Genomic DNA, 63183 nt, shown 5'->3' on the forward strand with positions numbered 1-63183 from the left:
GACCTTTGTTGACATACCCGGCCAATAACACCTGGATCGTAGAAGAGCGAGGGTCCGTTCCACACCCTGATGGCCATGTTCTTGGTGAACCTGTGTCAACACTTCAGGAACTAAAACTGCAGGCAGGAGCAGCTGGAGGATGGGCTCAGCTCCATCAGGGCGCAAGGTCTGCCGATACAGGATGTCGCCCCGCTTAACCAGCCGACCCCATTGACGCAGCAGGATCAATGCGGGAGGTGAGAGCTCTTGTCGCTCTGCGTAACTGGGACGCCGTCCTTCCTCCCAGTACCTCTGGACTTCCCGAATGACCGAATCAGCCTGCTGCAGGTTGTGGATGTCGTCAGGGGTTCTCTCAGGTAAAACAGTCACAGTTGCTTGTGTCACGACCGTTTTATTCACTTTTAGGACCTGCTGGAGTGGTGTGCCAGGGAGCATGGCCGTCATATCTAATGGGCCAGGCGGATGCTGACGGGACAAAGCATCCGCGTTTCGGTTGCTTCTGCCGGAACGGTACTTGATCTTGAAGTCGAAAGAGGCCAACTGAGCTGCCCAGCGCTGTTCCGTGGCGCCAAGCTTAGCAGTCGCCAAATGACTGAGTGGATTATTGTCCGTGTAGACTATGCAGCGGTGGCCCAACAGATACTCTCGGAACTTTTCGGTCATAGCCCACTTTAGGGCTAAAAACTCCAGCTTCATGGAACTATAGTTTGCCATATTACGCTCGGTGGGCTTCAGTCCGCGGCTGGCATAAGCTATGGGCCTCACCTTGCCGTTTTGCTCTTGTGATAACACTGCACCCAACCCACCATAACTGGCGTCAACCTCGAGGATGAAGGGCAGTGAAAAGTCTGCGTAAGCAAGCACAGGGGCATTAGTGAGCTTGGTCTTAAGTGTCTCAAAACAGTCTTTAAGCTCCTCTTTCCAGTGCTCAGGGCTCAGCTGTGGGGACCGCTGGACCCGTCTAGACTTTGTGCCTCCAAGCTCAGCAATCAGTCGGTGGAGGGGGGCTGCCAGCGTTGCAAAGCCCTCCACGAAGCGGCGATAGTAGCTTGCGAAACCCAGGAAAGACCGAAGCTCAGAGACCGTCTGGGGAGGCTGCCACTTTGCCACGGCCTCTATTTTGGATGGGTCCGTGGCGACACCGTTGGCCGATATAATGTGGCCGAGATACCGCACCTCTGGCTGAAAAAAGGTGCATTTGGAGAGCTTGGCCTTGAGTCTCTCCTGTTTCAGACGGGCTAGTACCACGTCAAGTCGCTGAAGATGCTGCTCTACAGTAGAAGAGAAAACAACAATGTCATCTAGGTATAAAAGCAGAGACAGACCTTGTTCATCGCCAAAGATCCTCTGCATTAATCTTTGAAAAGTGCCAGGTGCATTACAGAGTCCGAATGGCATACGGTTCCACTCAAACAGGCCGAATGGTGTACAAAACGCCGTCTTCGGTCGGTCCTTCTCCGTGACCTCAACCTGGTTGTACCCACTGGCCAGGTCCATGGTAGAGAACCAGCGTGCACCCGTCAAGGCATCCAATGATTCTTCAATGCGTGGCAGCGGGAACGCATCTTTCCTGGTCTTGGCATTTAGTTGCCGGTAATCGACACACATACGCAGGCTCCCATCCTTCTTCTTTACAAGCACAATGGGGGAGGCATAGGGGCTACAACTCTCTCTAATTACCTGAGCAGAAAGAAGCTGATTAATGTGGTCTTTGACAGCCTCATAATCAGAAGGGGATACACGCCTGTAGCGTTGCGTGACTGGGGTCTCGTCTAACAGAGGAATGTCATGAGAGATGAGGTTAGTGCAGCCTAAATCACCGTCATGAGTAGAGAAAATAGGACTGTACTTTCTAAGGAGAGACCTCACCTGACCTTGCTCTTCAGGGGAAAGAGAAGACAGATCTAAACCCTCAATCTGGTCTGGCACGGTAGGTAAGGCGGTGTGAGAAGCTACAATGGCTACAGTGGATGGGACCTCTGCGATTCCTGCAGGGAGGCTGACAACACTCACTTTTTGTAAAGTGCCAAGAACAGTGCGTGGGTACAGCAGTACTTCTATAGAGCCAACGTTTACAATGGGTATGTATGCTGTACCTCTAACTACCCTCACCACAGATGGAGAAGCCAACAAACCTGCAGGTAAACCGGAGTCAAGGGGCTCAAACAACACTGTGCTATCGGTACCCTGCCCTGAGCAAGTAGCTGCGACTATCTGCATCACACCACCTGCAATACGACAGGCACGCCTACCTCTGACCTTTGCCTTCCCAGACAGCTCCTGGGAGGTCTGCGTGGTCACCTGATGGTACTCCTGTAATGCCTGCGTGACAGGTTGTGGGGCCTGCGTGACAGAGGGCAGATTAAACAGGGACAAACCGTGCTGCACAAAGAGCTCTTGATAACATTTCTGGATCACGTTCATTCCCAACACACCAGGGGCCTGAAGAGAAGCATTACCAGGGGGGTCTTTTACCACCAAGATACCACACAGTGAAACTAGTTTACCGCACAACTCAACATCGAGCTCCAAATAACCCAGGTATGGGATGCTCAAACCATTAGCTGCCCTTAGCTGTAACCAGCTACAGGCTTTGAGCCGCTCCTGACCCCAAGGTTCAAAATGTTTTTGAAAGAAGCTTTCTGTAACAGTAGAAACCATAGAGCCGGTGTCAATCAAACATGGCACCTTGACTCCTCCCATGAGAACCTCTAAATAGGGACAGGACGACACCAGTCTGGGGCCTTGAGCTAGCCCACCAGACACAGGGCGTGAGCCATGAGGGGCCCCACCTAAACTGTGGCTCTGCAGTTTGGTGGGTGCTAGTTTTCCGGAGCCGTGCTGGGTTCTGCCCGCCTAGCAGACGGCCTGGAACCTGGTGAAGAAAACTGGGGGCGGGAATTGCGCACACCGTCACAGTCTCTCGCAAAATGGCCTGGTCTCTGACAGCGATGACACACTCTGGGCCCACGATGCGCTGTGTGACTACCAGCATGAGGGCGCTGCATATGAGCGAGGGTCTGGGTTAAATGGTTGAGCTGCTCTTGTTGCAGCCCCAACATTTCCTTCCACTCTACCATTTCTGAGGACGGAGGGACACATACAACAGAATGAGCACCCTGAACTCCATACTGAATGCCACTGATGGAAGGGACGGAGTTACTGCGGCCTCTGAAGGTGCTGGGCAGACCTTCACGCTCCCACCTAATGGCTTCCCCTCTGACGTCGAGCAAGGTAGCTGCAGGTTGATGACGAACAAACTGTTTAAGCTCTCGCCTCAGGGTGCTGTCTAAGACCTGCTCAACAAACTGATCCCGCAACAGACTATCTGTATTAAGCATTCCAGGCGGTGCACGCTGCTTCACCCTTTCCATAAGGCTCATGAGAGCGAGCGAAAATTCGAGTAGCGTTTCCCCTTCATGTTGCTTACGAGAGAAGAATGCTTCCTGCAAGGCCACATACGACTCCGAACAGCCATAGAGTTCTTGTAATATAGTGATTAGTCTAGCTGGATCCCCGCGCTCTGTGCTGGGGCGGTATTTAATTTCCTCCCGTGCTTCTCCCTCTAAATGGTCATACAGAAAGTAGGCCTGATCAGCTGGGGCTAAATGACGAGCCCGCATACACGACTGTAGCTCTTCAAGCCACTCGCTCAGAGCTATCCCTGACCTTCCTCTAAACATAGGGCACTTTCTGTCTCGGGGCACGAACACTAACCTCTCGGCTGCAGGGGCACTGGCAGAAGTAAGGGCAGTCGGCAGTACTGAGGAGGTTGAAGGTGTAGCACTAGAGGGCGGCACCAACGAAGCTTGACGCAACCTCTCATTGTCAGCCTTTAACTGCGCAACCAGAGCTCGCAACTCTTGCATTTCTTCCTCCATGGTTGCCAGGGGACTGCTGCTGCTTTGTCTTATTCAGAAAAACAAAAAAAACAAAAAAACAAACAACAAAAACAAAGGAACACACGTCTCCTGCCTTTTTTTTCAGTATAAGTCCTGCCAGCAACGCCAAGTTTGTGGCAAGCGTGAGGTGGGGTAGGAACTACCCCAATAATCTATGTTTTTAACTAGGGGAAAAAGAAAGAAACTAAAGGAAACCAGCAACGCCACCCTGGGAGAAATCCCCCAGGGAAAAGAAAGAAATCTATGAATAAGGTAAATTACTAAATCTAAACAAAAGGACAACACAAGTTCGTTACACTGAGCAGGCGAGAGACGTGTTTCCAAAAGCATATACAACAGTTTATTGGGCACAATTCAAATCTAAAAAAAAGTTATCCTATTTGTATAAATTATCATGTATTCCAGGGCTGGGGCATTTGTGCTCAAGGTGAGTGAGGGGTGGGAGTATAAACTTAAAATGGGAGCACCACAATCCAAAATTAACACTCCAAACACACAAGGGCAAAGCAAAACAAAGGAGGGGAGTGAATAAGACACTACACACGAAGGGACACCATCACCAAACAGGATCACCAGTGAGGCCCTCAGCACCTGGAATCACAAAGATGGACAGTTAATGGGAGACTGAAAATAAATTCAACAACAATAGAGATCCAATACAAATCAAAAAGAAAGGAAAATATCAAAACAGGTTACAGTTTGAACTCAAAGAACTAAACAAAATAATAAAGAAAAATCTCCCTTGCCATCCACCTCCTATTTCAGGCAGCTAAACATGAAAACATAATACAATAGGCATAAAAATGCGGACAACGGGATTTCCACACCCGAACGCAGCAGCAGGCAATGTCCGTAAAAAGTGTGGGTTTTATCCCCACACAAAGCAGCAGCAGTCCAAAACGGGTCAGGACAGTCGGGACCTCAGCGTGGCATAGCTCCGGGACAGAACGAGCAAACACGCAGTCCGACCTGCCAGCGCCTGCACATAAACGCAAGTTTATTACGGTGCCGACTAGATCGCCGACGCGCAATAGACTGCAACGTACCTGCACGGTGGAACAATTTGCACAACCCTGCAGAGAGTGCCGAGCGTCTGCCGAACCTGCAGCCAGGTAAACCCGGAAGGGGGAGGTGCGTATCAGCTGTCAGAGAGCGAGCAGATCTACAGGTCCCTCCTTATATAATAAATTAAAGGGGGACAATACTGCGAGTGGGCGGAGCCACTGGAAAAGCAGTCATCCTGCTACAACTGTAATACTGGGAAAACGTGGAACAAAGAATACTCAACAAAGAAAAAAGGAACACATGGAAAACTACAGAGTGGCTCTAAATGTTTCACTGTATCCGCGCTTTGGGATGATACCACCATTAAAAATGCTAAGATGTCCAGACTGTTGCTATCCATTTAGATAAAGGGCAAACTTGTTTGAGAAGGTCAAGTTGCCACAACTTAAATAACAAAGGACACTCAGCAATATTGAAAAAAAAAAAATCCCAAACTAACCTTTGTCTGACTGGTGGTGTCTGTGGATGGGAATACGTGTTGACGGTTGTTTGGGCGTCTGAAAGCAAATAAAAGAGACACGTGGTGCTTGGTACCTTGAGAAATCCACTACAATGAAGTAGGAAGGTGGCAGCCACCGGCCTCCTTCTTTATACACCGGTTGTTCTTGTTGCTACATTCTGGCAACATCCATCAGCGGCATTACTCCAAAGAGAGGTCGGTGAACGTTTTCAAGGATGAAGATTCGCTTGACTGCCAACAAACGGCAGGTCTTGGACCTGTCATAACAATATCAATCAATCAATCTTATAGTTTACACTTTAGTATTTATAACATGAATTGCCATTATATTGCCATAATGATTGTAACCATGGTAGTTGTTAATATTACAATTCTTATTAGTTGTTATTCTTTTATTTGTATTTTTGGAGCACCTTTGGGTAAGAGGCCATCTTGTTATAGATCCATAGCCACAAATACTTTCAAGGCAGAGCATTATCTATGCTATTATTTTAACATGAAATATGATTTATAATAAACCTATTTAACACCATATGAGGTATGGCTTCTTTGATTAATTTTGTGTAAATTTAGAATTAAATAAAGCTGTATTTGGGTTAATTGTTGCTTATTACTAATCAATAGCTCCTTTTCCTTTGTCACTCATTCATCATCCTTGGTCATAATAAAAGGAGTAGGGTAAAAATAAAACCCTTGAGACACAGAAGAGTGGATAGAAACACTCTTAGTTGATGCTGGTATCGATCTGTATTCAGTAGAAGTTTTTATAAAAAACAATCCAGAACCACTTCCAATCTAGATGACGTTCATTCATTCCAACTAAAAGCTCCGTGATGGACGAGTCCGAGTTGGAGAACCTTAATTAGAGCGCACGGACTAACTGGATCGGCTGATGCTGGAGGAGATGGAAACAGAAGATGTATGTGTCTTGTTCTTATTATGACCAATGCTTGAAAACAAAGGAAGAGAAGGACTCGTTTGACTCAACATAGTCTGTTTGCAATTTGGCTTCCCAAACAACTCGGAAAGCCATTCAGGTCATCTAGCTCTTCTTTGCACGCCGCTCTATGAGGGTTAGCAGACTGAACCTACTTAAAATGTTCAAATAAAAAAGTGATTCGTAATTTGTGCCTCCAATTTCAACTCTGCAGACCTTTTTACTGACACAGAATGAGTTCGGCTTTGTTCAACGTCCCAAAGTAGTACAAAAAGGTCTTTCTTTAACCTTTTTGAATCTGTGTTTGGACATTGGAGTAATTACAAGCACACTCAGTATTTACTAGAGTTTATATCATAACACATTACTCTTTTCAAAGTTAATTTGGCTGACAAATACCGCCGTGCTTACACAATCCATCATGGCTGTCAAACGCCTTAGAAGCAACCTTTTGTTCTTCTATTACCAGTTCGTAAGTAGTATGCAGACTGATAGCTTACAAATTCACAAAGGATGTCAGTACAAGGTTTTCACAGCAGCCATGGTGGACATGTGGACGTGGAATTACCTGAATTGAAGCGGCGGAGGAACTTTATAACAGGTGAAAAATCATCCGTCCGAAACCATTGATTGTTTGTGCGGTTTATCAGGCATATCGATCCTGGCCAAATTACATTGTACCCTTGATTAATTACAGGTCGTGCAAGTGAAAACAGACTTTTATTTAAGATTTAGTGAAGGGACTTAATCGAAGAGGGAGTTGACAGTTAATAAAGGAGGAACCTTTCTAAAAGTCCCTGGATCATCATCCCTCGAGACTGTTAAAATAAGATGTAAATGGAGGAAAATAAAATCCAATAAAGCAGAACGATTACAGAAAACATGTTTTTATTTGGGGCTGATTTACTTTAATTATGTCTTTGATTCATTTGTGTTGTTTGGGGCCTGGGGAGGATTCAGGAGACCAATTAATTTGCCTTCACCAGAACCAGACAGTTTCACTATAAAATCATGTCTGACGATAATCTCATGGAAGAAGTTGTGTGTTCCACACACACACACACACACACACACGTGCTCGTATTGCAGATGAATTACTTGAATAATCTAACTGACATTTCTTTGCCTTACAGGATTATATCAGCCCATCAGACACTTCATCCGTCAAAGTGAGATGAACCTGCAGAATAAGTTTAAGATTCATCCACTTTGGTGAATAACAGACGTCAGAGCTGCCTTTGGCTTCCAACCCCCGTCCAGCATATTTCACCCTTCAGGGAGGCTCCGGATCGGGCAGCCAAGAGGCCAACAGTGGTTCAGACAGATGCCAGGCGGACTGGCTCGATTAATCCCGGGTTATCCCGCCCACCTGCAGCGCTTCGAGTCTGTTCAAAGGAGGTCTCAGTGTCTTCATGGGGTCCCGGAGGCGGGGGGGCTCAAACAGACTGCGTCCAGGGACGCCAAGAAGTCAGTGGCCGCAAGGCTGGACCAACTGCTAAGGCTTAGAAAACTCCCTGTATAAACACATGACAGTTCCAGCAAGGTGGAGCAGAAATTTGCATTTTTGGATGAAACTGAAATCAAAAAAGGAGAGAAGGCAGAAAAACAACAACTCCCACATAGCCAGCGCTTGCAAAACAACAAACAAGTGACATTTAGCATGACGGCTTTATTGAAAATCTTTCTTTCAAAGATCTCTGTTCTCTAAACACGTGCACAGTGTTGTATATCATAAATCCTGGTTACTGTGGAGACTGTAAAGCCTGATCGCGTTCAACACATCAGTCCCGTTATGTGGGGTTGTGACTAGTGGAAGAAATCTGACAGCAAACTATAAATCAAAAGCTACTTCACAGGTACCTGCATGCAGCTGTCTGCCGTTCAGCCCTTGAACATCAAGCAAACCCAAGTCTACTTATTTACGAGCCAAAGGAACAGCTGGTTCCAGACGCTGCAAGGTGATGCTTTTAAAATGGATAATAATCTAATAAGATACTTTAAAAATGCACATTTCTCCAGCTAGTATGGGTGTTTGAAATCAGATTTCCCTTTAGGGTTAAAGCGACTGTTGCCCGCAGTGGACTTCTTTTTATTCCTCCCTCAGTGATTCTCCAAAACAAGGCAAGGACATTTACAGAACTTAATTGCTCTTGAGCACCAAGAAGGACTCTTTAGTAAAACGCTATTAGGGTTGATTGTGTTCGATCTGACAGACCAAACCTAGCAAGGAGTCTGCATAATTGGCTCTATTAGTGATTAAAAAGCAACCTGCTTATCAATGATGCTGATCTAAATCAGGTCCACCTCAGCCACACACAGCCTCCTCTCTCTGGGCTTTTGATTTTCTCTGTACCACCAACTAGGCTAAATAATATAACGTCACGCGCCAATCGAAGCTTCACGTTGTGCCAACGACAGAAATGTGATCTTTTGTTCTTCTCTTGCATTTGAAACAGCAGCATCAAAGCGCTACCTTTTAATTGCATCGCTTTCAAGGCTGCAAACCCCAAAATGTTGCTGCTGGTGATTGTAAGCCAAGACAGCGTGGTGCAATATAACGGAATCGAATCAATTTTGACACATCGTTGCAATCGACTGGGCCGCTGTTCAGAATCAAACAACACACTCTCTTCGAAAACAAGGATGTGTGAAGCCTTGATGTCCATGGCAGCTTCTCTCTACATCGTGGCATTATCAAGATGAGAAGTGTACGACGCCATGAACCGCCTATTGGAATGGAATAACAAGGGAGACAGACCTGCAACCCCATCAACCACGTTATATTAAAAAAGAATGCGTGAACACCGTGCACTCGGTACTATTTATATTGCCTTTGATCCCCCCCCCCACCCCACCCACACACAGACTCACGCTTATTTAATAGAAAACTTCTGGAGTGGATTTGCTGTGTGAGAGGAAACCGTTTAATAAAAAAGAACAACAGCGCCCCCCCCCTCCTCCCCTCCTCCCCCCAACGTCACCTGAATTCTGTTTGCAACCTGCTCCATCGTCTCACATAAAAAGAAGAAAACCTATGAGGGTTTCCGTCCAAGCTGCTGTCTGTTTGTGTCTGCGTCTCAGAGCAGGGGGAGAGGCTCGTACCTGAAGTTCGTCCTAAAAACAAGTTAATTAATTAATTAAAACCATTAATCTCCTTTGTTGTCTCCTTGTTCCGAACGTTCACGAGGTAGTTACTTACTTTGTCTTTTTGGGGTGTTTCCCGCCAAGCAGTGTGAATCGGGTTTATCAGACCATTTCCCCCTAAAATCAGTCCCCTCTTGCTCATCAAAGCGACGCTAATGAGGCAGGTCAGACTGAACCAAGACAATACTTGATGGATGAAGCGACAAAGCGCCATTGAGCTGAGAGGAACCGCCGAGTTTGGTGATAATTCTCCGTCTGTTCACAACAATGAGCCACTCCCATCCCATGCAAGGGAGTCAGTGCATGTACAAAAATATTAGTCATTGCCACTTCATCACATAGGAACAGTTTTGTACATATTAAAACCAATTGAATGAATGTGTAAAAATGAAAAAATATTTCCATAAACAAGCACAGACTGTGACCATTACTTAAAGCTAAGGCCAATGCGGAGCAGCATCTGAAAAATAAGCCCCTGTCACGGTGTGGTTTTATTTCCTGTCTTATTTTGTAGTTTTCTGCTTCTTGTCTCCCCGGGTAACTTCACTTCCTGCCTTGTCCTGTCATCGTCTGTGATTGTCTGATCGTTTCCACCTGTGTCCAATCACCTGCACCTCCCTAGTGTATTTAAGCCGTGTGTCTCTTGTGTCACTTGTCGCGTCATTGTCTTTTGTCCTGGATGGTCCCCGTTCCTGCCAACCTTTCCCCCCGGTACTTGTATGTGTTTTGCCCGTTGGCCTTTTGCGTTTTTGAATTTTGACTATTAAAGTCCTTTTTGTTTCCCGCAAACTCTGCGTTCGAGTCCTGCCTTTTTCCCCACACAACATCCCTAACAGCCCCTGTGAAATGTTGTATGGGTTTTCCAGCCCAATTTTGAATGCCAACCAGCGAGCAGATGCGGGCTTGGCACGGCTATCGTGAACAAAGTGGTAATGACGGTGTGCCCGTCGCACCGAGAGGGCAAAAGCAATCCTTAGAAGTGGGAACACCTGCGTTGTGTCATCTGTCATCTGCGAGTAGCATAAATGCTACTTAATAATCCTCCAAAGGGATGATCAGAGTATCCTCTGCCTCTCATAACACGCTCCGCGGTTAGCCAATCGACACCGATCCTCTTATTGGCCATTTACATTAAGTCAGATATGAAAGAGTGACATAAAGTGTAATCGAGCAACAAATTGAGTGAAATGTGGCCGCCAAAGACGACACTGTTGCAACATTTTTCTCTGAGACCAGAGCGGAGCAAAGCAATAACAATCCATTCAGCCTTATTGGAGCCTGCAGCGGAACCTGTCAGACGCTGTAGCAGATGTGAGCTTTTCGACTACGTTTCCTCAGCTTGAAGAGCTTCATGCCAAAAAAAAACCCTTCTCAACCACGTTGCAGTCAAAAACTGAGCCCCGTAACAGATCCCGCTCGGCTAATGTGAAGTGTGAAAGGAAACAAGGCTGCAGCTAATGTGTCTGGACATACACCTCCCCTCCCCCCCACTTCACCCCTCCATCTGCTGCAGAAGCTTTCCATTCTCCTGTAGAAAGGCCCAGGAGGAGAGATGAGAAACTACCCCTAAGGTTTGCTGTTCATATATCACATGTAAAACAGCTACCCAGAGAGGACGTGTTCAGAAACATGCACAATATTGCTTAAAGAAATCATGATTCATGCAGCGCACCCGGGAAATAGTTTGAAAGGATTAAATGCAGTCCGAGGCTCCAGAAAGTTAATTGTCTGCCTGCTCTCCTTTCCCTCACTAAATCAACATGACGTGTACAGCAAATGCACATCAGCAGTAACTGAAAACACTCCAGCCCCGTTGCAGCAAAACTGAAATATGGCCACTGACTTATCTTAACTTCAGCGCTCATTACACAGCAGAAAAACATGACCATGAACAACATCACACCTCTCAGAAATAAAAGCTTTTCATTTGGTAAACAACCGGTGCGTGAGCAAAGATTCGGTCGGGAAGACAAGCAGAACAATCCGGTTCTCTCAATCAGCCGATTGGGGGCCGCGCACGATGAATTAACCAACCAGTTGAGTCGCCTCCATCTTCAAACAGACACCTTAAGTGCGCTCAATGCGGACTTACCATGTGTTCATTTCCAACGTGGGTAAGAAGTTTGCGTGACTTATTTATGAGCCTCGGGTTCGCAGGCACATACTTCTCACTCTGACAAATTCATGAGCTGTGACCACGTTTCAGTTGCTTCAGCGATTTTGAACTCGGCTAAACAAGTGAAGGATTCGGGGCTGAGGAATAACTGAATGCCGCGAGGGACTTGAGCCCTGTGAAACCGAGGGGGGGGCAACAAAGAAACCGTGGCGCACTGAATTCTAACATTAGGTGTGTTAGACTGCATTCATTTTTCATATATTTGATGTATTAATGTTTCATGCTGCATATATTGATTCAGTAAACAGCTCAGTGAAACAGTTTCCTAATCTAAGCAAAGACAGGTTGAACGTTCATTCATTATTATACAAGCCTTCCATTCTTGCACGCGTGCTGTGCAACATTAGACTATATGTGTGAAATCATGCAGAAAACGGCTTCTACACATAGAAAGAAACTGAAAAAAGAAGTTTGGAAAGGGAATACACTTACAGAACTTTCAAGTTAAGCTGTGCTTCAGCCTGTGAAGGAATGCAAATGTTCATAGTTGTATCGTGGGTGTCAGTCCATCAATGGGTCAGTTGCACATGGAGTGAATGAGGTTTCTACATTCAAGTTCGACAATCCAGTCAGAGCATTTAAAATGGCCGGTGAGATTGAGAATGCTTGGACCTCCTGTGCCTCCAGCGCTGCATCTTTCTCTTGTCCGGGATGGAGTCCAGACTGTTAAGCAAATACAGGCGTTTGGAGAAGGCAGTACAATTAATCAGTGTCTGTGAGAATTGTTCTGCTAGAGATAATTAGGAATTACGGTAGTGTCTGCTGGAAGCGAGTGCCCTCTGGGTCAGCGCAACTAACAAGTGTCCAACAAACTCAACACTGATTAAATGTCGTAGACGTTTGCTGGAGAAAACGGTTGTTCAGTCACGCGGTGACGGCGGGAGCCGATTCGGCAAAGTGGGTGAAAGTAATGCACATTAAAGAACACACACGGACACATGCGTATCGCTGTGGGGAGGCAGTGGAGGTGTTGCGGTCAGGAGAGAGGTAGAATGGGAGGATGATCCAAAGGGGACGGTGTGCAGGGGGGAGCCCATGGATCCGAGGAACCTAATGGCATTGGATTGCATGTCATGAGGGGATGACCAATGACCGATGCGAGTGCCAGCTCAGGTGTAGTACTTGCTGAGCGTTTCATTTTCCAGGAGGCAGATCAGAGCCATTGGATCAGGCGCTGATGAGCAAGTGAAGAGCGATGAGCATCGATATGGCTTTAACTGCCAGGAGAGGAAACCCCGCCTTGACCGCTCGCCGGAACTCCTGAGTCAGCTGGATCAATCTGGGCCAAAAGAGAGAGGAGATGAGTTAAGAAGCTCTGGGTGTCGGGAAGCACAGGTTCTTTTCATTGGCGGAGAGAAGAGAGTAACATGTATGTAGATGTAGATGGTTTAATTTGAAAAAAAGTAACTGTGATGTTTAAAAACAAACTATTGACACCATGTTAGTAATACAGGTGAGCAAATAATTGTAGAAATCTGTATTGGATTGTTTTCTCATCTGTAATAATTTTATTCCGAAAAGACTCTTAGATTCATTTTGGAGACACTGATTCTGACTTTTCTCTCATGCCAGTTAGAACATTTTAAAACCCTTGTTTACATGTCAGTTAAATTCTTAAATTACTCCAATGGGAACTTATTGATTTGGTACTATTTGGTTTATTGGCAGCTGGGTCGAGTCCTGCTGCAATTTGTCCTGCACTTGGAGAACACATGATTTACAAAACATCCGGTATATTTTGTCCATATTTCTTCTACTGTACTTCGTGTTCCAGCGGTGAGGTTGAACACAGATGAAGAGCTTAAAGCCACAATATCAAATCCATCCATTTCCCGCCCATGGCTGTAGAAGGCGCGGCGGTGCGGGAGAGCTCCCCGGCTGTGAGGTGGAGATCTCGGAGAGTATAAAAGGTGCGCGCGGAGCCGGAGCGCACAGAAACATCTGGCCGCTGCTCGGGGGCCACCTCGTGCTCTTCTTTCTGGAACAGCCACAATTATTTCACGCACATCTGGAGTGGAGCGCATAGGACAGGAGAGGAGGAGGGGAGTGAAACTCTTCTTCCACTTCTTCCACTTTCTTGCGTTCCTTCAAGTGACCGTTGTCAGCAGCACCGCGGCCGGAGCGGACAGCGCCGCCGCCTCGGCAGCATGGAGCCGTACACCGTCTCTGGAGCTCAGCTCCACCTGTCCGACCTCTACTCCGTCATCCCTTACAACGCCACCTTCCCGTACGAGGAGACGCGCGACCGGCTGCAGAACTGCACCGGGCCGCGGGGTCCGGCCGGGAGCACCGGGGGCCTGATCACAGCGATCTGCATCACGGCTCTCTACTCCGTCATCTGCGTGGTGGGACTTCTGGGCAACGTGCTCGTCATGTACGGGGTGGTCAGGTAAAAATACCTGCTTTTCGTGACGTCTCGCTTTAAAGTGCTGGTTAAGAGCAACATTGTGCATACGTGGATTTCCCACTCGTGTTTTGCTGTTCTCACGGGGAACCTTTGATGCACCATGATGAGTATTTTGAAACTGATGGAGTTTTAGTTATAATCTCACAAGTGCAACACAATTTTGTAATGTACTAAAATTTCTGTAAATATTCATTTGTTTTTTTGAGCTTGACTCAATCCACTCTCAAAACAACCAAAACTTCAATTAAATGGAACAAAATTCCTTTCCAAAAAATAAAAAATGCATTCATTCCTTATTGCAGTTGTGTTTGAATCGCCCAAACAAGTGGTCCCATGCATAAAGCATGCATTGCACTATTACACATTATTATCTCTAACTCGTTGTGAAAGTTTAATGCCAAAGAGGTTTGGTTGTAGTCGAGTTTCTCATCTCAGTGGCATTCTCTCAATTCAGTCTGACTCAGCTGCGTCTCACCGGAGAGGGTTGATCAAACAGAGCCTCAGTTACTCTACGCTTACGCGTCTTTGCATCAGCTTGGATCGATGGAGAGGGAAAATCCTGCCATTAGAGAGACGGTTCTATGGTGTCTGAGTGAAAATGTGTGTTCTGTGTGTTTTGTCTCGTGAAAATAACCAGTGCTAAACCCATCATTTATGTAATCCTTTTAGGCGTTGCAAAGACATTTTAAGGCTTAGTGATTTGGTACAGAATAACCAGATGCAATGGTGAATGTTTGCAGTGCTGAGGTCACAGCCCCCCGCCCCCCCCTCCCAGCTCTAAAACAATTATAATAAAGCCTACGCCGACTTATTCGGATACAAGCACCCTGTAATTTCCTGAGAACTCCCTCAGCACTAACCTGTATGCATGCTTGTCAGAAATAAAGAGCTTTTGCAGCAGCTCTGATTGTGCTCACTGTTCCCCTGATGCCACTTGAAGCATTAATTAACGCAGCGGCGATGGTGAATCAAACAACCAGGTAAAGCTGTCGAGGCCAGTGGTTGTTTTTCAGCCCACAGGCATGACATCACATGCAGGCCAAAATATATTTAAATGCGAACATGCTCCAGTGGTTGACTGAAGCAGAGGGAGTGCTGAAAGCAAGCGTATTTTCTGAAAGCGGCAATCTTTGGATATTGAAGCACGAAAAAAAATTCATGAATATTTACAACTCTGCCTTTTTAATTCTATTCAGGGGTTAGAGGGAAAATAATGGGAGAACAATCAAGGAAAAGACCGAGAGACAAAAGGAGATGGATGAGACCTAAGAAAAGCAGGAATTTGTCCGGCATTCATCGCCACAGCTGAGCGCGTTACCCAACCCAGCAGGATGTTCTCTCCTGTGGAAGGGAGTGTACCTACACCACAGAACTAAGCTAGCAGTAGATATAAAAGAGACACCCATAAACAAAATGTTAGGTTCACAGGGACAAATCCGTGTGCACTAAAATCAACAGAATTCCAAATCTCCCAAATAAGCATTGCTAATTGGAACAGCAAATCTTATCAACGACAAAGAAAGCAACAAGAGCAGGTTCTGTTATTACAAATCAAATTGTGGTCCGAGAGAATTCACTGCATCAAATTATTGTTCAAAGAAACGACTAAAGAAGACAATTATGGCTGAACTGAAAAAAAGTTTCATTTAATAAAAATAAAATAATTAATAAAGGCAATGGAGCTACGTTTCCAACAACTCAAATATCAGATATAGTGGAAAATGCCCCTCTAAACCCGAAGATTATGAACAAAGTAGAAGATCTTAGTGTCTAATAATTAGTGGGTTGGCAACATTTCATTTAATTATCTTTAAACGACTGTTTTCACCAGTAAACCTAACAAAAACTCCATCCCAAAGCCTCCATCTGCGATTTGTCTGCTCCGTCGGACAGCATATAAATACGTCACGAATAGGAGAGAGGTTCTCCAATGCACACAAACTCTTTTTTTAGGGTAGTGTTGCGTGCATGCGCACATCTGTGTAAATTGGTCTCCAGGCGCATTGAAAGGCTTCGATCTGATTGCCGATGGAGAGGCCGGCACCTCTGAAACTGGGTAAGAAAGCAGCACTTGGCTTCTCTTATCTTCCAGCTATCCTCGCTCCTATCTCGGCCCTCATCCTGCCGCCACACCTGTTAGATAAGACCCGGCTCAGTGAGCGCTTGAGCAATTTGTTCTCAAGTGGATTGTCGATTGGCAGTGGGCTCTGTGCGCAGCTAGTGGCAGGCTGTGTTGGTTTGTGTGTAAGTGGAACTGAGCTTCTCTTAATAACTCTTACAGTAATAATGGACAGCATGCGCACACTCCAGGCTAAATTGGTTTTCTGGTGTAGTATTATTTTGGTAAAGATAAAAGAACTACAGTATGAGTCGACATAGTCCAAACTAGTTTTGTTTTTTTGGTTTTAGGTGTTGTCTAAAAATGGGCAAAAATGTGTTTAGCATCTACCAGGAGGAGGAGCATTGTGTGTGTGAGTGTGTGTGTGTGTGTGTGTGTGTGTGTGGTTGAATGGGCTAAGTAGCAAGTGTGTGCATTACCATCCTATAAGATTGTGACACTTCTGAATTGGACAATCTAGAGACAAATGGGTAACGGGGGATATTTCTAGTCCATACAGCCCTTAGAGCCCTTTGGTTACACCAATGCAATCATTGCATTTTGTGTGTACTAGTCATTTTCAAACAAATCACTGAGTGAGTATCGATTGGAACAACCATGGCCGGTTAGATGGAATTTACATAGTGCACAGTTGGCGGCGTTTGATTAATGACGAGCTGAATAAACAGCAAGTGATCAATGGAACTCTGTTTCGGTAAAGATCGCTCACATGCCCACAGACCCCGGAGGTCAGCGTAGTAAGTAATTGCTACAAACCAGAGTAGGAAGACAGCCCCATAAAAAGAGTCAATGCTGTAAGGAAAAAAAAACGAGAAAAAAGTCACCGATTTAAACCGTCACAGAGTGACAAACGTGCTTCACTGTAACATGAAAAAGGGCGTCCAATGAGATTTCCCAAAAGGAAAGATCGAAGCGTTCCCCTGTGTCTGCATTTTAAACTGAGCAATTGGTTATAAGACAACCTGTGGACAAAGTCATTGTTGGCATTTTTACTAAGCAACTGCCTGGTGTGAAATCAAGTTTCTGCTGGAGGAGGCCCGCTTAAGTGCATGAAACAGCATTTTAATGGGAATTAACTCCTACTCTAACCCATGAAAAACAAGCTGCACAGTGAATATAACTTTCAAGTCCCGTTACCCCATGACAGAGCATTCCACACTCCGCTGCTCTTATTCCGGCTCGGTGGAAACTCATTCCCTTTGCTTTGTGATCACGATCAGATACACCAAGATGAAGACGGCCACAAATATCTACATCTTCAACCTGGCTCTTGCCGACGCGCTCGCCACCAGCACGCTGCCCTTCCAGAGCGCCAAATACCTCATGAACACCTGGCCGTTTGGGGAAGTCCTGTGCAAGCTCATTATCGCCATTGACTACTACAACATGTTCACCAGCATCTTCACCCTGACCATGATGAGCGTGGACCGCTACATCGCCGTGTGCCACCCTATCATGGCGCTGGGGTTTCGGACGCCGGTCAAGGCGAAAATGATCAACGTGCTCATCTGGGCCCTGTCCTCCGCGATCGGGGTGCCCATTATGTTCATGGCTATGACCAAAGTGAATGCTAATGGTAAGAAGGTGTTCTTTTCCACTGTGTCTACCTTCATTATCAAGTCAACGTCTTTAAGCAAGTGTCAACTGTTATCCGGAATTGTGTAAGCCAGCAGTTGAACTTGAATGGATCCCCCAATTGCTTGAGAAAAAGCCCTGCGATGATGTGCATAGTTTAGCATTTATCGAGCCAACATTCTCAGAACTTCATCAAAGATTACAACATTTAGACGACTGGATCCAAACTCCATTTAGTGAGTCTCTGGTGCCGATTAAGAATATGAGTGTGCGAAGCGTAACGCAAGTATTTCAATCATGCAAACCAAAAAAGTAGAGGCGCATTGCTAATATGCGGTGTTGCCCACTGAGACTCAGGACTCAGGTCGACCAACGACACAGCATGGAAGAATAGAAATCAGACATGCAGGACAACGACCGGGATATTGAGTCAAATCCCATACGTTGTTATGGCAACGGGTGAAAATAGCGGGCCACTAAGAGCAAAGGCTTGTGAGAAACTCCTACTATAAGTACAACCGTAGGACACCTGTGTGGAATACTCAGGGTGTAGCCTTAGCCGGCATCTGTCTTAACCTAGATGTCCCCATAACTGTACATTAACATGTTCTTTGGAATTCTACCTTCGCTTTTTCCAGGTAAGACCATGTGCATACTGAAGTTCTCTGAGCCGGAGTGGTACTGGGACACTGTGACAAAGATCTGCGTCTTCATCTTTGCTTTCGTGGTTCCCGTGACGGTCATCAGCATATGTTACAGCCTGATGATCCTGCGTCTGAAGAGCGTTCGTCTGCTCTCGGGCTCCAAGGAGAAAGACCGCAACATGCGCCGCATCACCCGCATGGTCCTGGTGGTGGTGGCTGCCTTCATCGTCTGCTGGACCCCCATCCACATCTTCATTATCGTGAAGACCATGGTGGCGATTGACACAAGGAACCCCTTTGTGATAGCCAGCTGGCACCTGTGCATCGCATTGGGCTACACCAACAGTAGCCTCAACCCCCTCCTCTATGCATTTTTGGATGAAAATTTTAAGCGGTGCTTTAGGGATTTTTGCCTTCCTTGTCGGACCCACATGCAGCAGCACAGTCTGACAAAAGGGCGCAACAACACCAGGGAGCTGGTATCCGTCTGCACTCCGACAGAGGCGGAGAAGAAGCCTGCATGACTAGGCATGGAAAGGGTCCCTCAAAGCTCTCGCTCTAGGAGGATCCAGCAAGATCTGCAATCAGAGGTCACCCAGATCTCTACAACAGAGTTTTAAAAAAGAGAAGAACGAGAAAGAATTGTGCCGATTGGTCTCAGGCAATTTGGCTGAGTGAGCATTCAAAGGGAATAAAGGTGACAGAAAGAGAATGTGTTCTTCTTTTATCGAATGTGACGCCTTGCATTGTGACGTGGGTCGACATCCCAAAGAGTATGTTCAGATATGAGGAAGAACAATGAAGCAGAAGATCCGCAGCTCACCATAAGTCGTCCCAAACGGACCAGGAAACAAAGGTTCAGATCATCAGAGAGTATTGTGATTATCGTCACTGACTGGCTGGTTAAGGAATTACAACAAAAGATGGGATTCTAAATCCATTTTCAATTTGATGTTTTAACAAACATTTGCCTAGAATTGTCCCCAATTCAATTCAACAGAGCAGGACTGAAACCCACCGACAGCTGGATGAATTAGAGTAGCTTGTAACTAAGTCAACCAATCTCTACATCGAGAAATCTCCAACAAAAATGGACACTTGTTTATTTGTTTGATTCCCTTTAGACTCTGCTGCCATTAACTGTTTCTAACAGGACATTAAATTACAATCGAGCCCACTTGTTGAGGTTTTGCGCTCCGATGGAAGGTTCCAGAATGGCATTGAACCGCTGAGGCTTGGATTTCTATGGAAGTCTTTTCTGCACATCAATTGACTTTTCGTGAGTGGTGTCAAGACTTGAGACGGAGAAACGCTAAAGAATGCCACGGAAGAATAAGGTTGGCAGCCTCAGCGCTTCGCTCCCTTTGTTTGTGTATAGTTGTATAGTAGTAGTTTAGCTATTGAAAGTGATCTGAAGTCAATGAATAACTCAAACTGAGCATCTTCTTGCCAGAAATGCCTGTCCTTCGGGTCAACAAACAGATTGCTTCAAGGTGAATTTTGATCTGCATTTAAATGACCTTAGTGTGGCCATTTATTCAGGTTCATTTATTTACTACAAACGATGATCAATCAAATTGGAGATTAATAGATGGTGTGCATTTAACGATCATTTGAACTTTGCATGATGTGTCAGAAGTGAATATGGAGTCCAAATATAATATGACAATGAAGTATGAAAAATTGGTATTGACATGCAAAGGTGTCAAAAAATGCCATAGTTTTCAATGGTGAAATGTTGACTTAATGTGTTCAATTTTAAAGTGATGTAAATTATGACAGAAGCACTTGTGATTACCAAATGTAAAAAAAAATAGTCAATGACTGAATTTGCAGATAACGTAAAGCTTTTGCTTTTGAGCAAATTCGGTTTCAGCCACAGGGAAAATGACTGATGTTTTCTTGTGATTCTGTATGCCATCTTAGATCTTACTATTTCCCCATGGAGACAATACAGGCAGACTATTCAGTGATTTACATTTCTTGCGCCGTGATGCATTCCTGCATACTTTCCTATTTAAAGTGTACAGTAAATACAAGCTTAGCTTTGAGAAAGTGCTGCATCTGTCCGATGTGGAGGAAATCTCAAAGCCAGTATTCATTTTGCAAACTGAAATCACAGTCAATCATAGAAATGCGTAGGGTAATTGTTCCAAAAAGTGATGTGTTTACTTTTTGTATCTCACTGCGTAGTAAAACCTTTTTTTTCCTTAAGTAACAACAATTCGGTTTGTTGTATGCGGTTTGTTACATTAAATATCACTGCGTTTTCCTCTGCGTGGCAGAGTCAAAAAGAACCTTTTAATATAATATTTTACCGCCTCATTTCACCAAGTGCCAATAACAAGGAAAACAGAGGTATCCAATTGGTAGAGATCAATGCTGGTCAATCAACGTTGAACCAATGGCAATGGAGAGCTCAAGCTATACAATCAAGTCCGGTCCACACCTTGAATTAAACCCTACCTGTGATTTCACCTTCCAGTGATTTCTGTCTGTAGCAAACTACAACAGCCAATTTTACTGTATGGTCATTGTTATTGGTTACGAAGGTATTTATCAGCAGATGAGATCACTTTGATTTACAATTATTTAAAAGAAAAACATTCCAGATTCTTGACAAATAATTAAAAACTCAATAACGAGATCTCATCATGAATCAAAAAATTAAATTAAATTAAATTAAAGTGAAAGAAGTTGAAATAAATCACATTGGGTATTTTTTTGGTTCAGATCCTAAATGTTCTAAATAATGTCTAATATGTCTAATAAATAATAAATGTCTTTTTGTTATAAATACGTTTCTCCCATCTGTATCTGTACATCTGCTGACCCCCTGACTGGGCCACACCTTCTGACCGCTTGTGCACGGCCCAAGAGGGTTTGGTGGGGGCAGCGAGCTGTTGGCAGGGGAGCCGTGGACTACAGAACAGTATCCACCGGGATGAAATGCAATAGGATTTATTGACCATTCCATATTTTTTTCCTGATAGTCCATTAATTAGTTATCGGTTAGCTTATAAAAGTAGCTACGAGGGTCATAAAGCCAATGTCGGTTGCTAAACATCTGTGTGTACAGCAGGTTTGTGGTGTGTTATGTTAATGGTCCGTAGCTAATTTGGTTAAACGTCTGAATGTTTATTAATCTGAGATTTTAGGAGGTGAGCAGATAGTCAGATGTCACTAATGTTCCTATTGATTGTCAGTCTGATTGTTTGTAGAGATTAATTGATTGCTTATTTAATCTTCTGCCGCCACTCAGTTTTGTGCATTTGTAATTTTCCATTCATTGTTTTCATTATATATTTTATTTCATTTTTGTATTTGATGTAAAGCGGAATAAAGCTTGTGTGAATGTAAAAAAACTGTAGGTTTATGTAAAATGCCACTGTGTTGTTTAATCGCTGACTGCAGTACAATGTGTAAAGCAATTGTGCTAATCATACATTTTAAGCTTCTTCTGGTGAATCTGTTATATAAAAATGTCTAATGCCGCAGCTGTGCTTCAAGCCTGACGTTAATTGTTGGCAAAAAATAAACAAAATTAAATAAAGTCCAGAGAAAACTGCTTGAGCTCCTTTTTTGAAGAATGGTCTGTTTTGGTTGCCCGAAAACAAGAAGATATTGGATAGTATAATATTTAGTTGGAAATGATTGGGTTACTAAATGGAATAATTCATCTTGCATGACCGTAATTCAATTTAAATGGCAGAGAGTGCTTGAAAATGGTCGTCATGACATCAGCCTGCAAAGTGCATTTCCACCGGCGCTCGGATAAACACACAAGAGATCGCCGAAGGCTGCTCAGAGTCCCGGTGAGTGCCTTTCACTGCTATCAGAAAATTAAAACATCCAACTCTAGATCTCCTCTTCAAATTCAGGTCAGCATCTTGCGGTCACCATGGAGACCAGTGGCACCATTGCACAGCGCTCCGATGAAATAGCTTAACGGGCGTTCAATGTAATCATGGCGGTTTGCTTCACTAGCAGCCACGGATCAATTACTGCTATTTCTCTATGCACAGCAGCAGATGAGCCTCCCTGCCGATCGAACTGGGACCGGCCACTTTGCGAGCGATGGGAAAGGTTCATATCCCCGAAGAAGTTCAATAGATGTATTCTTAATATGCTCACACCGTACGACGGAGGGCCGCACAGATATCACAGCAACTATATTTTAGTGTATTAATCACACGTCATACACATTCATGACAGAAAGAAATGCCACATTATTTTTTTGTCAAATAGGCAACGTTTTAATTAAATAGGAGAGAAAGTTTGGGGGTGACGTACTTCTATTGTATACGCTTTGAATGTGTACCATATTGAATTATCTTACTTTCTTTCAACCACAGAAAAAAACGTTGACAAAAATCCCCATATTTCAAAGCCATGATTATATCTTGAGTTGGTAAAAGTAGCTCGAGCCGAGCCTGATAACAAACAGCACAAATAAACTAGCAGGATAATGGAAAATGAAAGGAGAGAAATACTGGAAACCAGAACTTGAAAACAAGCAGTAGATAACATTCAATATGGACGACATTGTGCTCTTTTCGTCGTGTAGAGGTTATAAATGGCGACACAGAGAAGAAAGACAGCGCTAATGGAAAAAAACGAATAGTGTCAGAGGACCGTAAAATGGAAAAAGGAAATTAATAATGTATTTTCATTGTATGCGTGGAGAAGTAATTGGGAAGTTCTCTTCTCTCAGCTTTGTTCTGGTGTTACACCTGTATTACAACATTCTACACACATAGCCGCATATACATCACATCAAGTAGCCCAGATACTAGAGACATTTGTGGATAAAAACAGGAAGAGAAGCTGGAGACGGCGGATTTATACACACATGTTGATATTTGGATTAAAAACCCAAATATCTTCTACAGATTCGCTTTGAAGAGAGTCAACTAGACTCGCCGTATATCGATAACCTTTCCCATAACCTGCACACGAGCACATAAGGATGTGTGGCCCTTTTAGCTTTTCCTTGTTCAAAGTGCAGCCAGCAGGTTAATAGCAGCTCTTGAAAACGTGTTGTGCAGCACAAGTTAGGAATGAATGAGTTGTATAAAATCTATTGGGTGTCGTTGACTAAAGTTTTTCCTCTTGGTAGACAACTGAAGAGAGATTAGCAGTTTTCCCGTGTGGCCCTCGATCATCTGCTGGATCCGCAAATTGGCACAATGTTATCAAAAACATAATATCATTCATTTTAATTATATTACATGCATTTTTGTACTAAAATCTAATTTGGATTGTGCAAAAATGCGCCAATCGCTGTACGTGCATCTGCAGTTTACTGGACTCCTTTAATGCAATTGCAGGAAAATGCTTTCAAGTGCTGCTTCATACCGTTTCTGAAGATTAACAGTACTTTGCATCGTTACCCTGGTGTCCTCGTCCAGAGGTGAACTGAAGTTGTCATGACTACCGACGGCCCCTGCCAGTCCTCACCATGCGCGCCTTTTCCAACTGGCTGGATGAAGACTGCTCTCATCCATCGCTGGGATTTGAATCGATGAGCAGATTGTTTACAGGTAGCTGCACAAAGATATAATGAGGGGGGGGGGGGGGGGGGCTCACCCTGCAGCTCACGTTTACCCCCCGCTGATCAGACTCACACGGGTTTGAATCGCCTGTGTGTGACTGTAAATGCTGAGAGTGAGAAAAGGGGGGGAAAACAGTGAACTCCTTTGCAACAAAGAGCTCTGTGATTAATTCCTCTCATTTCTAACTGCTATTCAATTAATTCAAGGGAAATATAATATATCTGTAATGGAAAAATGTTGCTACAATTATCCTTTGAATCCACAACCATTGTCAGTGCCGTTTTCTTTTTTGTATTATTCCTTCTAACCCCGAGCGATGTCTGCAAGTATTCTTCTTCTCTAATAAGACAGACACAGACTGTGTGTACCTTGAGAGGCCAACCTCGAGGTGAGAATGAAGTTTCCAAAGCAGCTCAGATCTCCTCTCACCTCCAGTGTGGTGGCCAGAAAATAACAGAAGTAGTAGTCAAACCTTTCACACAACGCAACTTCACATGCCGGCCGCTACACTTCTCTCACATATGTAACATCCAAAGGCATCTGCTTAAATAGTAGTTTGCTCCGTTTTTACTTGCTGTGTGTCAAATCACAAATCACATATTCTTAAATTATTTTTGATAATACTTGTGCATAATTCAAAATCACCTTGACACACAGGTTATATCAGCAGCAACATAATTTCCAGAAGACATCATCATCATATTATGGTTTATTAGAAAATCAATGGAATCAAAACATAAATAACAATTCAATGAATCAATCAATTAATAATATTAATTATTCCGCAGTACGCACGGTTCTTACGCTGCTCAGCAAGACACAGAGAAAAGATGCTGCTGCTGCAGCAGCTTTTGTTGACGTCAGAACAGTTCAAATGCATCCAGCTGTGATCAGAAACTTACATCGTTTAATGGGACGCTTCAATAGAGAGAGAGAATGTTTTATTTCCCCTAAAAACGTTTCCAAAAGGTTCGTTGCTCCTTGCAAGGTTTCTTGCGTCTCTTTACGCATCCAAGGCGGCCACCGTATTATTCCAACATAGGAGGAGTAATAATTCTAGTCAAGGAAGGTGCCATAGACTGTAATGCAAGTTTTAAAGGGTTACCAGGAAGACATTTTACCTCGGGACACCCTCGCAGAGTTAATCACCATTTCCATTCAGTCACATTTCATAAAGACGTGCAAAATGTGGTAAAAAAATAGTCTTTTGGATGATACGCTCTCTGGGAATATTGCATTTATCGTACAGAGAAAATTGAACAAAAGATAACACCGTTTGTAGATGAAAGAGAGGAAAAAGATAAATGCTGAACATTATAGTCCACACACCGTGGGGCGCTTTAAATCTCTGGCCAGCCATCCGCAGTGAACACGGCGCCCCACTATCAGATCCAACAAGTTGTCATTAATCCACAGCCATTAAAGAAGGGTTTATAAATAATTCAATTTAGCGCGAGGAAACCTCTCTGGAGCCGGGGGGCCCGGGCTCCCCTCACATAGCTCAAACATTCCGCCTCATGATCAGGACAATCCTGCTAATGAGTGCCGGGGGCCGACTAAACATTCATATCGTGAGCGTACTTATTAGAAAAGGGAAAGTCATGAAGCAACGAGCTGCATTTGCTTTCTGACCCTTTCAGCCTCTGCAGATGAGTGGGCGTGGGGGTGAGGGGGGAAAGGGGTGAGGGGGGGGCGGTGAGGGGAGGGTCGCCACAGCTTCATTTCCATGACAGAAGGCGGAAATGGCATCTGCATCAATGCTTTGTTTTCTTACTAATGGCCACATGCACCCTCCAAAAGAGCCCCCATCAACCTGTTAATTAAATCGCGTTGCCCTTAAAAAGATGCCATCCGAATGCTCGGACTGATTAAGCGTGTGCGGGTTTACAAATGCTGATATTTTCATAATGCAGCCATCATTCCTTTCTACATTTGCAGTTCACCGTCATCAGTGCGCAGCCTCGGTTAAAGAGGCTCATTTCTGTTTGAGGGGCCGGATCATTGATTCCCTGACAGACTGGGAGAAGCATTGAGGTGGTGCAAGTCTATTAGTGGTTACCTGCTCCTGTCAATTATGTGTGAAGACGCACCGGTAGACGGCTTTTACATTTCACATCCCTCCAACCGGGCTCGGCACTTTGCTGATAATCCCCCGCATGTTAATGTACCACAGTAATCCTTTTAGCTGCGTGCAGCGGTGATACAATGCAACGTCTTTGCCAAATGGCCAAAGATGGAGGAATACAACTTATTGTGTTCACCGACTGAGAGGCATCTGGGAGTGGAAAAGGTTTACAAATACACAAATTAGGAAAAAAGCATTGAAGTTTAGTTGGCATTCTGATTTTAAAGTTTAAATGGAAATGGTTTTGAAATAAGAGAACTTTTGCTGACCACTGATGAAACGCTGAACTCTGGGCATAAATAAAGCTAATAAACACACAGAACTTATTCACTGATTATGTTCCGTGATATAATGAATACACTAAACTAAAGACTTATGCAAGTATATTGATAGCTTAAAACCCTTGATTTGCTGACGTCTTTGTGGCTCGTCTAGGTACCTTGATTATTCTGTTATGTTCAAAAAAACGTATCACTTAAAAGAGACTCGGGAATCACAAAAAAGGGCACCCTTAATGAAAGTCAAAGTTGCATTAGCATGCTTCTCATCTGCAAGCTCCTTTTTACTTCTTTCCTCTCGGCGATCAATAATGCTCGATCGCAACATCAAGTGGATTTCATCCCTCGGCCAAAAAACTCCTTTTTTCAGTTTAAGTTTAGTGATCAATTGATTTTAAACTTTTCTGTCAAACTCTCAAACCTCCCAACTATTACTTTAATTTACATATGCCAATAAAGATTATGAGGCTAAAAAAGTTGAAACAGCCTGTTCCTGTTCCCATGAATCTGAGCTGCCATTAATTATCATTGAGGCAGCTCAGGTATTTTGGAACTTTGAGGGAAATGTCAAATGTCTGACCTGCTTTTTGACTCATTCAACAGCAAAAATTCACACCGAGCAAAGCTTTTTTTCTTTATTTTTGTTTGATTATACAGTATACTTACCTGGAGTTACATAAACAGCCAGCAGCCTTCCCCTTGGCTGAAACATCCGACCAATGCTCACTGTTTCTGCAGCTCACTCACATCCAGACCGTCGGCTGGACGATCGTCGGATTCTTCCGTGTCTGGACTTCATCTTTTTCTATGTTGCTTGTGCTGAGATTCCCCTGCGTAAAAACCTTCATTTCATGATTAGTTCTAATCACAGCAGGCTCTTTATATCTGCGACACATATTAATTCTATAAATAACTCTATTCAATTTGTCTCTACTGATTGAAATGTGAAGAGAATACTCTGCAACTACTTTACATACGCGTATTAAACTGTGCTTATAAATAAAATATTCAAAGCTTGCCAGGAAGATTTCAGAAAAGAGCTTTTGCTCGCGGAGCCTTCTTGCCTGACAAGAACATGCAAAGTTCAAAAATGTGAAAAACTTCACAAACTCCTTCTCTCGACCAAAAGCCGTTTTAAAGTAAAAGTTTCTTAGGAAATGCAAATAACATGCAGGAGTATTCTTTCTTTCTGAATCTTTCACATCCACCTAACGTTGATCCAGCTGCAAGAGAATCCTCACATGGTTTATATGGTGGTGAATTCAACCACCTCAAACACGTGAATGGGGACGATGGGACAATGGGCTAATAGTGCACAGATCAAAAGCTAAGTGCATTTCTCCATCTGCACGTATGGAAAGGAAACTACATTTCCAACAAACACAGATGTTTATTTTGAAACTTCACATGAATCAGCCAGAAGCGGACATGCTGTCCCTGACTGGTGGGAGTGCCAGTGGACGATTCGTAACGCGTTCATTGGTCTGTAAACCACCGTGTGGTGTTTGGCTCATCTCAGAAGACGCGTTTATAGATCCTCCTGCCACAGCGACCCACAGCAGCAGCTGCGCTTCTCGCTTCAAGCGGCTAATGCGGGTAATTTATGTCCCGGGAACTAAATGAGCCACCTCTTGTGTAAAACTCTGAGGGCGGAGGAGTAATCGCGGTGATCGATCGCCTCTCACAGCTGAGAGGAGACTACGAGTAACACCAATCTCGTCTCCGTCTCGTCTCCATCTCTGCTAAAGCTTCCTTGGAGTCCTTCTCTGTGCGGATGCTGCGCCCTGCACGCATGCATGCAGACGACGACGAATCCCAAGTGGAAACGAAACCGTCATCAGTGAGTCATTGAACAGGCTGCTGTTTGCTGGATTCTTCTTAAAGAGCAAACAAGAGAAGATAGTGTTGAACACATCCACGTGGACCATTCTGAGACGATGCTGCGTTGTAAATGTTTGGAGTGCGTCGGTTTTCTCCTGCAGTCAAAATGAATGCAGGTTAAATAAGGGATTAAATGAAACAGAAAAGTGTTGGCTGGTGATGGTTCAGACAACACCCTCGATGCTGATCACTCTTCCCCATTTCCACATTCAGGCAATATGTCAAAGGCAATAGTGTCAATAAACGCTGTACATTACGCCCACAGATGGGTGGTGTGTCGAGCATTTTCCTTCACTGCTGACATGACGAGTGTCGTGTTGTGAAAAACAGCCCCAGGCCAAAAAGACTACGAGTTACTGCAACCTTTATAGAAACTGCAAGCTAACGTCTTCGCTTCATCCACATCTTTGATTGTAATGTTCTTAACTGAGGGCCATTTCATATATTGAGTATATTTGGGTTACTAGTGAGACCCACTCCTTCAATCTACAGAGCACAGCCGTGTTCACTCGGTTGAGCAAATTCTAAACTTAACACAATTTATCTCAATTGCCAGTGAGTAAAATGAAAGAAGTAGATTTAAAATAAAAGCACTAAAGAAGCTGCTTCTAATCTTCAGTTGCTAAAAATTCCATAAACGTGGTGCTTGGGGGGCTTTTATATTTGGGCGTTGAGTAGAATTACGTTAATCATTGCGTTGCAGTCGCTCGATGCCTGAGTGCTCCTTAATGGGGATTTTTCTTTCTTACTTGGCACAATTTTACAGAATGAAGTCTTTGTGCTCACTTTTCAGCTGGGTCGGAGAAAGCAGAGCAGAATTCTGAGGACTTGTAACAAATATAACAGCTTCATAACTTTTAATACTATATGTTTTATGAAGTAAATTCATGTTGGATTTAGATCAGCTGCCTAACAAACAACATTGTCATTCGGTGATTGTTATCAGATAACGGTTTATTGTTTGGTCCTCAATCAGCGATGCTGATGAGAGATTCAGGGGTTTGGTCGACTTGCAGCTAAATAATTCAACGGATATCAGAAGCTCTTCATTATAATCACTGTATACAGTGAAGTTGGTGTGATAATACCAATAGCATGTAAATGAAGAAATTGTCATTTCTATCCTTTAGGAAACCGGATATAAAAAAAAAACACTTATTTACTGTAATTCTCATTTGAAATATGTCACTTGTAGAATTTTGGATAGCAGAAAACAAAATTCCACTTTCTTTTTGCTTAAAACCTTTAAGCATTCCAGGTGTAATATACAAGGCCGCTGAATCTAAATGGACACTTTGCAGCGATAAGTCGAAGCTGTTTGAAAGGCGTGGCTGACCGGCAGGTTGAAAGTAATAAAAAAAAGCCAATGTTTTTCATATTACGAGATACTGGGTTTAACTGATGTGATACAAATTGCACAAATCTGTTCACCCCTCTGTGACTTCAGCATATTTATGTTTGCTTCATGCGGGATCCTCACGGATTGAAAACTCAGCGGAGCTTTGCTAATTAGTCTAGTTGGCCAAGCATGCAGACGCATTTCTCTAATTACACCACAGTTAGCATCACGCTTGTTGGAGCACAGCCCGGCTCCTTCCTGCAGCTCCCCGGGCGTGTTTTAAGTGGGGACAGGAAGGCCGATCAACGGCAATAAAACGCAGGCAGTGTGCACACACGGGGGCTGCTGGGTAAACAGTTTTTTCTTTTTTGTAAAGAAAGGTAAACATACTAAATATGAGCATAAGATTGGAGGCTGTGTTGAGAAAGCTTGGCTGTATGAAGTGTGTATTAACGCACAGTCTTTTAAGTTCTCATTGGCCACATTCCTGCTCTCTGACCGCCAAAACACTCTTCTCTTTACTGGCCTCCGTCTCTCGTTCCTTTCACAACCGTTCCATAACCATCTGTGCCAAGCGTCCGATTCCGGATGCCCTCAGGTAGGCTCGTTTCCAGCGGCCGGACGGAAGCCTCACGACGGAGATGCCAATGCGCGATGGAAGACGCGGGTTCAGACTGGCTGCAGAGAAATGAAAAAGCTTCCACTGACTGGTCTGATTTTAAGCATTGGGTGATTTTATTATGAATAAAAAAATGTAGTTAGTGATTGGTTATTATTATTCATCACATTACCCTCTAGTGCTGACTGGTTCTTTTTGTCTACCACTATTACAACCACTATTTGAAATAAGGATTTGGGGTCAAATGTTACCGTTTGTAAATGTGTGACCCTCCACCTACTGCCCATAAATCGTTTCACTGCAGTGAAAATCACAGAGGAAGTTGTTCTGGCGCCCCGAAGCTGCAGCTGTGGACAATGTGGAGAGAACCGACCCATTTGGAAATTGGTGCGGTTTGATTTTTCGCTCTCAGCGCTCCATTCTCCGTCTTCCTCCATCTTCGTCCAACGCGACACATTCTAGTAAGCTGAGCGTCACGGACCAGCCCGGTGGCCGCCGCCATGGCGACGGAGAAGGACAGCCTGCCTTGCTATACTCATCAATTGCAATTACAGTACCCATCATGCATCATTGCATCGTGGCTACTTGATCTGGATGTGCTTTTAGGTTGTAAATTGCCCGTAATGGAGTTTCGTTATCTAAACGCAGCTGTCGGGGTCACCAGAACTCAGTGCATTGATTTTCCGGGGAAGGCAATGGTCATGAATCATGCATTTTCCATGCTCATATCAGTCATACACGAGATCAGCTCGCCTGGAAGAACAACATAATTAACCGCTAACAAAGTCACTGGCAAACCTTTTGAACATTTTGCTAATTTTGTATTCACGACAGGCTTCATTTTTATATCTCAACCAGCCTGTTCCCTCAATCTGTTTTTTTCTTACTGAGGTTCACCGATGCAAATCGAAATTAAGTTATTCAGTTTTTATTTAGTGTCACGTTGTGTCTCGAAACACATCGTAAAGTAGTGAGATTGACTTGCCCTCCAGATGTAGAATTAAGCAGAGACTTAATAATGTCTGTGTTTGCATGAGGGAAGTCTTGCTTTTATTCATGGTGCTTCTCTCGTCTCTCCAGTTGGTTTCACACAAAAAAAGAAAAAGGAATGTAATACAACACTGGCAGGTTAATGGGCCTAGACGTATAATATCAATGTGTGAAGCAAATTCCATCCAATTGCCTTTGAGATAAAAAACAAATGTCAATCTGATGGTGGAAGAAAGATGAAGTTATTAGGAGGCACTAATCTAGGAACCCTGTATGTCTGCACAACATACAATCCATCGAAAACATATTGAGCTATTCATCAAGGAATAGGTGACATATTGAACAGCATGAGAGGTCACGGGGGTCACCAAAGTCATTTAGCGGTCTCAAGCAATTCATTCAGTACGTGTCAGCAAAAAGAAAAATGCTCAACCTGCTGAAAGACAAATGGCACGGGACGCACCAAAGTCGGGTGGACGTGTCCTCTGGGGACAGAGAATGTGTGCGCTGACCGGCCGTCGTCACGCTGCCTGCTTGGCAAACACAATAAAGAGGTTTCTAACCGGCGTTCGTCATGAATTTAGAGTAGAGATTTCAGAGGGTCTGATCTGATCAGTTCGCCACACGTGGCGCCGTGCGAACAGACGCATGTAGAGACAAAGTCGTTAAGCGTTAAAGTGATTATGGGATTCATTTTAGTTTGGCTGTAAAGGACCAGGCGCACAGAGACACCAAACACCTCAAAGCGCTGATGAATCCATCTTCCGTCCAAGAGAACGTCCGTCCTGGATCCAATGGTTTGACATAACTCACTATTGATCATGACATTATTATAATGACTTAAAGCGCCACAATTGTTTAATGGAAAAAGTTTTTAAAATGTATAATTTTCATTATAGTTCAAGTGATGTTCACAAGCAACTGCAGCCTTTAGGAGCATTTGTAACATTAATACAAAAACAGAACATCTAGTTTAATTGATGTTACCGGATTAGAATTGCAAATGTCTTAAGAGATGCATTGCTTTAATGTTGCAGGGGACACAAAAGACATTCATTATTTTATGTTTATATAATGCGTAATTCGCATGCTGTTGGGACACCTGGCTAACAATTTATCACATGGATTTTAAAGTGTTCTAAAAACGGAGGATACTTAAACAATTAATCAGATTAAAAAAGGTGAATGCCTCCAATTGTTCCGATAATCATTTGACATTCAGTTGGTGTCGGCACACTAAGTGGAGGATAGCTTTGTTCCTGTTGACTCACTCCATGTCCATTAGCTGCTAATTGGCATCACAGGGGAGCTAAAAAAGGGACAAATAACTTTATCAGCAGCACACAGAGGTCCGCTTTTCTGTGAGGTCTTAAGAGGATTTGTGGGTCTTGGCACGTACGATTGTAGTCGGAGGAGAACGGACGGTAAATCACTCTGCACGTTTGATAAAACACTGCCCTCCTCTGGTCACTTTAAGAAGACATGTACTTATTTAGGCTCGAACGTGGCAGGCCGAACACGCATGTACGGCCATCTTTTTTCTTTTGTATGCATCCTCCTGTAACTGCATGTTTAACGACACATAGCTATGAATTTTGTGCAATTCCCTTGGACAAAGTTTGCAGATATGGCGACTTCTAGTGTTCCAACTGGAGGATTTGAATGGGATCCGGCCTTCAAATGAATAATTCCCCAGCACATACGAGACGTTGAAGAGTCGGCAGACTGGCTGAAGAACCACAATGAAATGAAAATCACAGAATATTTTAATTTCCAAAGTGGATTGTTCATTTATCCAGTGTGCTTTGCAAAAAAGGTTTTAAAGATCTCTGTATCAAAAAAAAAAAGGGAAACATTTTGTACCATTACTACGGAAACACATGAGAAATACTTTACAATTAAAACATGTCAGCATTAATGTGGATGTACAATATAAAGTCTATCACATCTACACATCTATACAGTTGCAGCCAAATATGGACGTGCATATATAAAGTACCATAAAATAGCCAGGAAAATAAAAATATGTACATTTTCCTGCTTGAATATTTCATTTATAAACAGAATTATAGGCTCCAAACTATTGAATTCTCTACACTCCCTATTAAGGAACATAAAGTGCCTTATTAGAAAGAAATTGTAGTGACACGTGCTCCATGAGAATCATTTAAATGAACAACATACAGTAAAATGCACACTTTCAAATATTAGGTAGGAATCAGCGCTATGGAGGCTCAAACCTTTTGATTCAAATCAAATAGAGCTACAACTGAGCCTTAAATAGAAAACACACTGCTGTACGGAAGCGGTCACATTTTTGTGTGAACCTTAAATAAGTAAGGCAGGTTGCGGCGTAGACATCTGTAGTACCCAACGCGTAAAGCGCAGTTCACAGCGGTTTGGTGGTACCATCGAAACTACAGTGATCTCCTACGTGCGTAGTTGTGTTTTGCAACAAAGAGGAAGTAGAAGGTAAAGGCGGGTGAAGGCATGTGGAGAATGCTTTCCCCTGAGGGACACAGTGTGATCACCCTCTGACTGGTCTCCTTTCAGTCCAATCCAAGTCTGTCGGAGCCCCCCCCCCCCTTCCCCGGCAGAGGGCGCGAGGTTCTCCCTCTTTCAGTGTTGGCATACGGTACCTCCGTTGTGGATGCACCAACTAACTCCTCCGGTCCCTGAATGCCACAGTCCTGAGAACTGGAGCCTCTCTGAGGCTGGACTGTGGCTTTTTTTTTCACCTCGGTTTCCAAACAATAACAACAAAGAAAAAAAAACCCGGAGCAAATGGGCCACGTGCTCGGCTCACAGTGAGGAGAGAGACTCCTCGCCAGTCCCAGTGTAAGTGCTTTACTGGTCAGCAGGGGCGAGCTAAGGCCGATGGAACCTGGTGGGAAGAGAGCGAAAGCATACAGAGGTTATTCTAGAGAGCCTGCACACATCTCATAAAGACATGACACGTATTGACGGGGCGCCGTGTACGAGCCTGACCTGGTATAGATCCTGCTGTCTTCGTGAACCTCCATCTCAGAGCTTTTGAATTCATTGAGCTCCTTGCGGATGGCAGCCTGCGAGGAGACATGAACGGAACCTGAGCGAGGGAAGTTTCTACCCGCTTTCGCTTTTCTACGAGCGAGGGGACAAAGATCAAAGCTGCCTGTATTCACATTATTTCTGTCTGTTAATGTTCCAGGCTAACATGAAGAGAAAGGGCTTTTAATTTAACATAAAGGTATCTTCTAACATACATTGAACTCCTGCTCCTACATATTTTCTGAGCTTCACTGGACCAGGTGATTCACTTGCTAATACTCAGCACAGTCATTAAGCAGTGCCTGCATTGTATTCCCGAGGATTCTCCTCATCACTGAATCTGCTTGAAATGGAAATCCTTGGCCGTAAAAAAAAAAAAAAGTAACGGTTCGAGCTAAGAAAGCCGAGGACATAGGAGCCCTTTTAGCACGAGGAAAGAGGTTCTGAGTTTCACCTTGTCAGCAGGCGTGAGCTTGGTCCACGGTTTATCTGCTCGCCGGTCGTAGTCGTGCGCGTGTGTGCTCTCCACGTCCTCGTGGAAACGCAGGATCTTCCTCTCCTGGAGTTCAGCCACTGTGGGTCTCTGGGACAGCTGAAGACGGAGGGGACAGGAGCACGTGTAGTGAGACCATGGTTCAATAAAACATTTTTTAAAGACGGCAAATGTCTGACACGGTTACTTGGTTGCACCCTGACCTTTCTCGTTAGCCTCCGTTTGATCTCGGATCGCTCCATTCGCCGATCATCTTCATTCTTGGCTGCAGGGAGAAAAGACATTCCATGAGAGGGGGAGACGCTGCAGCCAGTCAGGTAGATTCCACCGTAACAGAATCTCTAATTGCCGCCATGCAGCGCACAAGGCGCTGCTTTGTTTCAGCGCGGGTGCCGAGGGTCGTGAGGACAGGCGAGCGCAGTGTGCTGGTTATGAGCCGCGGATCAAAACTTGTTGACAGATTCTGCAAAGTATTTTGTTAATAAGAGAATAAGCGCCAATAAACCCAGTTGGGAAAACCTATGAGTCCGACCTATTACTACTTTGTCAAATCGTAATTACACCAATTGTTTATTATCAAAACAGATGGTACCAAGTGCTTCAAATAAAATGATCAACACTCAAAACATGTTTCAATGAATATTGAGTCAACAGTTCTGTTCTGTTGACTCAATATTCATTTGGGCATCCAAAGTTCATCACAGTAAATGATTAATCATGCAGTGTGTATATGTGACATGTGGCTCTTATGTCACCAATATTGTGCAAAGCGCTGTGTGTTTACAGACCATGTCCCTGAGGCGGGAAGGAGAAGAAAGATAAACAAAGCTTTTTGACTAATTTGTGCACACTGTTGATTTCGGCAGAGAATGAAAGAAAAGTGAAGAAGGCGCTTTCTGTGCTGCAGAGAACAGATTTAGGGGTGGAGAGTCTTACCTTGAAGGATGTTCCTCTGCTCCAACTCGTCCGCTGTTGGTCTCTGACTCAGCCGCCTGAAGACACAAAACACCGTTGACTCATTTTCTAAAAAGGCACATTTTGTCTCGTGAAAGGAGTTCCAACTAACCTCAAAACAATTATAATCACGCTATAAATAACGTACGAAACAAACTGCATGAGCCAATCTTATCAGATGGATGAAAGTTACTGGGAGGGTATGAATCATCACGTGTATTAGGACCCGATGGGAGTGTTTTACCTCGTCAGTGCCGTGCCGATCTTGTTCTTCACTGCCATCCATTGCTCCCTGTTTTGCCAACTCATGCTGTCCTGGTTCTCCTGAGATTCCCGTTCCTCTCTTTCTTGCTTTTCCAGCTTCAAGGCCAACGTGTCCTTCCTCTTGACACGACCTGCCAGCCCACCTGCTTCACATAGGACACATTTAGTTTATTTATACGGAGCTCAAAACCCAAAGATAAATCATTTGTTATGGAAGGAATTAACAAATTTCTAGCTGCGGTATCTTTTTAGCCGGGGCACATGCAGTCATTTACATCTACATGTAGCAGTATAAGAAACAAACTCACTAGGAGGGTCGTCCTCGTCCTCTTCGTCCTCCTCTTCGTCGCGGTACAGGACGGGCCCGTCAGAGTCTGAATCCTCGCCGTCCATGGGGCCTCCCACCTCGTGGATGACACTCACTCGGGGGTCTCCCACTAAACCCCTCCTGCTGCGGGGCTCCATATCGGGCTGGCGAGGAAGCCTCTTGGGTTGAAGCTTCTGCAGCTCCTCCTCCATGTCGAAGTCGTCGTCTTCTTGCCTGTGAACAAGTGCAGCTGTGAGAGAGCCGACGACGCTCGGATCCAGTTATTTTTCTGAGAGGATAATCAGCATTCACGTTGGGCCTCGTGTAACCAGAATGTGGAATTGGTAGCAGGCTGAAGCGTGTTGCTCTCTGCCAGTAACTGTGGAGCAAATTACTTTCACCTTCAGGTCCTGAGAACTTTTTTTTATTTTTTTTTTAAATTAGAACAATTTGCTCAGTTCATCTACGTAGAAAAAAATAATTAATCCAATTGGGATACATTCAAGAAAGGAATAGTTTAGAGATGTACTTTCATAGAATTACCCAGAACCCCTGCTTTGACTAATTTGAGCAAAGATCACGGGTGTTTAAACAAGAGCAAATCATGTATTAATATAAAGCATAGTCCTTAACTCTAAGTTTCTTTGTTGATTTATCAATTATTCATTTGTATAAAATCACAGAAATGGTGATAAATTGATGCAATAGGGCAGTTTTAACAAAAGATTCCTGAAAAGGGGACTGAAATAACTTTTTAGTAGTGAATTTGGTAACTGAAAGTTTCACAGTGACACATGTATTTACTCTGTCTATATGAACCAAAGAACACAATTCCAAAAATAGAGCTTCTAAACGCTGTTCTAAACTTAAAGCTCATTTCAAAAGCAAAGATTTGTTCGGCACTTACAGCCGGAGAGGCTCAATGGTGACGGGGAGAGAGTGGCGCGAGTTGCCCCCCAACTCGGTGAGGAACTCTGGAGGAGGCTCAAATAGCAGCGAGTGGGCCCTCTGGGAGCCGTCGGGGTTGGCCTGCGCCGGGGAGGGGCTTTTTAGCGCTCTCTGGATCAGGATGTGCAGGGGGATGGCGGGAGGCTGGCTGGGAGGCTCGGTGGTCGGGCTGGGGGGATCGATTTTCACGGGTGGCGCGGGACCAGTGGGAAGTTTGCTGGGCTGCTGGAGGGACTGAACCCGGGGAGGAGATGGGGGTATGTGGGTTGGCGGTGACGGCGGAGACTCAGCGGAGGTTTGGCGCGTGGCTGCGTTCGCCTGTTCCTCGTTGCCGTCTCCTTTCGGGCCAGCAGGGGGCACCGGCACGGGGAGCGGAGCTGGGGCCGTGGTGGGAGGCTTCGGGTCCGGATTGGGAGGCGATGGGTCATCGGAATGGCGCTTGGTGACGGGGGTCATTCTCTTCGGGGGCGTTGGTGGCGAGCGCTTGCCGTGCGCCGGCACTATGATGACACCACTGACGGGCTGCGTGAGCTCAGCTGTTAAAAAAAAAAACCCCAGAAGAAATCAGTACATGTTGCACAGAACGATGCTCAGAATCAAAACCACGTTCAGTCTGTAGCGGAAAAATGTCAACGAGTTGTTGTGGAGAAAAGAGGTTACTGCCGAGTTGGTTCTGTGTCAGTGGAGGGTGACGCCCCCCCATTAACACACAACGGAATCAGCAGCCTGGAAGTGGAAGCAATCAGGCTCAATGAACACATTCAAAGCACTGCAGCACAATAAATGTCCTATTTCCATGCAGCATTTAGCGTTAAATCACAACCGCAATACACATGCTTGCACTGTTAATGTTAGAACTGAGGTCACTCAAAACGCGTTGTGGTGGGGGTGAATTGATGCAACCAGTATGCAGGCTCTGTTAAGACGGGTGGAGAGCTGGTTCCCCGCCGGGTACCTGAGCGGGCCTGGGAGGCTCTGTGAGGCAGGTACACAGGGAGAGAGAGGTAGAGGCCCTGCTCGCTCTGGCGCCTCCAGCAGGTCCAATGAGGGGGCGGCCTGACCTTAGAGCCCCTGTTCAGTGAGGAAGCTGGCAAAAATGGGCGACAAATTCACGAAGGGGGGGGGGGGGGGGGTTGGTGTCAGACACTGTCAAGAAGAGGAGTGCACACCTCTCCGCCCCCCCAAAAGCGCCTTTGTGGAGGAATAACTGAGCAAGACGGAAGTTCCGACGCTCGGTACCCTCAGGGAATAAATCTTAGAGAAACCCAGAGAGCGCGATAAATCAGCCGATATCGGCGGTGTGCAGAAATTTGTCTGGAAAATTGCAGTACAAAAATGCCCAGCCATTCTGAAGTTATTCAAATAAAAGGGTGACTTGTAAAGTGTTTCTCCACCAGAGAGCACCGGCGAGGGAGATTTAGAAATTCAGAGTGCCACATTTTTATACTAAGCTAAACATATTTCAGTGATCCTAATCGTGCATTTCCATACAGGCAGTGTGTTTCTTCACAAAGAAACGCTCTCGGACAGAAAGGTCACAGATTGGAAGCTACTCCGCGCAGACTGCAATCATGAAAAGGTACCAAATGTTTGGAAACCTTCCCCCAACAGATAGTTGGAGAATGTGTCACTGCCACAGATACCGTTTTAAAGAGACAGTGCTGGGATGGGCTGCGGGTGGCATTGTGGGACAAAGAATATGACAATGTGCTGGAATCGCATAGGAATGAATCAAAGACAAGCCGGCGCACGTCGTTTCTCCAGAAACCAGTGGGTGTACACACAGAAACTGCACAACGGCAACACAGGAAAACACCATCAAAGCGTCGAGCCTCACAGGGAGGCCAGGGAGAGATTTACACTCTGAGACTATATCCTTCCTGGACAACAGTAGATCTTAAGTCCCAAAGGAAGTTTGTTGTAATAGCGTCCACAAGACGGGAAAAAACGTCGCTGTCACTCGCTTTCTTTGACTCAAAAATGAAGTACATTTTGTCAGAAGCAGAAAATAGTCGAGAGCATCTCGCTTTGTAAATCGGTGCTGAAAAATGACTCAGAAGTGAGGTCGTAATTGAATTGCAGTTAAGCAACGTCGACTCACTGAAATAACATTAATGTTCTGCTAAATTACATTAAAGTAATTTGAAAGAACATTCTGAATTAAGAAAGAACATTCAATATATTTATGTAATGTATGAAAGCAGCGCATTTATGTCAAAGACATTTGTAACTACTGATGTGTGCGGTGCAACCGGTTTTTGGGTAACCGTCATTAGGAAATCCGCTCCGCCTCCTCTTCATTCAAACTACTCCGGCATGTTTGAACTCACACGCTTGTGGTTCAACAGGCCGTTGACTCACAGGGACTCCAACGTCTTGAACACGTTTTGAGACTAGCGGAAAACACTGCAGCAGTAGTCTGGGTTGAGGAAAGATACACAAACACCACAGCTACAAACTCACCAAACAGTGCAGGGCTGCTGTTGCGGTGGGTGGGTTTGGGAGGCGGCACGGGGGGCTGCTTGGCGTGGGGGGGGACCGGCGGCGGGTCGGAGTCCGCCGAAGAAGCTGGTCGCGGCAGGTCCTCAACTATGAGGGACACTGTCCTTGGGGGCTTCGCCACGGCAACAGAGGAGGAAGAGGATGAGGAGGAAGAGGACGAAGACGAAGAGGTGGGAGCAGCAGTAAGAAATTTAGGGGGTTGCAGCGCCTGTCTGCTTGATGGGAGTTCATGCTGAGAGTCTTTTGGTGGACGAGGTTCTGGGGTGAAGTGGACGCCAACGGACTCTACGGAGAGGACACACACACACACACATTACAGGAAAGGTCACAACAAAAAGGAGTTTCTCTCAGTAAACACAAAGCTGCAATCACATGCAGTCCAATGTTAACTGAAGAAGATACTTCGTGGTTAAGGTTACTCGAGGGAACAGGAATCAGACAAATCTCCATTCTACAAACAGCAGACAAATCGAAATCCAAAATCCATGCGGGAGCAGCTGGTTCTGCAGTATCAGAGCTCCAGTCAAATTAAGCTGGTTGGCTTCATAAGGAAATGCAGTTCAATCATCTACACTATCAGGAGACTTTGGTTAGCACGCATGCTGGCGTTTCATCAGAGCAAAACATTCATTGAAGATTTCCAGAACCAAAATAAAGTCAGTCAGTATTTTTGCCAACTTGACACAATAAAAATGACAGAAATTCTTTGTCCACTGACACATGAACAATTTGGTGTGCAATAAAGACAAATCTCAAACTCCAGGCTGAAGCAACAAGCATTTAGGGCAAGGCACACAATATCTTCATAAACTGGTGAGCTTTGAAAGTTTCGTCTCTTCTACTTTATTAAGAGGAGAGCGTCGCGAGCTGGAAAGTTGAAAGAAAACTGAAAGAAAAACAAAACAGGCAGCTGTTACCTGAGCGGTCTCTGAACTCTGTAGCCTGACTGTATCTGGGCAGAGACGTCCTCTTGTCGGCCTCGGAGGCTGCGCGTGCCCTCTTGTTGTCCTCCGAGGAGGACTTCTGGAGGGGGGGGCGCAAGTCCACCTCGGGGACGTGCCTGCCGTTTGGCCGCGGCTCATCCGCAGGCCGCTGAGGCTCCGGCTGTTCCCTCCTCTCCTTCTCCTCCCTCTTGTCCCGCTCATTTCGCCGCTCTCTTTCGTTCCTCTTGGCCCAGTCGTCATGTCTGTCCTTTTCCTCTTTTCTCTCTCGGTCGTCTCGCCTGTCTCGGTCGTCTTTCCTCTCCCGGTCTTCTGGATCTCGGTTCTCTCTCCTGTCCCTCTCGACCCGCCGATCCTTATCTTTGTCCCTGTCGTCCCGCCTTTCTCTGTCGTCCCGGTCTCGGCGCTCCTTTTCGTCCCGGTCTCGGCGCTCCTTTTCGTCCCGACGCTCCCTCTCGTCCCGGTCTCGGCGCTCCTTTTCGTCCCGACGCTCCCTCTCGTCCCGGTCTCGGCGCTCCTTTTCGTCCCGGTCCTTCCTTTCCCTCTCCTCGCGGTCTCGTCTTTCCCTATTGTCTCTCTCCGCTCTGTCGTCTTTCCTCTCCCTGTCATCCTTCCACTCTCGCCTGTCTCTCCGCTCGACTCCCCCGTCCCGTTCTTTTTCCTCTCGCAAGTCCCTCCTTTCTGCGTCCTCCTTAGTCTTTCTTCCTCTGTCCTCCCGGTCGTCCCGCTTCTCTTCTCTGCGGTATCGGTCGTCCTGCGGAGGTCCTCGGGGCAACGATCCCGCCCTCTTATCGACGTCTGAGGGGAGGCGGCTCCGTTTGTCCATGTCCGCGGAGAGGCGCACGTGGGAGTCCACGTCCAGCGGCGCCCGGTTACTGCGGGAGGCGTCTGACGGCGCTCGGCCTCGGCGCTCGTCTACTTGGGGCAGCCGGAGGGTGGTCACCTTGAGGTCGGATTCCCCTCGGGACACTCGCACGGGCTCAGACGTCTTGTCCGCGTCCACGGGGTGCCCGTTCTTCACCGGCGGCGCTTTGGAGTGGTTCACGTCGTTGCTGCTCTCTGTCGGGGAAACACAGTTAGGATTATTACAAAAGGAGGCAATTTATCTTCTTTAACAGACTAATAATAATAACAACAACTTGAAGTTTGACCTACCATTTTCTGGGACATCCTTTAAAACGCCTCTGGCAATCAGCTCTTGGCGACTTTTTCTAACAGAAATTCTTCTTTCCAAGGCTGAAAAAAATAGAAAAAATAAATTAGATTCATGTAGCGCAGATAACAAACGGCAATAAGAAGTCTTTGTATCCAGCGTACCTATCGATGTTTCAGCAAACTTCTCACTTGGCTTTTTCTTCCTCCATTTCCAGGGCTTGAAGATCTTCCCCATCTTGGAGAACTTGCCTTTGCGTTTGGTCGGAGGTGTTCCCCCACCAGAGTTTCCTTCTTCGCCCCCTGTGGTGCTGTGCTGCAGGTCGACCTCATTGTCTGCACAAACGGGACCGAAGACGACGCAAATAGTTTAGAGAGGTACTTTGCAAACGTTAAGCTTCATGTTTTTTGGGGGGTTTTTTTTAGAAGGTTGGATTTTTATCTCTCCAGAAGGTCAAAGCATTTAGTGCAGTGTAACACAGCGAGAGATCAATACGCACTTCACCAGCAGTCGCACATCAGTTAAACGTTTAAAAAGGCTCTGAATGAACAACATCTCAACAATGATGAAAGACTTTACGTGTTCTATAACAAATCATTGTGTTTGTGTCAATGGAACTGAAAAGTCCCAGTTGGCAAACAAAGATATTATTTAGGCTTAGCACAGAATTCTCGGCAAGTCTCTAATCAGCAATTTGGCAGAGTGGAATTTAATTTTCAACCTCGCTAAATGCCCACATCCAGAAATACAATATAGAAGGAGCATCCTACACTGTGAGAATGTGGAGACAATCATATAAAGTAGATGGTGCCTTCCCCGTGGCTGCAGCAGACACTTTTAGAATGCTGATCAGGTATGAGTGTCCGGTGTCCGGTGCCAGAGCTCAGCTCCAAGCTGTCGCTTCAACCATCTGCCATAATAAAAAATAAAAAATAGGGACACGGCTGGTCCAAATCCCAATCACTGGCCTGGCTGCCTCAGCTGCCATCTGAGAGCCAGGCGGTGAGATATTGGCACCGCTTTTGCTGGTATTATCTACAGGGTCGTGTGAATTAATGCGAAATCTGCCACAAAGGGGATCGGCTCCGAATGGACCGTGCAAAAGCCTCGGCATGAGTCAGGTTTGCCATCTCTTTAAAAAAAAAAAAAAACACCGTGATAAGCACACCGCTTTGACAGAAACTAAAAATATAAAACATGAACCGTATTTTCCTACGTTTGTTCTTATGCAATAAAAAAGACAGCAGGAGGTGGGTGAAAAGCCGCCATTAAGGAGGTTTAAGTGAGGAGTCACACCGCGAAACATCTGCCCGCAGAAGGTTTATGTGCAGGCAGGAGGGAACCTGGATGAAGCATCCAATGTACCATAAGCTGAGCCCATCTTACCCAGTAGAGCCTTATGACAGTGTGAAGGTGACACAGGCTATGGGCACACAGAAAGAAATTTGTTGCGGTAGTTATATTTCAGGAGAATAAAAAAAAATAAAAAATAACAGGATCAAAACAAACCTAGGAAAAATAACTAAAAACGTTGGAAGAAAACCATAGAATTTAACAATTCTATATCAGATATTGGCACGTAATCAAGCCACATAAATAAAGTATGAAACCAGTCTTGAATCACACACACAAATACGGGGGAGACTAATGGGGTCCGGAGAGGAAAGATATAGGATGGTTTCTATCCATCAAACACATTACTGACCGATTCCAGGCTGAACCAACATCAGACAACTGGTTGTCACACACGTTTCATCGAGGAATTCAAATTGTAGCTTTTACAATCTGCGGATGTTTTTTTTTTTCAAGGTCAGGGACAAATGTAAATATCAGGAGGCAGCTTAGGCACAAGCATGCTCATGGAACAGAGGTGTTAATGATTACGGCATTGTTTATTAATCACTGACTAGATTGACCGGGAGTAAAAGAGCTGGCACTGCAGATGTCCAGGTTTGTAGTTTCTTTTCATTCATTCGTTCCTTTACGGTCAAGATAAAAGTGCCATGGACGGCCAACAACAGTGACAACACATTTATTTCTCCACATGTGATAGAATCTTGCCCTCACTGCGATCGCAGTAAGCTGCTTTCCTGCAGCTCTTCATCTAAGCGTCTTTTGACATTACTGACACATTAGACCGGACAAATATTAGTGAACAGTGAACAGTAGAAGCACTTCTGCATGTTGTCAAGGCAATGGGGGAGGTAGGGGGGGGGGGGCTATTTTTAATTTTCAACTTGATCATTTGTGGGCTGCAGCCCTTTAATCAATACATGACTGGGTTAAGCTGCGTTGAGTGTCCATCATGTTAGGCCACATCTCATTCACGGCCTGTGACATTGGGCGAAACGCTCCGGGTAATTCTCACATGACATTCGCAAAATTCAGCGGCATCGCAAGGTAGCGAGATTCTGGCAGATGTGGAGGAGGCAAACCCAACCAACGCATGAAGAAGAAGCACAATCGTTACAGGATTACCAGACACTTGCAATTTTCAGTTTCTATTGGCAGCTTTTTTTGAAGTGATCGAATGCGCAATTACGGAGGTGAAAAACAGACTTGTGCGTCTGCTCTCTGATTCGGGCTCCACCCAGTTCTATAAAGAACAGGCAAGTAGTTTTCCCATATGTGGTCCAGCATCTCCCCAACAGACCGTCTACTTCTATGTGACATAACCAGTTCCACACTAATATTCTGCAGCTAACTAGCTTCCTGATAGAACGTGCGTGCTGTCAGAGGGAGCAGCAGACATCTGTACTTTATCACGGTCAAAGTAAACAGTTTGACTCTGCTGCCACAGCAGTGGCTGTGTGGCTGGAGCACAACGCCCATCAGCAGGCAGACTAGCCTAACATGTCGTGAGGCATCTCAAAACTATTGCATTGCAACACTATCTTGCATCTCATGCAGAGCAGATAGATGCGTACTCTTCAGCCTTGACCGCCTCTACGATTGTCTCTTTGTCTACACGCAATCGATAAAAATGTCAAAGCTTCGCAACAGCAGGTCAGTTCAGGGTTTCTTTCTCTACGAACGTGCCCGTTACCGCTAACGTGTGAGCAGTTTTTGTGTGCACATGTATTCAGAAAGGATCTAAAATGTAGTTTTTGCTACGATACACCCAGTTTAATTGCATATCCAGGGGCTTGTTACATGGCATGTAACCACGTATGACCAACTGTTGCAGCAGTGTTGTTCATAAAGTCTTATTTTGCATCCAACCACCGTATGAAGCGGAGCAGGCCTTTGCCTGCATGTGAGCACAGAGGTCAATGAACTCGGTGCAGCGTGCACAGCTATTTCTGACCCGGGCACCAGCGGGTGGTGAACAGGGAGGGGTGGTGTGGAAGTGAACTGGGGGGGGGGGCGGGGAGGGAACTACTTGATCGAAGCAGAGTGCGACGCGGTGACCCTGCGCGGTGGAGCACGACAATCTCAGACGGCGGCTTAGAAAACGGTTACGAACCCTGACAGAGGCGGTGAAAGTCAAAGGGTATGCAACCCATAGTGACTCTAAACAGTCTGATTCATCAAAACCTTAGACAGCAGTAACAACGCGGAGGCTTCTCTAAATGTTCAACCATTCAGGCACAGAGGACTACTGCCCAAAAAGGCATGAAACGTGCACTCAGCACTGATGCAATACCTTCAAGACCTCGGGTCAAGCTGTCCGTATAACTCATGCCAATCACATGACACCGACTAAACAGAATCATACGCCAGAGGCTGAAATGCGTTCCGTAATCAGCAAAGAGGATGTTGCTTGTTTAGGAAAAAGTTTTAAGTGTTTCAACAGAAGCCCTCAGTAACACATAAAGCAAATATTAGTCCTACGGATTAGAAGTCAGCAGCGCCAACAATCAACAGCTCAGTGTCAGCACTTTAGGGACGAGGATGTTCTGCAGAGCCTGTGTTGCAGTTGCTTGATCTAAATAGCTACCAACTGTATAATCAAAAGATGATTTGCGGGTGCGCAAATAGCACATGAAAGAGGATCCTGCTTTTGACAGCAAACACTCATTCTGAAGGTTTAAGACCGTTATAAGCATTGCCCGAGAGACGGGGGCTTTGTGGTTCTCTTTACACCTGTGGACTACAAAAAGGACTTGAGAAGCCAGATAATTATAATTCAAAAACGCACAACCACATGGGCGAGCTGGTGTCAGGTGGTGCCTTGTACCCCCCAATCTTGTTTTCTCTGGGGGGGGGCGGGGGGGGGGCGTCCGTGGTGAGAAGGCGCGCAGACAGAGAGGTGTTTGTGTAGTTTGTACATTTCGCAATCACCACATTCCATCTGCACGCATTCTTCTATACCCGTCTGTGCCTGTTGCTCTCTGCCTTCGAAATTATTTTTTTTTATAAAAACACCCCACCTCAGCAGAGAATCCCGCTCGGCGGATCTTCCCCAAAGCAAACACACCAGGCGTCCTAACCTTCGACGGCTCTACCCGCTCGCTGCGACCGTTGCCCTTTGACTCACCCGCGTCGCGTTGGCCCGGTTGCTGGGCCACAGTTTCCGTGCTAGCACTGTTTCCCATGCTGAGACTCCCGTCCCGGCTGGCCTGCTGGGCCCTGCCTCCCCCGGGGCCGGAGGCGGGAGAGGAAAACCTAACGCCGCCTCGCTCTTCCTCAAGCAGGCATGGAGCTCCTGTAACTTAACACCGTCCTGACTGCTCACCCGTGTCGTTTGGTTTCTCTTGTCTCTGGTCTCGCTCTCCCTCCAAACCCACCCCCCCCACCCTCCTTCAGCCTGTGTGATTTGGTCTCTCCCACTCCTTCCTCCCTCCTTCTTTCTCTCCCTTTAAATGCAAACACAGTTGCTCGGTCCCTCCCTTCACGTAGCTCTGACTTCATAAATAAGGTACGGCAACATGGTAATCCGGCAGATGCCTTTCATTCCGGAGGGCAGATTTCTCGGGGGCAAAGTTCACGGCAGGCGAGCTTTGAGGTTTGGCCAGATGAGACATTGAGCTCAGAGAGATTTGCGATGCAGCGGGGGGGCCCTCCTGCCAGCAACATTTCCCAAACCGACGAAACTATACTCCCCAAAGGGGCGAGGGGCGGACGGCGCAGGGTGAGGTAACTCGAGAGGTGGAAGGTGAGTCGATCCGAGGTAGAGCCCACAGCCGGAGGACAGGAAGTGACACGGCACCGGTGTCGGATGAGTCCACGGTTTGCACTTTCAAGCTATGAAATTCCAACTGATGACACTTTTGGTAGATATTAGCGACGCCGTTTTACAACAGCACAAGGTTTATTTCACCATTTCGGTACATGCGTTTTTATTATAACGTTTCCCTGCCACTTGGTTAGAGTGAATTTGAATAATTTGGAGCTGTATCTTTAGAAATCAGCACAATAACAAATAAAAAAAACTGTACTGAAAACACCTGCCCCTTACTTTTACATGATATAATCGCTCTTAATCTTCTAGAAACACATCTAAGAGCATCTCCAAGCAGAGTTCTAAACACACCCTAACAACCGGACCAGACTCAAGGCCAGAACGCGTCTAAAGGCCCTCTGCGTCTGCACATTTCTATCAGAGCGCTGCGTGATGAAGTTATCTGTAATCAGTGTGTGGGAGTAAGAGGAAGTCTTCCATGCATGCTAGTTACAAAAACAAACAAAAAGAAGGGAGGTTAACCTTTTAATTTAACTGCTAATAAGACTAATCATTTTTTCAAAGTTCTAGGTTTACTCAAAAGACAAACCAGTGTAGTAACCTGTTGATGACAGGGAGACCTGATGTTTATATTTCCTAAAAAAAATGTTTGAGTGCTAAAGCTACTAATTTAGGACATAATATTTAAAGTTTGGAATTACTAAAAGGTAAAAATAGAAAGAGGCTTTGTCAGGTGTGAATGAAAATAAATCCGTCGGGAGAAAAATGTTACATCATTGTTGCGCCATCTGGTGTCCGAGGGAAGCTACAGCACCTCGACAGCGGAATGTGAGGAATGCAGGTAAAAGCTTTCGGTAAATGGCGGAAATGATGAGTAAACAGAGCGGGATCACAGAAGTATGACTAATTGGGGCACTGAAATCCTTCACTGTTAACCAGAGAGCTGCAGCAGATGGGGACAAACTAGTTTTTTCTTTCAGGCTCGTAAACAATCCACTCTCAACATGTGAACACTAAGCCCAGCTGAACGAAGCCATGACTCATACAAACATAATCAGACCGCGTCATCGTGACAACTCCAAAACATTAAAACGCTAATATAATGTAACACAAGCAAGCAAACCCGCTAAACCACCCTGCCCATTGGATCAAATTTCAAGGTCATGTGATGAGTTGTTGTTGCCCGTGTGAGAGCCGTGTTGTCTTGTGTGAAGCACATCGCTTTGAGAACAATTAGAGGACATACAATTTATTTGTTATGCTCGGACAATAAGGAAGGGAGGAGAAGATCAGCGCTCTTTAATCTGTTCCTGCCGTGGCCCACCTGCCAATAAAAAAGGGATTGCCCTCTCCAGTCGAGACTTTCAATGGACCAAAAGCAATCATATTTAAAAATAGTATCACAATAGTTCTATGAATATTATTTCAGCAAAGAAAATTTCGTCAGCTTAAAATAAGAAAAGATCATTATAGTTTAAATCAGGTGAGGTGAGAAAGCGCTGTTCAGCATAACATCAGATAAAAAGCAGGTTTACTCACGAATGCACTCAGACTGAACAGCCATCCTCGGTATATTCCCACTGATAAATACACTGCTACTGCTCAGCCCACTCAGCAGAAAATGCTGTTGCGTTACCGACACACGAGTGACAGCGAGAGAAACCGTCACCTTTGCTAACCTACAGGTGTGTCCTCTGCGGGAGAGCCAATCAGATCGCTGCAGTGTCATCGGAACACTGCGCAACACCAGGCCAACCCCGTCACGCTCAAATTCATAACCAAACACTGCGCTTGTTGACTCACCACTTTCTGTCATCACGATACTATCGAGGAGATAAGGCCAGTCTCACTACAGCACAAAAAACTCCTTTAAAAAAAAAGCTTATAATCTGCTAACATTTGGGGCTATCAGCGCAATAATACATCACACCCATATGATACAAATTGTGTGTAATATATATATAAAAAATTAAGCTTACCAGGATTTTCCATCAGTGTTCCAAACTCAGCAGTCAGTAGCTTCTGAAACATAGATGGGATAATTAAGATATTTAAAAGAATAATAATGTGACACATTGAGTTTGATACAGTGTGATAAATCTGAAAACAGTGAAGTTCAAAAAAAAAAAAAAAAAGCACTGCACTGAAATAAAAAAGATAATTAATTAAACCTAAGTCAAGTGGTTCAGAAATTATGCATCATTTCTTTTCCTCAGTGACTTACAGTGCACGGCTTTAAAGAAACCTAAAATCCACCAAAATTCTGAATTAGGAGAAGTCCATACACCAGGTTGCTTGTTGGAAGGCAGTGATGCAATGATCTCAAGGTTTCTTCCTGCACGCAGCGATTGACTCAAATGACGGCCCTGCCTGTAATTGGTCGAAGTTGCCGGGTGTGGCTACGTCGCGCACAGAGACGGTCCCAACGGCAGCCTTGGGCTGAACTTTGGAACGTCAGAAGTCCCTTGAAAGTGACTGAACAGGCTGCACAATGTGTACACTACAGCATAAAAGGGGGGCAAGCGTTTCACCTTCTTATCAGCTGGACTTCTTTAGGAACGGAGGAGCACCGTTTCTCTCTGGATTCCGCTGTAGAAGGTGGTTGTGATCAAATAAAAGTGCAATAAGAAAATAGAACTGCGGCATCACCATTCAGCTATAAAACGCTTTTTAGTTAAACGTACTTCTACTGAGGATCATTGATAAAGTCTTCCCCATTAACGCTGTACGTGAAATGTAGCTTTCAATACTGGTTCCGGGCCGGAAACCCGCAAGGTGATACGGCACACCTGTAAAATATAGAAACAAATAAACTAAGAGGAACTAGAACACTGGGATAAATAGTCAACTTGCTTCCTCGTGCAAGAAATTCCCTTTAACTTAAAGCTGAACGCAGTTCATTAGGTACTTTAATAGATAGTTTAATTGGATGGAAATTTCTTGGATAGTTCAAGTTCTTGCACAGGACTTGTCAACAAACAATTGTTTAACGAGGTAGATTAAATGTGCGAGTCACCTTTCTCAAGAGCAGAAAAACCCCTGTGCCTGCATTTGGCTCAGTCAGACTAGTTTGACAAGTCTTTGCATACACAACACATGCTCAACAGCTGCAGGCCAGGCTACATGTCGGCAGAGTAAACTACTTCAAAATGAGAGATTCTACTGCGCTTGTGTGTATGTATCACTGCTAAATATTGGTAACTGGGGTTTTCAGCGGATTACGAAAACCAACATGTAGTCAAAATAAAAAAAAAACATCCATTTATTGATTGCTGGCAACCTGCTTGTAAAGAGTGAGAAGTTGATACGAACTTCTCTCACAAATAATTCACTAGATCCAGCACCACAAGTCTGTTCTCGGATGTCCTCCTGCTGCAACGCAAACACAGAGGTGAGTTAATGTGCACGAAAGCCGGTTAAAAAAAAAAAAAATAAAATAAAAAAAAAAAGCGCTGCACAGCCGGGACTCCCAAGCCCGCATTGTAATGCCGAAGCCCTCAGAATACCGTGTGAACATGGATAAGAGCCACACAGGTGCACACCTCGTCTGGTCGTTATTTAACACGGCATCCAAAGGTCGAGGAGGAGATGCCGCGTGATCGTTCATCTCAAGCCGTTGCTTCCTCGCCTGTGGTGAAATCGCGCCCACATGACATTTCTCATGATTAGACAACACCACGCACAATTTGAAGAACAATATTGCTGGATTCCAGATTTTCCGGTTTGGTTACAGGATCAGCTGATATTGCAGTATTTCCTCTTGAGTTAAAGTGTACGTCCTCTTTCAAGGTTGAATAGAGAGAACGGGAGGCTGGTTTCAGGTGGTTCCAAGCTAAAAGATCCTGATCACGTGACGTCACGATACTTTTTTTGTATCATCCTCTTCATTGTGAGAAAGAGGCAACCTTTTCTTTGTTTTTCTAAAACAGTGTTTATTTTCATCAATATAAAACCATTTCAAAGATATTTTTTAATAATCCAGTTAATCAATGTCACATAATCCCGTTTGTTCACTGTAAACTCCCAATATAGCTGACTAAGAACTCCCTGTTTACTGGATAAAAGAATGGAGCCTTGCACAGCACAATCAGCCATGAGACCAGGTTCATTCTGCCGACTTGGCAATCGTGGAATGAAAAACCAAGCTCTGGGCTGGTTTGGAAGAGAGCGGCTTCAATGTCAATGACTGCCAACTGATAACGGCATCTGGTTATCCAAGTCTCACACAGATGAACACGATTTTAAAAAGCTCAAAACAAATGATACGGTCACATCCGTTTTCTAGTGATTACCACCGTACCGACCATAGATTGCTCTGCCAAATGCAGACACTGCCATAGTTTGCTGCCAATCTCAAGAGGTTTTAGGAATCAGGGTATGCGTTGGAGGAGGGTTGCACAGCGCAATAAAATATTGCGCTGTGCAACCCTCTATTTTGTGGTATGCACAATACCACAAAATAGAGAAGTTTCAGAAATATTGATTCTGACAATGTGTCAGATTCTTCTTTATGACAGTAGTACAAGAGAAAAATTATAATTATACAAATCATTGATCTTGGCAAAAAAAAGGCTGCTTTTCCAAAACGTTTTACATAAAAACCCATTCACTTTTTGAGACACGTCCTCACTAACAAAGACTGAACAGGAGCATTTACCCTGCCTAGTGTGCCGAGGTAAAAATGGCCTCCAACAGGTTGGAGGGCAGCCACAGACGTGTTATTGCAAACAAGATTACACTTGTGTGGACCGCGGCAGGTGTCCATTTCCCACCGGCTGATTCCTCTGAAAACAAATTCCAATACCCCATCACATTCCTTTCTCAACCTCCTCCCGAAAAAAAAAAGTTATCCACCTCTTTGCAACCAATTAGATAGGGACGACATGTACAAGCACCTCTTCTTCTGGATTTAGTCAGGCGTTATCCCTCACAGCAACAACCCACCGCCTGCATACAAAGCACACTAACGTGGCTGGCCCCATTACAGTGCTGCCAATCTAGAACAAATAGCTGCAGCTCCCCTTTGTCTTCCCTGTTTGGTGTCCTGTAGGGCGTATTTTGCTGCTTTCAGTCAGTACTAAAAGCACCTGGTGCTTGTTGAAACAAGTAGCCTGGACTGGGGAAAGAATGGAGGAGGAATGGAGGCAAGTTGCATCCAAATAGTTCACACCTGAAGCCACTGTTACGTAACGCAGCAGGCGCCATTCAAAGGGTCTGGGGACTCAGAGGTAACCTTACTACATTGAGAGTACAAAACATCAGATAAATACATGCACACGGATCTTACGGGTCTTGGAAAAAACCGCCAGCTGACGTCCGACGTCACAAACCACTTATTTCAATGTATCCAGACTAATCCTAGCGGTTACGTTACGTAGAATTTAATATCAACAAGCTAACGGCGGACAGGTAACGTTACAGGTGGCGGATGACGTGCTAATTTGAGGAAAGTTAACATAACAACTTTACAGAGCCCGAATGTCTGCGTCCCGGTGCATGCCTCCCTCCTAACTGACCGACCCAAGCTGGATGCGTGAGCTAAAGATAAGAGGCATTACAAGCGCCACAGAGCATGATGCTAATCCTGCTAGCTAAAAGTAAGCTCGAGCCAGCAACAGGTAGCTCCCGTCCCGGTACTCCAGCGTTAGCATGGGCAGCTAACACGAATTAGCTGGAGCTTGTCGTTCCAGCGACAAGGAGACGGGTTTACCGTGGCTGTTAAGAGGCGACTCACCTTTACAGTGAATCCGGATACCTCGCGTGGAAGTGTATCCAGACGGTCTGTACCTCGTCGTTTCTCGTCCCGGATTACTTTTGACACTTGTCGCCGCTGTCCATTAGAGGGGGGAGGGGGGGGGGGGGGCAAGGCGGAACTAGCTTCACTAACTAACGTCACCTTTTGACCAAAATGAAGTAGCAAAAGTAACTTTCTGTAGCGGATGAAAAGATAAAGCAAGCAAGCATTGCATGGACCGGACAGCCAAATGCCGAGACTGCCGTCTAACGTTGTATTTAAACGTTTGTTAATACTTTGCTGTCAAAAGGTGTTGTACGTTAACTGTGTAAGGAGATTAAATAATGGTGCGCATGCGCACTTCGTCGGAGGGTGGCGGCTGCTCCCCCACCTGCAGAGCGAACCCAGAGCCGTTTAACCAGAGTCACGTGATCTCCTCCCACTCCGTTTGACCCTTTTTTTGTATATCCATGGCAGCTAAAGAATTCATTTCTTCTCTTTGCATCCCATAAAATAGAGATTGCATATCATCAACACAAAAAAGAGCATGTGCATTGGAGCACACTAGTAGATTTTTCATCACTAAATTGTTAGATTAAGAGAAGTGATTCTAATAAATCATACTGGATACAGCTAATTACACTTTAAAAACAGCATATAACTATCATAAATATTGCTACTATAGAGTTAGATCGCATTAATGTGATAATATTTCCCAAAAACTTTTTTTGCCAGTTTTTCCTGAATGATTGCTCAAAAATGCTTGCTTGTGTTTAATGGTGCATTTGAAAGTTGCAAATCCTCAGAGAACTATCTAGAAAAAATGGTCAGATGTTTTAGAAGTGTGCCTTGTAAGGAATATTGAAAGGACAGAACAGTTTTGTCTTCCCTTAAAAATGTTCATATTCACTGCTATCTACATTTCAAGTTGCATTCAAGTGAGTGAAATCGGAACTCTCTCTCCATTTTACTCTTCAGAGGGTACAGCAATCAAAGGAATGAATACTGTAATGTCTTTCTGTCATTTGTTGAAAATGGTGTGAGCAGTTTATGTATTTGAAGAGCAATGATCAGAGAGAACGATTAGTCTGCCATCTGCTGGACTGGCAAAGACTTTGCCACTGAGTGCAGAGGTGCAGTTCATGAACAAGTCTGAAAACAAACAACCCACAGATTAACCTTAACACTGCATTTTATCTAATCCCAGGACTAATTCAAACCAGATATTTTTCTTTCAATAATAACTGTAGATTTACAATCCTTATTTAAAGTAAAAAAAAAAAGAAAATTAGGATAGTTTCACATCCTTTTCCAGAAACTTTAATGTTTGCAGTAATCCAAGAACAATGCATCGATGGCGGAGCTGATACTGAAGCAGTCAGTTTGATATAATCCCACCAAAATAGATGCAGCCTTTGTTTTTCTGGTATTATTAAGTAAACATGCAACACAGTGCTGCCTCCTGTCAGAATAGATGCCCAATCTTGTTTTTTCCCTGCTGAATACTGCAGCCTTCATGAAAGGAACTGTTGGGAAAAGTCACACAAAAGCAAACCAGTGACCCTAAATTGTAGTCAGTTTACTCTGACTGCCGCTGACAACTGTTTTTAATGAACCAGTTTAATGTTTCCTTCCCCAAAAAGGTTTTTTGCGGGGGCACCTGTGGCAGATCTTTCATTGTTAAAACTTATTACACCCCAGCACTGCATTTTCTATCAAAATATCGCATAACCTCGCATAAACTAATTTTATGCAATCATCACTTAACAGCATTCAATGTTCTGGTTGAGACAATAAACCAGAGTGTTCCCTCAAATCCTGTAATTTGAAGTCTTCTAAATGAATGCAGTCTTCATGTTCACATAGTATTCTATTAGCTTTATGATAGTATTGTTACTTTTCTCAGGTGTTGCCTCGCTATAAGGTCCTCACTAATAGGTTACTTACATTGTTATTAACAGAAACCAATAAATACAATAGTAATACAAAAAGGGTAAAAGGAAACTTTTTCCTTCCCCATGCGTATTTTATCAATCCTTTTTGATTCAAAGCAAAAGGAATTAATCCAAGCATGTTTAAAATGACTGTAGATTAATCTGGGCCCAGGCTGTGGAACACACTTTAAGCCACTAACTGACTCTACAGGGTAATGGTTATAGTAAGATAAGCTACAATAAGATCTCACCGGAACATTTTGTTCTCTGTCTTGTTCATGTCCTCCGTTTCCTCGGGTTTTCCCACAAGGAAGATTGATCCCATAATGGGTGTGTTTTCTTTTACATGAATTATCCGCCAGTCGGTCTGAGATCTTGTGTGGAACTCCCGCATATTAAACTTAGAAACAGCGAACGCATAATAATCTTAGAAACAGCGAACAAACAGAGGAAACCTGCATCTCCAACCCCTCAAAAAGCCAAACTATAAATACACTGGATAGTCTGGCCATTTCATGGTGAATAGAGTCTGCACAATAGATGTGCCTTCTGATGAGCTACACCTCCGTCTTAGTCAGCGCAATTGTATTACAGCTTTCATCGAGTCTCTTTTTTTAGCTGCCCATTTCCTGTGTGAAAGATGTGGTCTTACTAAATGACCTATGGATGAATAAGATTAATATGTACTCAATTCCATGAACGACTTGATACTGATTAACAGATATCTGATAGGAGTTATATGCCCTGAATGGTGTCCAGACTGTTCCCCCAGTCAGAGCCACAGTGCTAAACATCTCATTTCAGAACTTGGCATCTGGAACCTTTATGATCTTGGAGAGCTAAATAAAGTGTTATACAACATTTCAGAGGAGGTAATTACAGCCCAAATTATGCTTTTGGGTCATTTACATTCTTTTATACAATAGTAGAGCGAGGCTGCACACCCTTTCAGCAGTATTCCTTTTGTCAGAGACCCTCTTGAGAAAAACAACTGACAACTCGCGAGCCTGATATGAAGGTGGAAAGAGGGATGCAGGTTATTTTGGGTAGCAAGGGTGAAACCACTGTCCCGATAATAGAGCCGCCTACACTTTCCTTCTGTCAACCTGCAGGAAACAAGACAGGAAAACAATATGCTCATCACCGTGGAAACAGAGGCTGATTACATACTGCTGTATCATGGTTTCACTCAAACATTAGATAAGCCAATGCCAAGCAAGTCCTGACACACAGATTGTGGGCGAGTCATGATTATGATCCTCATAACTGGCCTTTTAGAAATTAGCTCTGAATGATATTATCAAATATAGCAAACTACGCGTCAGTCCTCGGAAAATAGGGCCCCAATATTCTCCAAATGTCAGTGCCTGAATGTTTGGTGAAAAGCCACAACGTAAAGTAAAGTGGAAACTAATAAGATAAACGTTGAATGATTGGGTTGTTGCAGCAGAAATACCAGACGGTAATGGTTAATGGTCCTATAAAATATGACAGATGAACCAACAATGTGGGTGCAAAGATCAAAACAGTTTTACGAAGGATTGTGCATTAAAGCTTCAGGTAAGGAGAAGTGTGCGGTCACACATTCGAGAGCTGTTACATCAAGATCTGACCGAGCCATAAATGGGAGTGGCAGAACAACCTCCTCTCCTTGTCCCTGCACATATTTGGGGAAAAGAACTTTGATTTGTTGTCCAAAACATATGGTATAGGTATATGTCTTAGTTAAGACGTATTTACCGAACTAAATGGTGCACAAAGGTGGACAAGGGGCCCGGAAAACTAGTTAAGATAATCAGTGGGAGACAGACAAGTGCAAAGTCAACTGTTATTGCGACGGTTACCGCATCACCAAAAAATCCATTTGCTGGAACACTTTCTTGCTGCAACCTCGCTTTAATATATATTGTGTGGCGGAATGATCGTGATCCACAGCTTAGTCCAGTGCCGACCCGGCCCTCTCCTGTCACCAAGAACGAGAAGATTCCCCCCTGGACGTCTTTGCTGAGGATAGGTGTGCACCCAGAGGAGCTGGAGCGTCACGGAAATTTGATAAAAGACGTTGTTCAGGGAAAGGGCCTTTGTTTTGAAAGGGAGATTCCTCAGACTATAATTAGTTACTCAAAGATCTGCGGAGTGTCAGATATATTTAGGCTAGAAACTTAAACAATGGGGTCTGAAGTTATGGAATTTGTGAGAGCATAGATGGATGAGATGGAGGTTTGAGCGAGTGTCTGCAGTGTTTATGAGAGGATAAACATTCTCTGCAGGGCCTTGGATCACTTTTCCCCCAACATGTACAATGATGATGTGTTGGTGGTGTCTATGACTGAGGTGGAGTTTATCCATGGGAATTAACATTCCTTTGTGAACACGGCCATTGTGATTTTACCCCCCACATGTTCATGTTCAAATTGAGAGGGAACATTCGAGGAGAGAAGCTGAGAAGAAAGGGAAGAACACTGGACACATGATGAGATCTTCATAGTGCACACAATGTGTTAATATCTAAGTTAGCTGCCATGTTGTATTGGGGTATTGGGTTGAGCTTTAAGCTTTTTCTGGGGGACGACAGTGTTTTATGTGTAAGTTCACCCAGGTTCCCTCACCAAAAACTGGTTTTCATATTATTAAAGAAAATAAACTCATCAAGTTTTTGATACTTCTCAATCAAGATCATCTTAATAAATAAACACACGCTTTTTTTTTACCAATGTAAGAGCTTCAAAATTCAATATTGACGGATTTCGTAGAGTAAGATGTTAAGATGTCCCAAGGCCGACTATTTCAGGCATTTAACCCCCAAAACATTCAGAGAAACCTAGTTATTTAGAGAGGAGGAGAGGAAGTGCAAACATGTGTGTTTTAGGACCCGTTCCTACAAGACGCGATGCACGTGTCTCTCCTTTGAGATTATAATGTACTGATTATACAAAGTTGATACCCAGTCCGGTTTCTATTTTCCTACGTCTATAATCCGTCCTGGCTGCAGCTCCTATTTCTTTCAACTATAGTGACCTTTTCTTTTCCTACACCTATTTATAGGTTGCTGTGTTTTTTTTAAACATGGCTCTGAATAAGAGTTACAGCACAATAGATTGCTATTTTTATTTTGATGGCTTTAAAAGTTTGCTATTGAGATGAAAACTGACACCTAGAAATCATGTTATGCGTTTATGTATTTGTGGAAATAAAACGAGCTTTTTCATAATGTAGAAAATTAACTTGAATAAGGAGGAAGGAATTGGCGAGAAATAGCTGCGAATGTTTGAATATCTGACTGTTGTATTAATCATTAACAAAGAGACTAAAAACATCATATCACACTGGAACTTTGAGTGACTGTTTTTTTTTTTCTCGCATCAGACGCAGAAGGGAAAGCGCATTAGTGGCCACGGAGCAGCTATTGTGCCCATTGGCTCATTGTAATGCTGATACTCCCTGAAACATCATATTAAAAAGGAAAAATATGTGCCGTAAAAGGTCTTTAATCCCTATTTACATTCAAATTCTGTTTTTACTGGAATCAGTTAATATGTGCAGAGTTGCAATGAGAATGTGTTGCTTATATTACAATCAAGTGAGCACACCTACTTTACATGTCTTGAGCCAGTACAAAACCTAATCAACTAATTCTCCAGTATATCATTAGAGTGACTGCCTTTTCTGTGATGCCATATTCTGTTAGGAATGATGTCCCCCCCCTCCCCGACATCCTGTTTCATCACCTTTTAAACAGCATTCCTCACAAATAGTGAGGATAACTTTGTCAAAAGCACGTATGCCGCACACAGAGAATTACATTCCTGCCTGGTGGAGTCATCAGCATGAAAAGAATAACTATGCAAAACAGTGAGTTTGAACTTAAAAACAATTCCCGTCAAAAGGGTCCAGAATCGACGCTTCTATTTTTTACAGTCGCTTTCTATTTGACCTTCGTAGAAATTCTCCATACTTTAGTATCAGGTGACTAATAACTGAGGACTGGTAAGAAGGAAGAAGGTTGATGTTGTCCACTGGGCAGACACTGCTTTGTGTGTGTGTGTGTGTGTGTAGAGGTTTTGGTTCCGCAGGAGTAGCGTGAGCTGCTCCTGAGAATCGAACCAGGTTTGAATAATTGACAGATGCACTTTGTCCGCATCGATCCGCCACTCACCCTCACTCTGGGTCGGAGGCTGAGGAAGACTTCAGGCCCACTGAAGTGAAGTGAGGAAGCACCTAACAACTGAGTGGAGACCCCACGTGGAGTTTCTTCCTGCATGACTTCCGCATGTTTGTCTGCAGGTGGGAAGCGTAAAACGGTTCCTTTTAGGGAGATTTCGTGTGTGTGTGTGTGTGTGTGTGTGTGTGTGTGTGTAGATGCCGTTACCGATTCATGAGTCAACCAATGTGCTGTTTATTTTTTTGACTACCGGACACCAACGCATGACGTTGATAGTGCAGAGTATCAAATATTAACTCAGCCTCTGCGCTTGTTTCTCTTTTAACCTAAAGTTTGGTCCCTTCTGAGCAGGACGACAGCGCGTAACGCGACACCAGACTCACCTCTGGTCTGTTTAAAAGTGTGCAAGTGTAAAACTAAACAGACGGCATTCTCCGTGAGGATCTCAAAAGGTCTTCCGTAAAAAGGAGTCGCTGTTGCACAAATTGCTCCAAAATGATCATACATGAGGCCTCTGATAGTTTCTATTCCACTATGGCCGACATGTCCACGGGCCTTGCTTCTTTCCACCGTAAACTATTCAAGCAAAGGAAATTAAAACCTTCACAGCTCTGACAATGCGTCACCTCAAATGTCCATCAACACCTCTCTTAAAAAGTTTTACGATTCAATAATGCACGTAAGACTATAAAAAGGTGTTATGGTTGAAGAGGAAGCCGCAGAGGGAGCGGCGTGGCGTGTGGTACATGCCGTTATGTGGTGAGTCAGCATCGGTGGGGCTGAAGACAAACAGGAGGTGTGCAGTTAGAGAGAAATGAGCTCTGCAAACCTCCGTAGGAGGCGCGAGACTACATCATCGCTGCATGCGTTTATCAGCTAAACGTTGCTCCCGACACTTAAATCAGAATATTATGAAACCGATGAATGTCACTTAGCATCTTTTCATTTGAGTTAAAATCCATCAGCTGAATTTTACGGCCACGATGATGATGTTGTTGAACATGTTTGCTGACTGGCAGAGTGTTTTGGTTCTTAATCAACATTCTCTCGTTTTCTAATTACATTACACAACATTATCTGACATGTAATATAAACAATGATAACAAATAAATTCCCTTCTGCAAATGAAATGCGTTTTTAATATAAATTCATTGATTCTTATTTAGTTTAATTGCAAATTCTCTTTAATAATTGATTTTATGAGTTAATACACCTATCCTAAAGTTAATTGTTTAGAGCCACACGTCTGGCTAACAGTGCTCAGTACTGCAGATACCTCCATCATGATAAGTACTTCTAGTATCTCAGTATGTGGTCCCGGTGGACGTGCATAAAAACACTTTCCCTGTGTCCTCTTTGACTCCGGTCTGCCACCATCCATCACGTATTCACCTGCTACATGTTTACAACGTCTGGTTGCAGATGAACATCGTCAGGTGTCTGAAAGGCGAATCAAGATTTTGATCCGCCGCGTCGCGCAGAGGACAGTGGCTGTTTACGGAGAGACCGTATCCAGCGTACGTGTGCCCGCACACCGATGAAGATCTAGACCATGATGTGAAGTACGCCGTCCAGTACGGGCCTGCCAGTGAGTAGTATTAAGGATTACAGATGTGAAGGAATGTCTGCTGGTCCGGAGCCGTTTCTGCAAGACAAATGACAGGCAGGACACTTCCCACCATGCCGCGCACACTGACACGTTTGTCTTGGAATGATCTCAGCGCTTGACGAGGCTCACCTCTGAGCTTGGCGAGCAAGCCTCCAGGAATGCCGGCTATTCAAAACATCCATGTCACTGTTTACCCTCTGGAGTGCGAGCGAGTCCTTTGAAGCGTGACCCTCGACACCTGAAACCATCGAAAGTTACCGATTGATGCGGCGGAACGCCGTCTCCTTCTCTTCCGCGGACCGAGCTCGCTTCCTTCCTGCTGGTCCCCGGCTGTTTGGTTATGACTAGACTTTGTGTTTTGGTATCAGCGGGCATGTTTGGACCGGCGGTGCTGATAGGGCCAGTCTGTCCCCAGTCTGTCCCCGAGCCCGCTCGGGTCCCAGCAAACAAAACCAGGAAGAGCAGGAATGTACCGACGCCGGAGTTTACTGTAATCACAGGCAGTTCGGACTGGGACTGTACAACTGCAAAGGGAAAACACAAAAACAGTTGTTGTGTCACAACGTTTCATCGTGTGTCCTAATCTCAATCACGTATATGTAGGCTATACATGTATGTATATATTACCAAGTGATGAGTCACCTGATGTCCTGTTGTTTTGAGCAGCGAAGCCAAATGCATGACGTCGCCGGTGTGGAGTATCAAATATTAATCCGCCTCCTGTCCTGCATTCAGAGAGGAATGTGGAGACAAAAACAGTGTGTAAGGACACACTCACGCTCTTCTAGATGGACCAAAGGTGAGTTACAGCCAGAAAACAGACAGCTGTGGCCTTGGGCGGCGGTGGGGAGCGTTCTTGGTCGGAATTACAATGTTCCTAGAAGTCCTTTCAAAGAAAGCAATCGCTGTTTTCACGAATTGTTCCTTTATCTTAAAGGCCGAGAAGGCCGAAAGTTTGTGTGAGAAAGCTCCGCAAAAGCTTTTCAAAAGTCGCTCTCATTTAGTCATTTGTGTTGAGCTGAAGGCCGTTGATAATCATTACACTCAATCCTTGAAGTGTGCTGTTAGCACCACGACTGATGTTTACCTCCCCGTCTACCATCATGTCACCTTCAACTGTAGAATAACGGATCAAAACTCCTTTTTTACACCTCTGTTTGTACAACTAAGTTCTACATTATATAAACACACTTAAAACGTGTGCATTTCTATTATGCACGTTGGGCTGTAATTATTTCCCCCCACTGTGAATGTTTAAGGGTGTAAATGTTTCTTGCAGACGGAATGTCTGCAACACTAACGGCATCCTCATTAGCCTGAGCTCTACTTAATCAGAGCTAAATTAACCTGATAGATTCAAGCCCTCTTCACTTCGGCAATTTCCTCACAGTCCATAAATCAAGTTATTTGATTACTAAATGCACATCTTAAGTGTGTGTATTCAACAACAGGCTGAAACCCAGTGAAACTATTGTAATCAAACCATCATGATTTACTATCAGCCAGCACGGCAGGGAGAAAAATAGCGGCAAAGAACATGGAATAAAGACTTCACAAACAAACCATAACAATGCAACTATGACAACAGTGTGATTAAGGTTCCAATCTCAATCCCCTATCCAACCCATATCAGTTCTTTGCACAAACAGCAGACATGCTCCTGTTTTTCCTTTGTTTCTTTTCCGCTCCCGGTTCTCTCCTCCGCTAAAGGAATCCAGGAGGAATGTAGAAAAAGCATCCTGTTTTCATTCTTAGTCAGCTTTTTCACACTCTGAAGTGTGTCTGCAGGGTCCTCCTGACGTCAGGGTGTATAACTTGATGCTTAAAGGAGACACAGGTACATAATATCGCTACGGTTTGCCTCCTACAGCACCGCAACACAAAGTCAGTTTCACTGCACATAAAAAGAGAAATCACATTAACCTGTGATTGACTTTGAGTGCTTGCCCATTCCCCCTTTATTGTTGTTACCCGTCATTCCTTAAACACATGACCTGTAACCCGGGACATCCTGTAGATAGATGGAAGTCTCCGACTTCCTCTATAATAAACACCATGCGCTCACGTCCCCGTTGCAGAACAGCCTATCTAAAGTAAACATCAGTGTATAAGGGGTCAGACGCAACACCGTGAAGCGATAACCAAAGCACGCTACATTATGTGCTAATAAATGCCATGTGTTGGACCCACATACTTCAGTGTGTCAACTGTCTGCCTGTTCTGTTGGTTAACGCTGACTTTGAAGTAGAAATACCTGCTTGGCTTTTACAGGAGTCGGGCTGAAGGCCTGAACGAGGTATGGCGGTGACAGCCAAAGGAATGAGGTGGCCGTGACCATTAAATCGTGATTCTGGAATTCATATATCTATGTTGCGATTGAATGGGTTGGGACTGACACTGGAGACAAGATGAAGTTGAAAAAAAGATGGTTCTTCACTGGTCACCAAAAGTAATAAACAGAAGAATTCAGAGCGACTCCAACTGGGAGTGAACATAAACTAACAAAAGGAAAAGTCATAAGCCAGTTAAGAAACCTGCCTAATTTTTAGCTTCTCAATTGATGTTTAATACACTTTGGGCAACGACAGAGAAAGTGAATAAAGGGAAATGTTCCCACAGCACCAGGCTGGTCAATAACGCTTCGAATCGTCCACCAATCAGGTGTTTTTATTTCACCGTGTTCCATTCCTCCGAAAAGAAAGAAGAAATGACGCTAGCGAGTTCCCAGTGCCATTTGACGACGCAACTACGTCAACGAAGCAACACTTTAGCACACGGTCCTGTAACACCTGTCGGCTCATTTGGTCAGTC

General features: G+C 44.5%; 2 protein-coding genes and 1 long non-coding RNA gene across 20 annotated transcripts in view; 1 reads left to right on the plus strand and 2 right to left on the minus strand.

Moving 5' to 3' along the window:
- Positions 1 to 1819, minus strand: part of LOC144383602 (uncharacterized) — a 4184-nt gene extending 2365 nt beyond the window's left edge. The window contains exon 1 of the long non-coding RNA XR_013451036.1: positions 1681 to 1819. This is a non-coding gene — a long non-coding RNA (uncharacterized LOC144383602). The remainder of the gene's footprint in view (positions 1 to 1680) is intronic.
- Positions 1820 to 12834: 11015 nt separating this feature from the next.
- On the plus strand, positions 12835 to 21997 carry LOC120826376 (delta-type opioid receptor). Its single transcript, XM_040188593.2, has 3 exons — positions 12835 to 14073; positions 17431 to 17786; positions 18424 to 21997. Exons 1-3 carry the CDS (start codon positions 13832 to 13834, stop codon positions 18951 to 18953), a joined length of 1128 nt encoding a protein of 375 aa, XP_040044527.1. The 5' UTR covers positions 12835 to 13831; the 3' UTR covers positions 18954 to 21997.
- A 10967-nt stretch (positions 21998 to 32964) lies between these two features.
- Positions 32965 to 53031, minus strand: phactr4a (phosphatase and actin regulator 4a). Of its 18 annotated transcripts, XM_078080873.1 has the most exons (16): positions 52668 to 53031; positions 48913 to 48955; positions 41973 to 42143; positions 41811 to 41891; positions 41145 to 41714; positions 40632 to 41078; positions 39676 to 39999; positions 38168 to 38299; positions 37172 to 37748; positions 36266 to 36498; positions 35938 to 36103; positions 35676 to 35731; positions 34943 to 35004; positions 34701 to 34838; positions 34205 to 34281; positions 32965 to 34100 (listed from the first exon to the last, which is right to left on the minus strand). In XM_078080873.1, exons 2-16 carry the CDS (start codon positions 48923 to 48925, stop codon positions 34085 to 34087), a joined length of 3063 nt encoding a protein of 1020 aa, XP_077936999.1. In that variant the 5' UTR covers positions 48926 to 48955; positions 52668 to 53031; the 3' UTR covers positions 32965 to 34084. The 18 variants fall into 18 exon arrangements, with proteins under 18 accessions (XP_077936999.1, XP_040044518.2, XP_077937004.1 ...); XM_040188584.2 differs by having other exon boundaries at positions 40632 to 41714; XM_078080878.1 differs by lacking the exons at positions 38168 to 38299; positions 52668 to 53031 and adding exons at positions 49465 to 49522; positions 49618 to 49717 and having other exon boundaries at positions 40632 to 41714.
- Positions 53032 to 63183: the final 10152 nt, after the last annotated feature.

Source organism: Gasterosteus aculeatus, chromosome 10, assembly GCF_964276395.1.
Source record: "Gasterosteus aculeatus chromosome 10, fGasAcu3.hap1.1, whole genome shotgun sequence".
NCBI classification, from domain to species: domain Eukaryota; kingdom Metazoa; phylum Chordata; class Actinopteri; order Perciformes; family Gasterosteidae; genus Gasterosteus; species Gasterosteus aculeatus.

What these genes read in the sequence shown, in the direction of transcription:
- LOC120826376 (XM_040188593.2), top strand. Translation starts at nt 13,832, where the DNA reads ATGGAGCCGTACACCGTCTCTGGAGCTCAGCTCCACCTGTCCGACCTC. An exon ending in GTCATGTACGGGGTGGTCAG is followed by an intron (nt 14,074 to 17,430) that starts GTAAAAATACCT and finishes GATCACGATCAG; the next exon opens with ATACACCAAGATGAAGACGG. An exon ending in GACCAAAGTGAATGCTAATG is followed by an intron (nt 17,787 to 18,423) that starts GTAAGAAGGTGT and finishes CGCTTTTTCCAG; the next exon opens with GTAAGACCATGTGCATACTG.
- phactr4a (XM_040188583.2), bottom strand. Translation starts at nt 46,346, where the DNA reads ATGGGAAACAGTGCTAGCACGGAAACTGTGGCCCAGCAACCGGGCCAA. An exon ending in ACCGGGCCAACGCGACGCGG is followed by an intron (nt 42,144 to 46,288) that starts GTGAGTCAAAGG and finishes CCGTTTGTGCAG; the next exon opens with ACAATGAGGTCGACCTGCAG. An exon ending in GTTTGCTGAAACATCGATAG is followed by an intron (nt 41,892 to 41,972) that starts GTACGCTGGATA and finishes TATTTTTTTCAG; the next exon opens with CCTTGGAAAGAAGAATTTCT.